This window comes from Chrysemys picta, chromosome 3 (assembly GCF_011386835.1).
Source record: "Chrysemys picta bellii isolate R12L10 chromosome 3, ASM1138683v2, whole genome shotgun sequence".
Classification (NCBI taxonomy): domain Eukaryota; kingdom Metazoa; phylum Chordata; order Testudines; family Emydidae; genus Chrysemys; species Chrysemys picta.
In genome coordinates this window covers 12831425-12903513 of record NC_088793.1, presented here as the reverse complement: position 1 = coordinate 12903513, position 72089 = coordinate 12831425, and the positions used below count along the sequence as shown (strand labels likewise).

General features: G+C 43.2%; 2 long non-coding RNA genes across 2 annotated transcripts; both read left to right on the top strand.

Moving 5' to 3' along the window:
- The first annotated feature begins 8063 nt into the window (after window positions 1–8063).
- Window positions 8064–15105, top strand: LOC112061398 (uncharacterized). The gene is made up of 3 exons (XR_010599340.1): window positions 8064–8195; window positions 11423–11553; window positions 14882–15105. It is a non-coding gene; the product is annotated as an uncharacterized LOC112061398 (long non-coding RNA).
- A 41929-nt stretch (window positions 15106–57034) lies between these two features.
- On the top strand, window positions 57035–63284 carry LOC135982004 (uncharacterized). The gene is made up of 3 exons (XR_010599203.1): window positions 57035–57154; window positions 59240–59367; window positions 63074–63284. It is a non-coding gene; the product is annotated as an uncharacterized LOC135982004 (long non-coding RNA).
- Window positions 63285–72089: the final 8805 nt, after the last annotated feature.

The window sequence follows — 72089 nt, the reverse complement described above, 5'->3', positions numbered from 1 at the left end:
TGAACACTTCTCCTTTCAGTCTTCATCTTAACACCTTTTTTCCGCTTACCTATTTGCTCTCTTCCTTGTCCATTCTTTTCTCTTCTCCCCTACCTTCTCCCTCATTTCCGACCCCTTTTCTTTCTCTCCGCATCCCTAATTCCAGAAATCCTCCCAAATCAAAGTTCCCATAGCCATAATGTGAGTTTGTCAGCAGGTGATTAACTAACACAGCCCTACAGGGGACACACACTGTTCATTTCGATAACTAGTATGTCTGGATAAAGGGAATTTGGATAAATGGAATTATCCTGTAAATTGATTTTAACTCAGATATTTTTAAAATTACCATGTTTTCATTTGGATAAATAAATCACATGTATTAGTACTACTTCTCCATTAAAACTGGCAGGAAGGCACGTTCACCAGCATTGCTTCACTGGAGCCCTGAGTGGTTTCTGAAGATAGTTAGAAAGATCATTCAGGTAGTTCATTGACTCAAGGGGTTATGACAGCTGTGTTCTTCTCTTTCTGGATCTCACATGCATCTCCCTAGATAGTACTTTAAAGGAAAAGTTATTAGGGGGATTATCTGACTTCATGATGTGACTTTAGCAGTTGACAGACTTGGAGGGGGCTCTCAATAGCCAGATCATAACAGCCCAATTTGCTTTCTCTCTCAGCCAGATATTTTTGCTTCAGTGACTGACAGTTTGACGAAAACAGCCTATTTTATACAGACTCCGAAGGCTTGGTTTGTACTTGGTAAAACTGCAGGGGTGCTGATCAGAAAGTGGTCCATGATTCTAGTGAAGATTTGAAATATCCAACTTCAATTTGAACGTTGGAATTGTTGCAACTTTGTCTCTGGAAAATTCCATGTTTGTGCAAACCATCTTGAGGTATCCCAGTTTACATAGCACACGTTAGGCCACAGTGGTTTGTGTAAAATGTCTTGGGACATATAACGACATTTATTGGTTTAGCTCTGGCCAGCAACTTACTTCTGCAGGCGACTTCCCATTGCCCTCCCTGTGTTGTGTTCCTTGACCAACTTCATATGACTTTGTGTCCATCCGAATGTGTCAGTTTCTGTCACAGAGAGGTCAATTTTGAAGTCAGGAGAGATCCTTTATTTAAAGTCTTTTAGAATCATGGAAATGTAGGGCTGAAAGGGCCCTCAATCAGAAAATTAGCCATGGTTCTAGTGAAGATTTGAAATGTCCAACCTCAGTTTGAACGTTGGAATTGTTGCAACTTCGTCTCTCGGAAATTCCATCATCTTTGTGCAAAACATCTTGAGCCATCCCAGTTTGCATAGGACACGTTAGGCCACAGTGGTTTGTGCAAAACATCTTGGGACACATAACGAACATTTATTAGTTTAGCTCTGGTCAGCAACTTACTTCTGCAGGACACTTCTCGATTGCCTCCCCATCTTGTGTTCTTTGGTCAAACAATATGACTGTGTGTTCGCCTCACCTGTTCTTAAAAATCTCTAAGGACGGGGATTCCACAACCTCCCTTGGAAGCCTATTCCAGAGTTTAATTTAGTTAGAGAGTTTTCCTAATATCTAACCTAAATCCCCCTTGCTGAAAATTAAGCCCATTACTTCTTGTCCTACCTTCAGTGGACCTAGAAAACAGTTGATCACCATCCTCTTTATCACAGCCCTTTACATATTTGAAGACTGTTATTAGGTTCCTCCCACTCAGTCTTCTTTCCAAAAGACTAAACATGCCCAGGTATCTTCACCTCTCCTCCCAGGTCAGGTTTTCTAAATGTTTGATCCTTTTTTGATGCTCTCCTGTGGACTGTCTCCAATTTGGCCACATCCTTCTTTAAGTTGGCACCCAGAATTGGACACAGCACTCAAGATGTGGCCTCGCTAGTGCTGGGGAGAGCAGGACAATTACCTCCCATGTCTTAGGTATGATACTTGTGTTAATACACTGCAGAGGTATATTAAAGTTTTTTACAACTGCATCACATTGTTGACTCATATTCAGTTTGTAATCCACTATAGCCTTTAGATCCTTTCCAGCAGTTCAACCACCTAGCCAGTTATTTGCCATTTTACAATTGTGCATTTCATTTTGCCTTCCTAAGTGAAGTACTTTATTGAATTCCATTATATTTTTTTAAGAGCAATTCTTCATTTTAGCAAGGTCCATTTTGCAACCCGTCTCAGCTTGGTGTCATGTGCAAATTATAGAAGCACAGAGACATTTTACTGCTGGAACTAAGTTGCTCTAATTACCATAAAGTAAAGCAGTGTAGCCCTATAGTGGGGCTACAGTGCTACTGCGGAGAAGGTGCGTATTAGAGATGGTCAAACATTTTCTGATGAAACATGTTTGGAAACACCATTACTAGGGATGCAAAGTACCTTGTGATCTGGGGAAATCCAAACAGGAGACTTTGATCACCCAGAAACAGATTGATTACCCCAGTTATAATAAAATCTAATTGTTGTGAAAACACAAAACTAACAAGTGCACATTTGTCATGGTGGAAGGGGTGGGGACCTGCTATTGTCCTTCTGATTGGAAATCCATTTTTTTAAATGAAAGGAGATTAAAAAATAAAAACAATAATCCCTATTGAATGTTAAATCCACACATGAGTGATTGGGCCACAGTGGTCAAAGCAACTGTTTGTGTTTCTACACGCTCACATGGACAGATCAATATTTATTTTCTACCACTGTTACTAATCCATTTCATTTCTTGTTTTTAAGAGAAGCGGGTTCTCTCAAAGCTTTATTTATAACCCCTATCTCATTGCTCCATGGTACTATTTTCATGGCATACAAATGGAAAAGAGATAAAACAAAATTCTCTTGCTGGAAGGTTGCAATGTAACGCTACTTCTTAGAATAAAGAACAATAGGCTTTTTCTCTGAAGACTGACTGCAACACAGCTTGCATAGTTCCCTCAATCAGAGCCCCATAGCCTGCAAGAGGGATCAGGATACCCCTTCCAGACTTGAAATGTTAGTTTGTATTTTAACAAAGTTTTCCATGTACCACACATGGCAGCCAGATTTCCAGTCTTCTTACTATAATGCAGAACTAAAGGAAAACACCAAGGGGTGTCTGCGCTGGGCCCCCTGCACTGTATGCCCCCTCTATACTGCTCAGTGCATCGCTGTCAGCACCTCACCTACACTGCCCTCCCCCTTCTCTTCCACACTGGTATCTATACAGCTCTGAGGGCACCACTCTCCATACAGTGGCTACATCCTAGCTCTGCCCTTTTCCACCCCCTCAACACCTGTGACTTATTTCCTCCAAAAAAAGCCTTTATGTAACCCCACCTGGGAACTCTACAGCACCCAGATCTCCTTTCCACTGCCAGACACTCTACAACAGGTTCTCCTATTGCCAAGCCCAGGGGAAATAAGGGGGTTTCCATGTTTTCAGAGGTCGTCCCCTCCCTCCCAGTAAACCCACCGAGCCCATCCCCTTCAGCACCTCCTATCCCCCCTCTCTCTTCTATGCCTGGGCAGGAAATGGCACAGACCTAGTCCTTGTGCAAACAGCTCCCATCACTGTCTGATCTCCCAATTCTAATGCCTGGCTCCTATTTCCCTCTTCAGAAAGATCCCCCCACACCCCCACACACCCCCACACACTTCAAAGCCCCGGCTCCCCAATATATTCCCCAAACAAGGGCTCAGGTCATTTTGGTGCCCCCCAAATCCCTTCTGTGTGCCTCTGAGTCCCCCAGTCCCACCCCACAAGTCCCAGTTACCCATCACCCCCCCATGTAACTCTAGCCCCTCTAATTTCCACACCATGTGCCTCTCATTCCCCTGAGCCCACCACATATCCCTTTCCTCTTCCTCTTCATCACACTCCCTCCTTCTTCTCCTTCAACCCACCTCATGTTCCTCTAACTCCCAATCCCCAAACCCCACATCTCCCCTGCCTCACACCTCAAGGGTGTTTTCAAGGGGCCCCAATGGCCTCTCCCTCCCTTCTCTCTGCAGGCTACTTGGCTGCCCCCATCTCCTCTCTTCAGTGGCTCCCAAGTGGGGGCGCTGCCCTCCCAATCCACATAGGACTGATGGATCTTCAGGGGGAGAAACAGGAGCCTTCATGAAGACTGAGCTCTGCTGGAGCCAGCTCTACTGACTAGCTGGGATCTCCATCAACTATGGTCATGTTCAGTTCCCGGCTTTGTCATGGCAAAGACTGTCAAAGTCATTTTAAATGGACCTCTTGTGCCCTTGCTCTCTATGACACACAAAGGCTACAGGAAAACCACACAGGCCCCGCTGCATTCCACAGAACTGTGTTTATTACTGGGTACAAAAATACTAGGCCTGACTTCCCATGGAGACTTCTGCTCCAACAATTTTGATGGCTACTTGAGCAGGAAACACGGAAGCCGACTGGAGGGATCCCAATAGGTTAAAAGGATAATATTCAATTCTTATACACCACATGATGCCCCCACCCACTAACATATATTCATGACTCACGGTATCCTCAATATTATGAAGGTTATTCTGTGATTTTTCAAGGATTGGAGACATCTCTTTAATGGGATGGATGCATAAAAATAGGAAAAATAAAAAAAATACGCAAAGAATATTAATCAATACTGTATGAACAAGGTGCACAAGTAATACACACACACACACAAACACACACATAGAGTTTGGTCCCAAGTTATTAGTATTTTTAATAGTGTCACCTATGTCCAGGGATGGTCAAGAATCCTTTGCAGAACTTAGGGCTAAGTCATTAAAACATGTCTAATAGCAGATGCTGCATCTGTGGCTCACAGAGGAGTTAGATTGAGTAACATCAACAGTTGCTAGCGGAGCTAACCACAAACTCTCACTCACTTGTGAAGTAAGTTCACCTTTTATCAGTTTCCTCTATACTGTTGGCTTTATACCTAGAAGTTAATATCAGAGAAAGAAGATCAAGCTGGAACTTGATGTGGCAGCATAATGTCCATTTTAGAAACTATATAGAAAAATAAAATCTATCTAGAGGTGTCTATAACAGATCCCTGCAATTTGAGGAAGTTTCATTACCCAGGTAATCTGAGAGTACTCAGTACATAGAGCATTTTGGAGAAAGTTGTGTATTTCAAAGGAGTTGGCTGAGAAGCTGGCTGGACCATTAATGTTGGTTTTCAATAAGTCTTGAACACTGGGGAAGTTGCAGAAGACTGGTAGACAGCTATTGTTGTGCCAGTACTTAAAACGGGTGAACAGGAAGCCCTGGGTTATTTTAGGCTTATCAGTCTGACATCAATCGCAAGAAAGATAATGGAATAGTTGATATAGACAGGATTAATACAGAATTGAAGGCAGGTAACAGAATTAATGCCAATCAGCATGGGTTTATGGAAAAGAATCCTGTCAAACTAACTTAATATATATTTTTATGAGACTACCAGTATGGGTCATGAAGATAATATTGTTGATACAATAGACTTATTGTTAACTTGGTACAACATGACATTTGGATTAAAAATATATATATAAAACTAACATGGCATACATTAAATGGACTAAAAGCTGGCTAACTGATAGGTCTCAAAGTGTAATTGTAAACAAGGAATCATCATTGATGGGGTACATGTCTCATGGGGTCTGGTAGGGACTGGTGAATTTTAAAGAGAAATTTATCTATATATATCTATATTTATATAGATATAGATAATAGCTCATCATACTGCAACATAAAGTCATTTCACTCCCTAATAATACTGGTAACATTAATGGCACAGAAAAAGAAAACAGCTCTCTTCTCTGTACCCTTTACTGGTTATTCTCTACACTTCATCTGCTACTAAGAAGGATGGCTACCTATATTATGAGATCTCTTCAGAAATGCCAGTCAAAGGTTTCATCAGGCGAAATGGCCAAATAGCACTTATGAGATTTCAATGGGCTTCACTTTACAGGTTTTCACTTTCCATTCGTTTCACAACATATCAACAGAGCGTATCAGCTTTCTTATTACAAACAAATCCCATGGTATACTATATAAATGATCACTGATAAAGAGAATGAGAAGTGACGGGGCTACAGCTGCAGCCAGGGAAACTGAAGGAAATTTCCCAACTTCTGTAATGGAGTCAGTGCTCACTTGGAGCCCAAGTTGGATCAATGAGGTAGAACAACTGTACCCCTGATAACGGTTAGTTTTTCACCAAGTGAAGCAGAGCTGTGAGTATTAAGAGCTAGACACTTAGGGTTTGTCTACACTACAAGAGCTACAGCAGCATAGCTGATCTCTACGGCTGAAATTTGATCCCCTAATCCAAATGTGACCTCAGAGGGAAAGTCTACACCGCAACTAGACACCCGTGGCTGGCCTCAGGCTGTGGGGCTGTTTCACTGCTGGTTAGATGTCTGATACTGGGGCTACAGCCTGGTCTCAAGGACTCTGTGAGGTGGGACGGTCCCAAAGCTTGGGCTGCAGCCGGACCCAGAAGTCTACACAGCAATGAAACCACCACAGCCCGAACCCCACGAGCCTGAGTCAGCTGCCATGGGACAGCCCCAGTTTTTCCTTTTTTACGATATAGACATGCTCATAGAGCATCTGCAATATTATTTTATTATTAAAAATTCTTAGCACTGGGGCAAATCTGCTCCCACCATATGAGCCTGTAAAACACAGCACTCCTTGAACAGAGCTAAGGGCCTTTTGTTTTAAGTCTTTATGATAAGGGGGTCAGCTGCCTGAATCATGAAACTTTATCCCTAAATAAGTCAAAGCAGAGACTTGTTCTACAGGGTGGCCTCCTATCTTCCGCTCAATGTGTGGATGCTTCTTCCCAGAAATCGTGACTTGGTCTCATTATAAATGAGAACCAGGTCTTGGAAGTTAAAATAAGAGGAAAATTGAGATAACAGCCAGAAGATGCCTCATGGAGTTTGCGATAAAACAACCATGTCATCAGCATATAGTAACACCGAGATAAGTCTACCTTTAATGTGTGGTGGAGAAAATTAATTTTCCTTTATAACACCGACTGTATCATTAATATATACATTAATAACAAGAGGTGCTAGAAGACATCCCTGGTGTTCTCCCTAAGCCACTGGGAAAACATTCTCCACTGCCTTTACCCGACCCACAGCACTCTGGTGCAGAGCCTCCAAAATGTTCAGAAGTCTTAGATCCATACCCATCCTTCTTAATTTTGCCCAAAGATTGTCTAGATCAATAGAATCAAATACCATCTTTAAAACACGAATAGTAGCATACAGTTCATACCCTTAACCACAGTATATTTATAAATCATAGAGGAAAAAAGAAAGCCATTATCAGCTTGTGTCCTCTTCTTCTGGCTTAACCCAATCACTTCTTGTTCTCTCTGTCCTGAAAGAATGAGACAAATCCTGAGAGGTGTTTGGCACCTGCAAATGCCACTGGCTTCCCCATGTTTGATGCATCAACATTTTATGTCTCTACTTTAGATAGTTATTGTTAAGGCTGATGCTTTTTATGAGAGAAAAAAGAAAGGGAAACCTCATGGTTTTCTACCATCACTAAATGTAAAATTCCTCAATTTAGATACACAGCAAAAAAATCCATGGATTCCTGGCATACAGTATTTATAATGTTATTCACTTTATTTCTCATAAATCTCTCTTAAAAAGGATTTTTAACCTCTTTGGAATGGGTTTTAATACATGAAATTAGTAAATTTCCTTAAATACAAGTAAAATATTGATTAAATATTGTACAAAACAATAAGCACATGCCCTACTATAAACGCTTCCAAGGTATAGTTGTCTTCTGAAATTCTTCTCTGCGAAAGGACCCTCATTTCAATTTAATAGGAGGCTTTCCATTTTTTCAGAGAGCTTTCGATCAGGCAGTAGATATTTGCTAGTTGTAAATACTCATATTGTAACTTCCACAAGGCAGGATCTTGACTACTGTGTTTCCCTGAAATTCTCCAGGAATGTTTATGACGCTGTATAAATTATAATTATGATGATAATTATAAACAGATTGCAGCACAAATTTAGTAAATGTGACATGCTTCAAAAAAGATTTCAACAGATCAGTATTTCACAATCCCCAGTAGCCCATAAATAGAGACTCTCCATCTCCTCTCTATCTTGCAGTGTCTTCTCTCCAGCAACACTGAGCTCCCAGTCAAACTTCAGCCATGAAGATTCTCTACCTGCTCTTTGCTGTCTTTTTCCTGGTGCTGCAAAGCTCTCCAGGTAAGATCTTAATGAAATGAAGGGAGAATATAGAAGGACAATTGTGAGTCTGTATTAAGATTTCTAAAAATTGTGTATCATAATTTTTTCAGCTTTTTTTTCAAAAGAGTTGCATGGTTTTCAGCAGATTCTTCACATTTCACTGGAGAATAGTCCTGCGGTGAGAAAGTTGTCTTTAATTTTCCTATTAAGATCCAGTCAGATTGGCCTATAATACTATCACCAACGTTCTACCTAGTGGAGTCCAACAGGGATTGGTTCTTGCCACGACACTAATTACACTTTTTATAAAGGACCTGAAAAAAAACCAACATACAATCATCACCTATAAAGTTAGCAAGTGACAAATTTAAGGGACAGGGCAGTCATAGAGAGGGATTTGGATCACTTGGTAAACTGGGAACAAGTTAACAATCATACAGCTAAATCTAAATGTATGGATCTAGGAACAAAGAAGGTTGGCCACAGTTAAAGGATGAGGAACTCCATCCTGGGAAGCAGTGACACTGAAAAAAGATTTGGGGGTTGTGGATTGGTAATCAGCTGAAAGTTTCTAAAAGGGTTCATACAAAACTTGGATGCAGAAAGAGGGAAATCTTGAGTAGGATTAGAGAGATTATTTTACCTCTCTATTTCGCATCATCAGATGTGACCACATCTTGAGTACTGTTTCCAGTTCTGGTGTCCACACTTCAGGTAGAATGTTGATCAGTTGCATAGGGGTCAGGGAAAAGCCACAGGAATGATGAAAGGGTTAGAAAATATGCCGTATAGTGATAGACTCAGAAAATTCAATCTCTTTATTTTAACAAAGAAAATGTTAAGGGCTGACTTGATCACAATTTCTAAGTACATGTATGATGAAAAATATTTAATAATGGGCTCTTCAAACAAGAAAATAAAGGTATTTTGTGATCTAGTGATTGGAAGTTGAAGCTAAACAAATTCAGTCTGGAAACAAGATGTAAATTGTTAAGAGTGAAAGTAATTAACAATTGGAACAATTTACCAAAGTATTTTCCATCCTGGACAGTTTTTAAATCAAGAAATATTGGGAGGGGATGATTCCTAGAAGATAGCCTCTAAGAAATATTTTGGGGTAGTCCCTTCAGACTAGATGATCACAAAAGTAATTCAGTACCAGGCAAACTGGTTGAAAATATAGTAAAAAACAGATTTATCAGACACATAGATGAATACAATGAGCTGGGGAAGAGCCAACATGGTTTTTGCAAAGGGAAATCATGACTCACCAATCTATTAGAATTCTTTGAGGGGGTAAACAAACGTGGACATGGGTGATCCAGTGGATATAGTGTAATTAGACTTTCAGAAAGCCTTTGACAAGGTCCCACACTAAAGGCTCTGAAGCAAAATAATCATTCATGGGATAAGAGGGATTGTGCTCTCATGGATCGGTAACTGGCTAAAAGATAGGAAACAAAGGGTAGGAATAAATGGTCAGTTTTCAGAATGGAGAGAGGTAAATAGTGGTGTCCCCCATCTGTCAGTACTGGGACCAGTGCTGTTCAAAATATTCATAAGTGATCAGGAAAAAGGGGTAAAGAGTAGATGATACAAAATTACTCAAAGATAGTGAAGTCCAAAGCAGAGTGCGAAAAGTTACAATGGAATCTCATAAATCTAGGTGACTGGGCAACAAAATGGCAGACGAAATTCAATATTGATAGATGAAAAGTAATGCACTTTGGAAAACATAATCCCAACTATACGTCTAAAAAGATTGGGTCTAAATTAGCTTTTACCACTCAAAAAGGAGATCTTGGAATCATTGTGGAGAGTTCCCTGAAACATCTGTTCAACGCACAGCGGCACTAACAGAAAATACTAAAAGAATGTTAGGAACCATTAGGAAAGGGATAGCTAATAAGACCGAAAATATCATGATGCCTTTTTATAAATCCATGGTGATTAAATGTTGTGTGCAGATGCTGAATGTTGTGTGCAGATGTGGTCGCCCCATCTCAAAAAAGATATATTAGTATTGGAAAAGTTACAGACAATGGCAACTAAAATGATTAGGGGTATGGAACAGCTTCCGTATGAGGAGAGATTAAAAAGACTGGACATTTTCAGCTTGTGTCCTCTTCTTCTGGCCTAACCCAATGAAAATACCCTTTGTTCTAGGGGATTCAAGTGTTTGGATTGAAGAGTTTGGGAACCTTCACTTGAGATAGCAGGCTCTGTGCATATCCTTTTCCTTTGATGAAATGACAGACTTTCTATGAGCTTGTATTGTGCAGGAGGGTACTGATCAGTACAAGATGCACATTTCTGGGGGACGAGGCTGACACTGGGAATTGGCTGGTGTTGCTCTGCGGGATAATTCAGGAGTGGCTTGCTGGAAGTTTTCCTCTAATTCAGGTGGGAGTGACTTTCCATGCTAGGGGCTGTGCATGAGTAGGACAGAAGTGGTTGCTTTCACAGTGGAGCAGTGTAGGAGGCACTGCAGGTTGGAGACCTGAGGGAATACGGCTGTTGAATGGTCCAGATTGTACCCTGGGGAATGTCACAGTGGATACTTTAAGGAAAGCACAGCTAAAATCTAGTTTAAAATAGTCTAATATTAATATCCTAAAGGACATTTGGGCCACATTCTCATAAGGACCAGCCTGTCTAAAATGTCTAAGCCTGGTAATTGGTCATTGAGTCAGTATTGCCAAGTGCTGAGTCTTCACAAGAATGTCTGTGCCGAGTCTCACTGACAATCAGGCGTTCTGACTGCAGGGACTTGTTTAAACCCTTCTCTTTCTAAAAGTACCAGCCACCCAACCCAGTGCTGAGCTGGTTCAACCCTGCTCGGCCAATCAGCATTTAGATACTGCCTAGTACATCAGTGTTTGGAATCAGAAAGAGTCAAAACCACGGCAGGAAAACCACTGCCCCACTCTTAGAAGTTGGTGGTGCAGACAGCTGCCTGCTTTCCATCCTGTACAGGGGTGGGGCTGGGAAGGACTCCCATGCTCAGTGCTACAGTTCGGAAGCCTGCAGCCAGGAAGCCAGCAGATCTCCTGAATTAACTCCCTCTGCTCATTTCTTAGGAGCAGCCTTTGACTGGACACAGGCACAGGAAGATAATTGGGTTGACTTGGCCTTGTCTCAGTTATTGGAAATTCAGCTAATGGGAAATGCCCGTCATGCTGCAATCAAAACCCTTGTTTACACTTATATGTGAATGAAAATGAAGACACTTTTTCTTTGTGCAGGATTCACCCAGGTCATCAATACCCCCCGTGCTTGTCGTCGTGCTCGAGGCATCTGCCGCCGTACATGTCCGTCCAATTTCGGACGAATCGGAAGGTGTGGTTTTTGGCAGAGTTGCTGTAAAAGGACATGGGTAAGTTCAGGATGCCACAGGGGAGACATTACTGTGTAAACAGAATATTTGTGTCTCTAATTTCTATAGCTGTTGTTTAGTGTCCTTGGAGGCTCAGAGCACATGGCACAACCCTGACATGGGACAAAGGAAAATTCTGTGCTGCCCTGATTCTGGACTATCTGGGGTTTACATGTTAGAGTGAGAGTAATTGTATAGCTGCTTTACTCAGGCTGCCTATGCTCTGTACACAATCCAGAGCAGCCCAGAGTCTCCACAGTGCTCCATGTGAGCCATGTATTGCTCATGTATTGCAGTTACTCTCCACCACCCATTTTCAAGCCGCAATGGCTTGCCAACATGGCATCATACAGACAATGTCTGTGGCCAGTCTGGGGTCCGTTTACATCATTGTTTCATTTAGGAATATGGAAAACAACGGGGAAGGACTAAAGTATATTTCCCAGGAGAGAGTATGGGGGATGTGTCTCCTTTGTATCATTGTGCAGCACTTATTAGACCAAAATGGCTGCTCTTTACAACAGTACAACAATTACAACAGTAATGCTTAATTTACCAAAAAGAAACATGTACAAGTATGGAGCTATGTTTAAGGGTGTGTATGTTGTATCCCAGTATAAAATGATCAAATCTGTCACAGAAAAATTAGAATAACCAGCAACACGGCTTCTGATTGACACTTATACTTTTAAGCCTTTCAAAAATGTTATGTCACTCTTTCAGTCATTGACAGAAGGATCCTAATTTCAATAACTACCCGAGGACACATTGAAGCATGGAATTTTCTTGGTAGTGTTCACCATAATGAAAGCTGCCATTCTCATTCCATTATAATGTCTTCTTCTTACATACTTGTCCTTTTCTGGAAAGGTCTCCTTTGTGGATATCATTTCTCAATTTGAAAGGCCTCCTGTCCTCGGACTGAGGGGAGTTGGTAGGACCTGCTGTGAGTCTCTCTGGCAAGAAAGAGAGCAGGGAGGCTGAGTTGACAAAAAGAAATGGCTTAAAAATGAAGCCTGTAACAGCAAACTGAGATAAGCTTAGAGACGAGCTGAGCAGAGGAGAATTGGGAGCCCTACGTGGAAGCAGCCGAGGGGAAGAAATGGTCACTCAGGCCCCGAGGAAGCATCTCTAGCCCAGAGGGTTTTGTGTTTTTATTTTTAATGTTATTTTACCCCAGGTCGGGGAGATTTTGGTTCAGTGTGGGCGGGGGGGGGGGGGGAGAGGGAGGGGTGCTAAACCACCAACCCAACAGGAGAAACGGAGACACTGGCCAAGTCTGACTATGAGAAGGTAAACTGCACCCACATAGTATGGATATAATCATGATTTTCCCATAGAAAAAAAGGTATTTTTAAATCATTCCACTCAAAAATGGAAGAACAATTAAACTCAAGTTGTGACCTGGACCTCACTGCACAGTCCATCCAGAATGACACAGTGTGAAAAACTGGAAATGAAAACAGTGATGAACATATGAGGATTTCAGACAACCAGGTGCTTTGCAGCATTCTTGGACCTGTGTTAAAGAACATCTGGGTCCAGATGCTGCAAACATGAGGAGCCGTGTTGAGGATAAAATTGCTCCTGTGGGTTTTTGTGGGAAAGAGGCACTTTTGACCACACGTGTGAAGGCTGTCATGCCTTCTGGGACCAGTACTCTGTGGTTTGAACCAGAACCCTCCAGAACTAAATGCTCAAGTGCCTTCAGATTGAACAAAAGCTCCAGTCTCTAGATGGAGCCTGTAACCGACTCTCAGCCTCCACCGAGGGTAATTCATAACACACACGGACCAGTGGGTCACGCATGTATATTATCAGATATGCTCACTCTGCGATACAATTCAATAAGCACTAGTGCCTTTAAGGATTGATGCTACTTTCAGTCTTTATGGTAGCTCAGTACATACTCGGTGCCTTTGCATTTCTCCTTTTAGAATTCCAGAGCAATTACAAACCTTAGTGATTTCAATACTAGCATTGCTCAGAATTTCTTTTTACTGGTTTAAACATGTTTTCTACAGTTAAGTTAACTTGGTCTCATTGCTGTCTGTAGCCAATTCTATGTGTGTTCTTATTGTTAGCTGCTGGATCTCCCCTTAGTCTTGTACAAGGTGCCCAGCATGCTCAAATTAATGTCACAGCAGGGACAGGACTAAGAGAGGAAGTTGGGAGGAGTGAATGGAACACACATTTTCAGAGAACATGAAAAGGTGGAAGTACCCATACCAACTGTAAGAGGCCAATCAATTAAGATGAGCTATCAGCAGTAGGGAGAAAAAAACCCTTTGAAGTGATAATCGAATCCACCTTTTCATGTTCTCTGTATGTATAAATATCTTCTGTCTGTGTGTTCCATTCTATGCATCTGAAGAAGTGAGCTGTAGCCCACGAAAGCTCCTGTACTTTTCGCGGATAGAGACTAACACGGCTGCTACTCTGAAACCTGAATATGTACAGAGATTATCATCAGATAGGGACGTACCATCTGAATAGGGTCAAGCTATTAGGCTTATATGAGCTGGAAGACAGAATAGTCCGGGCATTCTTTAAGAATAACTTATTTAACCTCTAATTAAATATTTATTGTTTTAGTTTTAGCTTTGAACAAAAGTGTGTTTGAAAGGAAAACTAAACACGGACGTGAGTCAAATTATTCTACATCTTACATATTTTTGGTTTTATTTTTCTATATACCATAGAGATTGTCAATATTTTTAAAATTCACAATTTTGATTAATTCCCTCAATGGAATTTCAAATTTCAACTTTTTTTAAAAGTTTCATGAACATTTCTATGATATTGTACATCATATTTCTAGCCATTTTTATACTTACCGGTAATTTGCCCTTGTTCTTTTTTTAATCACCCAGTGACTTTATTCATTTTTTTTTTTTGGTTGTCACTTAAACTGTGTAGAATGTTAATAAGAAGGAGTTTTGTAAGGAAATCAGAATGTGACTCCTTTACTGGAGAGTTAGGGGCAGAGGGAGGGGAGAGCCATGTTCAGAAGTCCAGCATATTTACTTCAGAAGTCAGCCAGTACACATGTTTAAATATAATAGATAGACTGAATCTGTTCTACAACCTTAAATAAGAGGAAGTTGGCTTTTAGCTCATACTGTAGAAGCTCATTCATTAAACTTCCGAGGCTCCAGGTTCAATCCTGAACGATATCAAGCAAGGTCTGTTGGAGTTACATCTGCTCACACTATTAAATGATGGGGAAGTTCCTGCTCTACCTTGACTTTGAAATGTAACGTTACATTGTCCTTGTTTTAATGGCTATAAACATAGAATGTGAGAGTTTCTTCCCTTTTTGCAATAGAGAGAGTGAGTGATGGCAGCAGAGATTGTCAATGCAGGATCTCTCGGAATCTGGCAGATGACGTTTTGCTTCTAAAATCCTTGGATGCTTTTCATCTGGGCTGCAAAGAATCTCGCAAGCTGGAAAAAATCCACAAGGGAGCCCTTGTGTCCCCCCCCGCCAAAAGCTTGTTCTTCTCCTTTTAATAAAAGTAGCTGCTGGTTGTGGTGTATTGCAAACATGCCTGTGAGTATTTTGATTCCACACAGGGGCTGTTTTGCTATTTCTTTTCCATAAAAATCCCTTCCTTCTGTTATTTTAACTACATATAAATAAAATAAACGGTCACTGCCATGTGTAAAATCCACCCAGGGGTGTTCCTAGACCAGGGGACGTACATATTTATACATTTCAGTGAGCTCACATGGATAAATCGTGACTTTTTCCTTGGTCCTTTTACAAAGACATTTGGTTTGTGTTGTTGTCAGAGGAGTGGGGTTCAGTCCCAGTTTGGCTGCACAGTGTGTAACGCCCACATCACTGCTCCACGGCCTGTCGACCCTCTCTCTGCTCCCCTCGGCTCCCAAACCTCCCCATCATGAGGTCCCTTCTCTTGTGCCTGAGCGTCCAGACCTTGCCCTGTGCAGCAGGTTCCTATGCAAGAGCCCGAAGAGCATTGCAAATCCCAAAGACCCAGGCTTATAGAAACCTGAGCAAATTTGCAAGTGAGGGTGTAACTGAGGCAGCCACATGGGGTCCTCCTATGGAGAGGGAGAAACAATCGAGCTCACAGCTGCTTTGCATATCTTTGCAGCAGCAAAAGATTGTTACCCTGGGGGCACCATTTAGGAAAGGCCTTCCCCCAACCCCGGCTACTTTTGTACCAGATTTGTGTGAAGTGTGCAGCAGAAGGGAAGATGCTGCCCTTCCTCTCCCCACCCTCTCTGCCCTTCTCCGCTGTTGTTTGCAGCCATGCTGCCCCGCTTCCCAGTATGAGGCCACCACTGGCGTCGCTCCTCACCTGCTGATATGCTGCATAGAACGGGGTGGGGGCTGGTATCGGGGTGTTCCCTTCCGCCTGCGCATTGCGGAAGTGGGTGGGCAGCGCACGCACCTCACCCCGGCCACTGATCAGCAGAGCTGCCCCCACTGTGCCAGCTAGGGACTGAGCGTATGGCTGGGTCCACAGTAGCAGCACCTCCTTGGATACAGCCCCTCCCTGCATCATGAGTTACACCCCTGTAGACCCCTATATACCTCCTGTCTGCTTCCTGAGCTACACCTCTCCAGGAACACAGCCCTTAGCAACCTCCTGCCTGGCCACTGAAGTACACCCCCACCTGGAATCTGAGCAACACCTGTCTAGGAACACAGCCCCTAGCAAACTCCTGCCTGGCCCCTGAAGTACACCCCCACCTGGAACCTGAGCTACCTCCATGCCTGCACACAGCCGCTAGTTACCCCCTTCTAGCATCCTCAGAAGTTTTCAAACTTTTTGAGCTGACCTACCCCTCGCTATATTTTTTGGTTGTGGGCCCACCACCTTATATACAAAATCTAGAGTTTACAGGTGCTTAAGTAGCCCCAGGAATCATTATTAATATTCCGCACACCACAGTATGAAATGGTGCCAGACAAGCTCATTCTCTCAGTTCCCTTTCCTCCTGCTCTGAGCCCACATCTTCCTCGCAGCCCTTATGGTGAACATTTCAGGGACCAGACCTAGAGGGACTTCTCTTTATTGGGAAAAGGCATTGTGTGAGAAAAGGGGTTAATGTATGACCAGGAAGAGCACAGGACTAGAACATAGGAAACCTGGATTCTGTGCCTATCTCTAGCCTGTTGGGTGACCCATAGGCCTGCCCCAAGAGGAGTTTGACCAATTAGGGCAAGTCCTGGGGCAGAGATTGACATGTAACCTGGAGCAAGAGGTGGCATGTGACCCTCTCTAAAAGCTCCTCCCACTCATTTCTAAAGAAATATTATTTCTGTTTTTGAAGAATTACTGCTTGTGGGCCAATTATTAATCAGAGGGCTGTATCCATGTCCTTTCAAGGAACAGCAAGGCTAACTTGTTCTGGGGAGCCCTCTGTATATCAGAGACAAGCACCATGATAATATCTTGGAAATTCCTAGAGGAATACGTCCCTCGGCCCGCGCCACTTCCAGCAGCTCCCATTGGCCCGGAGCAGCGAACCACAGCTAGTGGGAGCTGTGATTAGCTGAACCTGTGGATGCAGCAGGTAAACAAACCGGACCCGCCCACCTGGGGCCTTCCCTACACAAGCAGCATCCCAAGTTTGGGAAACACTGCACTAAGTCATTAGAATACAATTTTAAAAACTGGTGAAAAGGTAAACCATTGTTACGGTGATGGAAGGAAAACACACAGTGATAGCTACAGGTAGGAGTATGGGGCTTTTGTAATTGTCAAGGGTGGAACATAACGTCAGCAGCATTTTTATTTAAAAACGTCATGCTGCTTCTAGGAAAGAACATTCTGTTCAGGCTGTTTCTGTATGAGACAAATAACTCTCTGTGGTAATTCTCCAGGTACAAGGTGAGCCAATGTTCACCCAGTTAGTTTTGTTGTCCACCTGATACAGACAGTGCCGGGGCCAAGCGTACTTTCTTTTAAAAATGGGTTACTGATATAATCCGCAGGTTATAACCTTTGATTGCATCACCCTTTAAGCAGAGGGTGTCATTACTGTTTATCAGTTTTATTTTCACATCCATACTTGTCAAGGCTAATTCCCCGCTCTGGCACTTCGAGTGTAGAAGGTGGGGGCCTTCAAGGATTCTAAAAATTAATACTGGCCACTCTAGATATTAAACTCCTAGGTTACAGCTTTTCTCTGACCTTGGCTTGGTAAATTCTGCCACCACCCAAATGCAAAAACCCCGTGGACCCAGGAAGGAACACTTGGGAATTCCTCCCTGTGGGGTACTATCAAGCCCTTTCACCCCCTCTCTTGGGAAGAGCTGAGAAAGAAAACAAAGGAAATTAGCTGTTGCTACCAGCTAATCAAACAACATGCGCAAACCTCTTCAGACACCAAAAATCCAATCCTGTTCTTAAAAAAGGTAAATTTTATTAAAAACAAAAAGGAAGAAAATACATTTGGAATTTAGGTTTTTGCAAGTTTTTAGAAGAGCAATTCCAAAACTAACGTTCTTGGGAGTTCATCTTAAAGATTACAAGCAAATGAAAGCATCTGAGGTTAGCACAGAACAGTCCACAAGCCTTAAAAAATAAAGAGAAATAAACCTAATCGCGTCTTTCTAAACATTCCTAAGTTACTTACATATTCGGGGGGGGGTCAATTCAGTAATTCTAGGGACAATCTGATGATTTCTCAGACCTGGCTTAAAGCGTAGTCATAGCCCTGACTTTGCTCTGTGCCACCCCCCCACTCCGGAAAACAACAACAGGCACAAAGGGAAAGCTTCCTTCCCAATTTTAAAAAGTTCTAGTGTTCCCATTGTCTCTTTTGGTCAGGTGCCCCTTTCTTTACCTGGGGGACTTTAACCTTTTACAGGTAAAGCAAGCAGAGAACAGCTACCAAGAGGGCTTTTACAGCTAACTGGCTGGCTGGATGTCCATAAATGGGAGCTACCCCCATCCCTTCATTTATCACAATACTGTTCAACAGAAGTTTTTCTTGAAAAATAGGTTGCTATGTAGATGACCCAGCAGCAGTGTCTTCCTGTTCTGGGTCATCAGGATTACCTGTCTTGCAAACACTTGATTCTCACTGTCCAACTCCATTGCTTCATCTTGTCCAGGAATTTCTTTGTATCACAGGCCAGCAGAAAACAGGGTAGTAAATGTGTTGACTCTGTAATTTAGCACTGATTCGATAAAGACCGTGTAAGGGTAACAGTCATTGCTTTGGATTACATGGTGGTCTCCCAAAGTAACATTCGACTGACTGCAGATAGAGGCCACAGAAAAATTCACCAGGGGGCCCTCAGCCCCCCTGCTAAGATTTTTAACAGAAGATGGAACCATATCGCAACAAAGGTACAGTAGCATGTTGTTTAAATACATATCATCTACGCCATTCCCTGCTATAAGAAAATCAAGGGGAGTAGCATTCATAATGGCTGTAGATGCTTTTCTTGATGCTGGTCTCTGTAGGAGCTATCTGGAACAAGTGTTGTTGGTTTAGTGCACTCTTCAGCCCACAATGAACTAAAGCCATGGTGATTAAAATCTCTTTCTTTTAGCATGTGGAAAGTACATCACAGGGGCTCTGTGATATCCAGGAAGGGCACATCCAACCTCACATTGTAATAGTTTCTGTAGCTCGGGGGAGGGGTCATCTCCTTAATAGTTTAGGGTCACTGTAGTATTTTGCTTTTTAAAAACCCTGCTGTCTCCGGGAGCGCAAGTGCAGCTTGATGGCCACCTTCTCAAAGCAAAATGAGACGTGTCTGTGCTGGTCTGTCTGTAGTTCAGTGGTGAGGGTGTGAATATGATGTTTACGGACAGGGACATAACGAGCTTTATCATATGTGATGGTGAGAAACCTGTTGTTACTTACTCGGATGGGGATGCAGTTAAACAGAGGTATGGAAAAGTCCCCCCAAAACAGTTGTTCTACAATGTCTGTGTATAGACACAAGAATTTGAATTCCCCCACACACCGGTTATGTTTGCTAACAAGGTCATTTTTTGACACCATAATTGGGGACCAAACCCAAAATATTAGCTAGCTCCTTTCATGAGCAACATTAGAGGATGTAATTCTATATATTCTTCATTTGTAATTTGATCTAGTTTCTACTTTTGGTGTGAGTCTTTTTTGAATTTCAAGTAATTGGAGATTTCGTGGTTAAGCCAAGTGGTCTTTGACCACACTTCTGACTTTCCTGTGCATTGCAATATTTACTCTTGCATCCTTAATAATGTCAGGCCAATGGTGGTCAGAAATTAACTTCTTCCACTCAGTCACACGACAAAATTCAGAAATGGGGGCTGTAAACAGAATGTCTAATCATAGATTTAACTAAGTAGAGGCTACTTTGTTCCATGATTGTGCTGGTTCCCACTCCCAGGCTGACATTCCATATGGAGAAACAGCTCTTCCGCCACCCTAGTCTAATGGTTAGCACACAGCACTCACAGTCAGAGGGTAACTAAAAGGCACATTAGAAATGTAGATAGATTCCGCCTCCCCGACACTTCTCTTAATGAGGAGACGGTAATCTCTCCCTTCCCCAGATGTACATAACTTCTCAACCCCCACACTGAACAGAGCAAATTGGCATTAGGAGGAAATGGAGGTTTGGGGTAGGACAGGTTGGACAGTGGGAAGTGCTCGACTCCTGTCTGATGAGGCAGGGAGGGCTTGATAGTTGGGGCGGTGGGAGTTAGAGGCTCGTCTCATCCATGTGGGCAGGGAGGAGTCAGGTGAGTTTTGAGGCTGTCGTTGTGTAGGCTAGAAATCAGGTAACCGATGTCAGGGTGGTTTCTGAGGCTGTGGATGGCATTGCGTTCTGTTCCTAAGTCGTGCAGAACGCAATGCCATCCACAGCCTCAGAAACCACCCTGATATTATCATCAAAGAGGCTGATAAAGGAGGTGCTGTTGTCATCATGAACAGGTCTGACTACCAGAAGGAGGCTGCCAGACAACTCTCCAATACCAAATTCTACAGGACACTTTCCTCAGATCCCACTGAGGAATACACTAAGAAACTCCACCATCTACTCAGGACACTCCCTACACTAACACAGGAACAAATCAACATACCCTTAGAGCCCCAACCGGGGTTATTCTATCTACTACCTAAGATCCACAAACCTGGAAATCCTGGACGCCCCATCATCTCGGGCATTGGCACTCTCACTGAAGGACTGTCTGGATATGTGGACTCCATACTCAGACCCTACGCCACCAGCACTCCCAGCTATCTCCGTGACACCACAGATTTCCTGAGAAAACTACAATGCATTGGTGACCTCCCAGAAAACACCATCCTAGCCACCATGGATGTAGAGGCTCTCTACACAAACATCCCACACACAGATGGAATACAAGCTGTCAGGAACACTATCCCTGATGATGACACAGCACAACTTATTGCTGAGCTCTGTGACTTTATCCTCACGCACAATTATTTCAAATTTGGTGACAATATATACCTCCAGACCAGTGGCACCGCTATGGGCACCCGCATGGTCCCACAATATGCCAACATTTTTATGGCTGACCTGGAACAACGCTTCCTCAGCTCTCGTCCACTCATGCCCCTTCCCTACCTACGCTACATTGATGACATCTTCATCATCTGGACCCATGGGAAGGAGACCCTGGAAGAATTCCACCATGATTTCAACAGCTTCCATCCCACCATCAACCTCAGCCTGGACCAATCTACATGGAAGGTCCACTTCCTAGACACCACCGTACAAATAAGCGATGGCCACATTAACACCACCCTATACCGAAAACCCACCGACTGCTACGCCTACCTTCATGACTCCAGCTTCCACCCCGGTCACACCACATGATCCATCGTCTACAGACAAGCACTGAGGTACAATCGCATCTGCTCCAACCCCTCAGACAGAGACCAACACCTTCAATCAGGATCTTCACCAAGCATTCTCAAAACTACGATACCCACACAAGGAAATAAAGAAACAAATCAACAGAGCCAGACATGTACCCAGAAGCCTCCTGCTACAAGACAGGCCCAAAAAAGAAACCAACAGAACTCCACTGGCCATCACCTACAGTCCTCAGCTTAAACCTCTCCAACGCATCATCAGTGATCTACAACCCATCCTGGACAATGATCCCTCACTTTCACAGACCTTGGGAGGTAGGCCAGTCCTCGCCCACAGACAACCCGCCAACCTTAAGCATATTCTCACCAGCAACCACGCACCACACCATAACAACTCTAACTCAGGAACTAACCCATGCAACAAACCTCGATGCCAACTCTGCCCACATATCTACACCAGCCACACCATCACAGGACCTAACCAGATCAGCTACAACATCACCGGCTCATTCACCTGCACGTCCACCAATGTTATATATGCCATCATATGCCAGCAATGCCCCTCTGCTATGTACATTGGCCAAACTGGACAGTCACTACGCAAGAGGATAAATGGACACAAGTCAGATATCAGGAATGGCAATATACAAAAACCTGTAGGAGAACACTTCAACCTCCCTGGCCACACAATAGCGGATGTAAAGGTAGCCATCTTACAGCAAAAAAACTTCAGGACCAGACTCCAAAGAGAAACTGCTGAGCTCCAGTTCATTTGCAAATTTGACACCATCAGATCAGGATTAAACAAAGACTGTGAATGGCTTTCCAACTACAGAAGCAGTTTCTCCTCCCTTGGTGTTCACACCTCAACTGCTAGCAGAGCACCTCACCCTCCCTGATTGAACTAACCTCGTTATCTCCATACCGATGTATACCTGCCTCTGGAGATTTCCATTACTTGCATCTGAAGAAGTGAGGTTCTTACCCACGAAAGCTTATGCTCCCAATACTTCTGTTAGTCTTAAAGGTGCCACAGGACCCTCTGTTGCTTTTTGCATAAAATAGGTGTGTCTATGCATTTACAGTCTTCTCCTCAGATCTTTTCCCCGAGTTCATCACTACATGACAGGGGAGAGTTCATTCCCACCCTCCTTACAGTAGGTTCACTTCATAAATTAAGCTATTTCTCTTGAATTGTCAACAAGCAGCTGATCAGGCCTTTTGGTTGTCTAGACTTTATCACATTTCATTTAGATTCATTTCTAGAGATTTTCACTTCTCAACATATCAACTGAATATATCACCTTCTACAATATAAAACAAAGGCCTTTTTCCCTTTATGGATTACCAGTTGGACATAAATATATATTACATTATCACAATTGTATTTAAAATAGATAACATTGTTGGACGTATTTGCAATCCTCTTTGAGGTCAGATCTCCTTGGTCATAAAACTTCCTCAAACTGCACACCCTGGTTACAGATTCCTCATTAGAGCTTTCAAATATCTGTATAGTTTCTTACACATTTTATTGACAGCCTTTATATCTCTATTTTCCCATTAAAACATTTGTACCTGAAATTGCCATATCAAGTAAGTCCTGGATCTATTGTATCTCTATTATGGATTTCTTGGCATAAAGTATATAATCTGGAAGAAAAAAAGATAAAGGAGGAAGCCATTTCCCATTTTAACAAGAGTGTGTGGTCAGCTTAGCAGGCAACTGTCCCTGCTTCTTAGTTTAACTCTTCCATGAAAATCAGAAGCAGCCTCTCTAATTTGACGTGTTTTAACGGTTTAGGTCTAAATTATGCCAAGGATTCTGGCCTATTCGTAGTTGTGCATGACATTATTATTAGTAGTAAATTCTATGTTTTCCTACTAATAATGACATCTGACAAGGGTCTGTCTTAAACAAGTTACACTCTGAAAATACCTAGACACTGGTTCAAAGCCCATTGAAGTCACTGGACAATGTCCCTTTGACTGGATTAAATTCTCTAGAGAAATTCAAGCACATTATATTTCTCACGGATGGCTCAGCAAATAAGTATATCATTCGCTCAAAAAAATAAAGAAAGTCAGGCATGCCTGGCAAGGCTAGTTCTCTCCAAACCAATAGGGGAAAAGATCTCAGGAGAAGACTGTATTCCAATAGACACATCTCTTCTGCCTAGGTAATCAGCAGACAGCCCTGCTTTGTCAAAAGTGATCAATTTTGACCATGTAACCCTTCTTCCAGGTAATTTAGGCAGCAACAAATTCCAGGTTCAATACCAAGGGCTTCTTCTTAACAATACAAAAGAGAATCAGCTTCAGACCACACCCACCAATCTAAGAAAAATAAGCACTAGCCCTGGGTGCCACTAAGAGGCAATACTTCCCCTCTCGCAAGAACTGAGTGTCTAGAACAAAAGACAACTTTTCCTAATGAAGAAAACACCATATTAATTTTGAAACACACTGCAACAAGGATTTGAAAGTACACAACTAATAAGTAAAACACTCACCCTACAGTATCTTGAGCAGTGTCCCTTTTCTCAGTTTCCCATTTTGTGATGTGAAACCCCAAGGAACAAATGTCTCTTTAATATGCCAATCCCTTTTTCCTTCCACTGCCTCCTACTCATAGTTTGTTGTCTGAGATCAGCAATGTCCCCAGAATCCAGCTGTGTGTTTGGGTGGGTTTCCCTTCCGCCCCTGAAGAGAAATGGTGGTTGAGTGATGCCTCCACCTCTGCTCATCAGTGTCTCTGCAGTCTCCATTACTGCCACTTCTCTCCACAGCATTATATTCTGAGGTTTCACCACTTAGCTCAAGTCTCTGTGTTTTCACTAGCTAGCAGAGAACCTCTCTGCAGCTCTTTTCTGCACTGCTTTAAAACAAAATGCTATCTCCTTATCACTTCAAACATCCAATCCTCTTAAATGAGCTTCTCAGTAAATTCCGATCTAGTGATTACCGAAGAACCATGACACTCAAAAAAAAGGTTTTTACTCACGAAAGCTTATGCTCACATAAATCTGTTAGTCTTTAAGGTGCCACCAGACTCCTTGTTGTTTTTGTAGATACAGACTAACACGGCTACCCCCTGATACTTGACACTATGCAAGGCACTAATTTTAGCCGTATGGAGTGGAAATCCATCAACCGCAACAAAAAACTTGCACAGATACAGACAGACATCATCTTCCTCTCCAAATGCAAACAGATGGACATCATACCAAAAGGACTGAAGGTAAAAAATCCATTGCAATTAACATACTACACTGACTATGGTGAGAGACTGTGCCACACACTCTCAAAGAAACTGAGGAACCACCTGATCAGCATCCTGTACAGCAGACAGGAGAAGATCAGGAATGAGCTCTCAGAACTGGGGACTCTCATACAATACCAACCTTCCACACAAACTTCCATGTGGCTGGACTTTACAAAAATGAGACAAGCCATTTACAATGCACACTTCACTTCTCTACAGAGGAAAAAGGACAGTAAGCTATCTAAACTCCTACCTGCCATAGGGGGCTACAACAGTGGTACCCTCAACTTATCTAACAACATTGTCAATCTTTCCAACCACACACTTAGCCCAGCAGAAGAGTCTGTCCTATCTCGGGGACGCTCTTTCTGTCCCACCATCCACACGAACACGATACAGTTCTGCAGTGATCTGGAAGCCTACTTTCGTCGTTTCCAACTCAAGGAATATTTTCAGCGCACCACTGAACAGTCCACTGACCCACAGGAACCCTCCTACCAACACTACAAGAAGAAGAACTCTGCGTGGACTCCTCCGGACGGTCGAAATGACAGAATGGACCTCTACATAGAGTGCTTCCGCAGACGTGCACAGGCTGAAATTGTGGACAAACAATATCACTTTTCTCATAACCTCAGCTGTACAGAAAGCATGCCATCCACAGCCTCAGAAACAACTCTGACATTATCATCAAAGGAGTTGACAAAGGAGGTGCTGTAGTCATAATGAACAGGTCGGATTATGAACAGGAGGCTGCCAGGCAACTCTCCAAGACCACATTCTACAGGCCACTATCCTCTGATCCCACTGAGGAATACCAAAAGAAACTACACCATCTGCTCAAGAAATTCCCAGCTACAGTACGGGAACAAATCTACATGGACACACCCTCAGAACCCCGACCAGGGGTATTCTATCTGCTACCCAAGATACAATAACCCGGAAACCCTGGACGCCCCATCATCTCAGGCATTGGAACTCTTACAGCAGGATTACCTGGCTATTTGGACTCTCTCCTCAGACCCTACGCTACCAGCACTCCCAGCTATCTTCGAGACACCACCGACTTCCTGAGGAAACTACAATGCATTGGTGATCTTCCTGAAAACACCATCCTGGCCACCATGGATGTAGAAGCTCTTTACACCAATATTCCACATGTGGATGGACTACAAGCTGTCAGGAACAGTATCCCTGATGAGGTCACAACAAGCCTGGTGGCTGAGCTTTGTGACTTTGTCCTCACCCACGACCACTTCAGATTTGGGGACAACTTATACCTTCAAGTCAGTGGCACTGCTATGGGTACCCGCATGGCCCCACAGTATGCCAACATTTTTATGGCTGACTTAGAACAATGCTTCCTCAGCTCTCGTGCCCTAGTGCCCCTCATCATATGGACCCACGGAAAGGAGGCCCTTGAAGAATTCCACCTGGACTTCAACAATTGCCACCCCACCATCAACCTCAGCCTGGACCAGTCCACACAAGAGATCCACTTCCTGGACACTACAGTGCAAATAAGTGATGGTCACATAAATACCACCCTATACCGGAAACCTGCTGACCGCTATACGTACCTACATGCCTCCAGCTTCCATCCAAGACACATCACATGATCCATTGTCTACAGCCACGCCCTAAGATACAACTGAATTTGCTCCAACCCCTCAGACAGAGACAAACACCTACAAGATCTTTATCAAGCATTCGTAAAACTACAATACCCACCTGGGGAAGTGAGGAAACAGATTGACAGAGCAAGACGGGTACCCAGAAATCACCTACTACAGGACAGGCCCAACAAGGACAATAACAGAACACCACTGGCCATCACATACAGCCCCCAGCTAAAACCTCTCCAGCGCATTATCTACGATCTACAACCTATCCTGGAAAATGATCCCTCACTCTCACAGACCTTGGGAGGCAGGCCAGTCCTCGCTTACAGACAATCCCCCAACCTGAAGCAAATACTCACCAGGAACTACACACCACACCACAGAAACACCAACCCAGGAACCAATCCCTGTTGCAAACCTCGTTGCCTACTCTGTCCCCATATCTATTCTGGCGACACCACCAGAGGACCCAACCACATCAGCCACACCATCAAGGACTCATTCACCTGCACATCCTCTAATGTTATATATGCCATCCTATGCCAGCAATGCCCCTCTGCCATGTACATTGGCCAAACCGGGCAGTCCCTCCGCAAAAGAATAAATGGACACAAATCGGACATCAGGAATGGTAACATACATAAGCCAATAAGTGAACACTTCAATCTCCCTGGTCATTCTATTACAGATTTAAAAGTCACTATCATTGAACAAAAAAACTTCAGAAACAGACTTCAAAGAGAAACAGCAGAACTAAAATTCATTTGCAAATTCAACACCATTAATCTGGGCTTGAATAGGGACTCGGAGTGGCTGGCTCATTACAGAAGCAGCTTTTCCTCTCCTGGAATTGACACCTCCTCATCTATTATTGGGAGTGGACTACATCCACCCTGATTGAATTGGCCCTGTCAACACTGGTTCTCCACTTGCAAAGTAACTCCCTGCTCTCCATGTGTCAGTATATAATGCCTGCATCTGTGACATTCACTCTATGCAGCTGAAGAAGTGAGGCTTTTACTCACAAAAGCTTATGCTCAAATAAATCTGTTAGCCTTTAAGGTGCCACCAGACTCCTTGTTGTTTTTTTAAAAAAAAGGCTACTCATCTCTGTCTCTAAACACAGAAGAGAAAGTCAAATCACTTCTAAGACTCTTTAAACTAGCATACATTCCCTAGAAAGAAACATACATCCCCAACACTTACTTGGATTTGGCATCACTACCCACTACTTAGCAAGTGATGTTCAAGTTAGGGTAAACCCCTTAGTTTGGGCTTCTTAAGTACAGTTCTGCTTCCCTTTACATAAACACTAAGGATAAAAACATTTCATAAACTTTCCATTAAAAAAAAATGAAAAAGTCAGGAGCCCCTGGGACAGTTGTTTCTGTTGGGTAGTATGGACTCTGTATAAAGAGTGCTCGTTACTAATGGATCCTTTTCTCCCTGGTGTTTAAAGACAGCGTTGAAAAGATTCAATTCAATTATTTCTCCTCGGTGATCACTAGAGATGAAATCATTTATGAGTGGATCTAGAGATGGAGCCTTAGCTATAGCCCAGGCACAGTGTGGTGCTGGGAGACAAGGCAGAGGCTGCAGTTGTAACAAGGTTCCAGGCTACCAGGGCCGGATCCAGGTTTTCTGCCGCCCCAAGCGGTGGGAAAAAAAAAAAAAAGCCGATCAGCACTTCGGCAGCAGCTCAATTGCGCCACTCATTCTTCGGCGGCACTTTGGCGACAGCTCAAAGAGGAAGAGAGGGACTGAGGGACCCGACGCCAAATTCCCCTGGACGTGCTGCCCCAATAGCGGACGGAGTGCTGCCCCTTTGTATTAGCCGCCCCAAGCACCTGCTTCCTTCGCTGGTGCCTGGAGCCGACCCTGCAGGCTACCCAGTGAAATCACTAAGAGCTGGGGTATGTGGTGGAATCTTAGAATGCAGCAGCAAACCTTTCCTCAGATAACAGTCGCAGAGAGCAGCAAGCGGCAGCAGAGACAGCAGGCAGCAACAAAGATATTACGTAACCCACCCACCCCCCTTTCTTCCCGCTTTTAGGGTGAACCCAGATGAATGAACCCCTTGAATTCTGGGACTCGTAGTCTAGGCTGCTAAGAAAGCCGGCTGGGTATGAAGGGCCTGCTCTCCTCTGTCCCAACAGAGTTGGTAGGACCTGGAATCTGTAGGATTTCAGAATCTCCCTGGAAAGGAGAGCAGGGAAAGACAGGAGGGAAATGATGATCTTAAGAACCAAGAGGAAGACTGAACCCTGAGTGATCTATCAAAAGACTTATCCAACGCCACCCGGAAGACTCCCTGAAATTAACCTCTGCCATTGGACCACGCCTCAGATATTTCACACAGATTGGGGGGTTATAATTCAAATCTACCCTTTAGATGTGGAGGATTGTAAAGGGGAACACTCACCCCACAACCACCTCATGGTCAGGGGGCACAGCAGACTGTTTTCTTTCCAGGTGCTCCCCTTTCCCTGCAATGATCTGTCCCTTCAGTGACTCACTCTTACAGCCAGGTCCCACATTCAAGCCCATGCGTTCAGGGTATATGCAAAGAGTTCAACAATGGGGTAGCCTTCTGGATTAGGCATGGGACCCCAGGATTCCCCTTTTGGATTGGGGGCATCTTGTGCCTGGACCCTACAATCTTTTAGCTTATCACAGCCTTAACTAGGCAGAGGCTGTGGTCTTTCAGTGATTCTCTTTGTTTTAATGCCACTAAAGTGCAGCAGACTGTGCTTGTGATGCAGCAGATTCCTCAGAAGAGAGTGCGGTGTGTTTGTGTCCCCGGTACCCAGGGACGGCTCCAGGGTTTTGGCCGCCCCAAGCAGCCAAAAAAAAAAAAAAAAAAAAGGCTATCGCGGCGGCAATTCGGCGGGAGGTCCTTCGCTTCGAGTGGGAATGAGGGACCGTCCGCCGAATTGCCACCGAATACCTGGACATGCCGCCCCTCTCAGGAGCAGCTGCCCCAAGCACCTCCTTGCCAGGCTGCTGTCTGGAGCTGGCCCTGCCGGTACCAGTCTGCACAGAAAGTGTGGGCAAAACTTAGAACAAAAAAATTGGGAGGAGCAGAAGTAGATATCAAGTCATAGAAATTAGAAGTAATGAACTGCAGAAATATAAGTGAAGCTCAAGAGATCAGGGAAGACTCCCTGGTGGTAGGGCCAAGGAGAACAAGGAGGTTTTATTTAAGTATTTCAGGAACAAAAGAGATTCTAACACTGGTACGGGCCCATTACTCCATGGAGATGGTAAAATAATAATAATGATACAGAAAGGACAGACGTGTTCAATAAATTTTGCTGCTCTGTATCTGGAAAGGAGCACAATGGGGTACATATATCACCTGTAAGAGTTTCCTGGACTGAAGGACCACACAATAGGTGTGAAAAAAGCTTTCTTGATCACCAAATAAAAGCAGAGACCTTTAGAGTGATATACAGGAGTCTCCATAGACTGAGGTACGAAATCGGCTCCTGGGGGGAAAGGGATGTGAGAGACACACATGCTCTGTGACAGATTTCAGAGGGGTAGCCGTGTTAGTCTTTATGAGCAAAAATAATTAGGAGTCCTTGTCGCACCTTAGAGACTAACACATTTATTTGGGCATAAGCTTTCATGGGCTAGAACCCCCTTCATCGGATGCATGAAGTGAAAAATACAGGGTCTGTGGGTCAGCACAAGGGGGATGTTAATAAAAGAGCCGACCAAATTCCCTGTGCTCTTCCCTCCTTCTTTCCTTTTCTCTCCTTTACCCTCCTCTCTGCCTCCATTCCTTCCCCAACTCCCTGCCCTGCTCTCCTGTCTCCCCCTCTCCTTTCTCTCCCTGAACACTTCTCCCTTCAGTCTTCATCTTAACCCCTATTTTTTCTTATCTATTCGCTCTCTTCCATGTCTCATCTTTTCTCTTCTCCCCTAACTTCTCCCTCATTCTTCCCCCCTTTTCTTGCTGTCCTCATCCCTAATTCCAGAAATCCTCCCAAATTGAAGTTCCCACAACCATAATGGTAGTTAATTTCCGGGTGATTAACTAACAGAACACTACAGGGGACACACACTGTTCATTTGGATAACTAGTATGTCTGAATAAAGGGAATTTGGATAACTGGAATTATCTTGTAAATTGATTTTAACTCAGATATTTTTAAAATTACCACGTTTTCATTTGGACAAATAAATCACATGTATTAGTGCTGCTTCTCCATTAAAACTGGCAGGAAGGCGGGTTCCCCAGCACAGCTTCACTGGAGCCCTGAGTGGTTTCTGAAGATAGTTAGAAAGATCATTCTGGTAGTTCATTGACTCAAGGGGTTATGACAGCTGTGTCCTTTTCTTTTTGGATCTCACAGACATCTCCCTAGATAGGACTTTAAAGGAAGAGTTATTAGGGGGATTATCTGACTTCATGATGTGACTTTAGCAGTTGCTAGACTTGGAGGGGGGCTCTCAATAGCCAGATGATAAGAGCCCAACATGCTGTCTCTCTCAGCCAGATATTTTTGCTTCAGTGACTGACAGTTTGATGAAAACAGTGTGTTTTATACAGACTCTGAAAGCTTGGTTTCTATTTGGTAAAACTGCAGGGGCGCTGATCAGAAAGTGACCCATGGTTCTAGTGAAGATTTGAAATTCCAACTGCAATTTGAACGTTGGAATAGTTGCAACTTTGTCTCTGGAAAATTCCATTATCTTTGTGAAAAACATCTTGAGCCATCCCAGTTTGCATAGGACATGTTAGGCCACAGTGGTTTATGCAAAACATCTTGGGACATTTATTGGTTTAGCTCTGGCCAGCAATTTACTTCTGCAGGACACTTCTTGATCGCTTCAATGTCTTGTGTTCTTTAGTCAGACGATGTGACTCTGTGTTCCCCACACCTGTTCTTAAATATCTCTAATGATGGGGATTTCACAAGCTCCCTTGGAAGCCTATTCCAGAGTTTAATTTAGTTAGAGAGTTTTCCTAATATCTAAGCTGAAAATTAAGCCCATTATTTCTTGTCCTACCTTCAGTGGACCTATAAAACAGTTGGTCACCATCCTCTTTATAACAGCCCTTTACATATTTGAAGACTGTTATTAGGTCCCCCCCCCCTCAGTCTTCTGTCCAAAAGACTAAACATGCCCAGGTATCTTCACCTTTCCTCCCAGGTCAGGTTTTCTAAACCTTTGATTCTTTTTAGATGCTCTCCTGTGGAGTCTCTCCAATTTGGCCACATCCTTCTTTAAGTGTGGCACCCAGAATTGGACACAGCACTCCAGATGTGGCCTCGCTAGTGCTGGGCAGAGCAGGACAATTACCTCCCATGTCTTATGTACGATCCTTGTGTAAATACACCGCAGAGTTATATTAACCTTTTTTTACAACTGCATCACATTGCTGACTCATATTCAATTTGTAATCCACTATAGCCTCTAGATCTTTTTCAGCAGTACAACCACCTAGCCAGTTATTCCCCATTTTACAGTTGGGCATTTCATTTTGCCTTCCTAAGTGAAGTACTTTATTGAATTCCATTATATTTTATTAAGAGCAATTCTTCATTTTAGCAAGGTCCTTTTATATTCTTATCCCATCCTCCAAAGTGCTTGCAGCCCCTCTCAGCTTGGTGTCATGTGCAAATTATATAAGCACAGAGACATTTTACTGCTAGAACTAAGTTGCTCTAATTACCATAAAGTAAAGCAGTGTAGCCCTATAATGGGGCTACAGTTCTACTGGGGACAAGGTGCTTATTAGAGATGGTCAGAAATGTTCCGATGAAACATGTTTGGAAACACCATTACTGGGGATGCAAAATACCTTGTGATCTGGAGAAATCCAAACAGGAGACTTTGATCACCCAGATTTCCCCACTTATAATAAAATCTAGTTGTTGTGAAAACACAAAACTAACAAGTGCACATTTGTCATGGTGGAAGGGGTGGGGACCTGCTATTGTCCTTCTGATTGGAAATCCATTTTTTTTAAATGAAAGGAGATTAAAAAATAAAAAACATTAATCCCTATTGAATGTTAAATCCACACATGAGTGATTCGGCCACCAATGCAAACCAGTCAATGCAACTGTTTGTATTTCTACACGCTCACATGGACAGATCAGTATTTATTTTGTACCACTGTTACTAATCCATTTCGTTTGTTGTTTTTAAGAGAAGCGGGTTCTCTCACAGATTCATTTATAACCCCTATCTCTTTGCTCCATGGTACTATTTTCATGGCATACAAATGGAAAAGAGATAAAACAAAATTATCTTGCTGGAAGGTTGCAATGTAACGCTACTTCTTAGAATAAAGAACAATCATGCAAAAGAACTCAAAAACAGATAGAGACAAAGCAGGCTGCTCTCTAAAACAGAGAGTCTCAACTCACTCCACCTTACTTTAGGCTTTTTCTCTGAAGACTGACTGCCAACAACACAGCTTGCACAGTTCCCTCAGAGCCCCTAAGCCTGCAAGAGGGATCAGGATACCCCTTCCAGACTTGAAGTGTTAGTTTGTATTTTAACACAGTTTTTCATGTACCACACATGGCAGCCAGATTTCCAGTCTTCTTATTATAATCCAGAACTAAAGGAAAACACCAAGGGGTGTCTGCGCTGGGCCCTCTGCACTGTATGCCCCTCTTACTGCTCATTGCTTCACTGTCAGCACCTCACCTACACAGCCCTCCCCCTTCTCTTCCACACTGGTATCTCTAGAGCTCTGAGCGCATCACTATCCATACAGTGGCTATATCCTAGCTCTGCCCCTTTCCACCCTCTCAACACCTGTGACTTATTCCCTACATAAAAAGCCTTTATGTAACCCTACCTGGGAACTCTACAGCACCCAGATCTCCTTTCCAATGCCAGACACTGTGCAACAGATTCTCCTTTTGCCAAGCCCAGGGGAAATATGGGGCTTCCATATGGATATAAACTGGCCGTGGGGAAGTTCAGGCTTGAAATTAGACGAAGGTTTCTGACCGTCAGAGGGGTGAAATATTGGAACGGCCTTCCGAGGGAAACGGTGGGGGCGAGGGACCTGTATGGTTTTAAGATTAAGTTAGATAAGTTTATGGAGGGAATGGTTTAATGGTAAAACATAGTAGTCAAGGAAAACCAAGCAATGGTAGGTAAATAGCATAATGGCTAAAAGGGGTCAGGATGGAGACTCTTGCCTATATGCTCGGGGTCTTACTGATCGCCATATTTGGGGTCGGGAAGGAATTTTCCTCAATTTAGATATACAGAAAAAAAAAAAACATGGTTTCCTGGCACACAGTATTTATAATGTTATTCACTTTATGTCTCATAAATCTCTCTTAAAAAGGATTTTAACCTCTTTGGAATGGGTTTTGATGCATGAAATTAGGAAATTTCATTAAATACAAGTAAAATGTTGATTAAATGTTGTACAAAACAAATACACAAATGCACATGCCCGACTGCCAATGCTTCCAAGGTACAGCTGTATTCTGAAATTCTTCTCTGCAAAAGGACCCTCATTGCAATTTAATAGGAGGCTTTCCATTTTTTTCAGAGAGCTTTCGATCAGGCTCTAGATGTTTGCTAGTTGTAAATATTCATATTGTAACTTCCTCAAAGCAGGAACTTGGCTACTGTGTTTCCCTGAAATTCTCCGGGAATGCTTATGATGCTGTATAAATTATAATTATGTTGATAATTATAAACAAATTGCAGCACAAACATAGTAAATGTGACACACTTCAAAAAAGATTTCAACAGGTCATCATTTCACAATCCCTGGTAACCCATAAATAGGGACTCTCCATCTCCTGTCTATCTCGCAGTCTCTTCTCTCCACCAACGTTGAGTTTCCAGCCAAACTTCATCCATGAAGATTCTCTACCTGCTCTTTGCTGTCTTTTTCCTGGTGCTGCAAAGCACTCCAGGTAAGATCTTAATGAAATGAAGGGAGAATATAGAAGAACAATTGTGAGTCTGTATTAAGATTTCTAAAAATTGTGTATCATAATTTTTCCAGGTTTTTTTTTTTTTTTTCAAAAGAGTTGTATGGTTTTCAGCAGATACTTCACATTTACCTGTAGAATAGTCCTGGGGCGAGAAAGGTGCCTTTAATGTTCCTATTAAGATCCAGTCAGACTTGGCTGAACTATGACCTGTAAAAAGAACAGGAGTACTTGTGGCACCTTAGAGACTAACAATAATATCACCAACGTTCTACCTAGTGGAGTCCTACAGGGATTGGTTCTTGCCATCATATTAGTTAAATTTTTTATAAAGGACCTGAAAAAAAAAACCCCATAAAATCATCAACTATAAAGTTAGCAGGTGACAAAAATTAAGGGACATACAGAAGGATTTGGATCACTTGGTAATCTGGGAAAAAGTTAACAATCATACAGCTAAATCTAAATGTATGGATCTAGGAACAAAGAAGGTTGGCCACAGTTATACGATGAGGGATTCTATCATTGGAATCTCTGACTCTGAAAAATGTTTTGGATGTTGTGGATGGATAAACAGCTGAAAATTGTTAAAAGTGTTAATACATAACTTGGATGTAGAAAGAGGGAAATCTTGAGTAGGGGTAGAAAGATTATTTTACCTCTGTATTTCACACCTCCAGATATGACCACATCTTGAATACTGTGTCCAGTTCTGGTGTCCACACTTTAGGAAGAATGTTGATCAGTTGGACAGGGTTCAGAGTAAAGCCACAGGAATGATGAAAGGATTAGAAAACATGCCGTATAGTGATAGACTCAGAAAATTCAATCTCTTTATCTTAACAAAGAGAATGTTAAGGGGCGACTTGATCACAATTTGTAAATACGTGTATGACGAAAACGATTTAATAATGGGCTCTTTAATTAAGAAAATAAAGGTATTTTGTGATCCAGTGATTGGAAGTTGAAGCTAAACAAATTCAGTCTGGAAACAAGATGTAAATTATTAACAGTGAAAGTAATTAACAATTGGAACAATTTACCAATGTATTCTCCATTCTGGACAGTTTTTAAATCAAGTAATATTGGGGTTTTTTTTCCCTAGAAGATACCCTCTAAGAAATATTTTGGGGAAGTCGCTTCAGAATAGATGATCACAATGGTCCCTTCGGACTAGATGATCACAAAAGTAATTCAATACCAGGCAAACTGGTTGAAATTATAGTAAAGATTAGAATTATCAGACACCTATATGAACACGATGAGCTGGATAAGAGTCAACATGGTTTTTTCAAAGGGAAATTATGACTCACCAATCTACTAGTATTCTTTGAGGGGGCGAACAAACATGTGGACAAGGGTGATCCAATGGATATAGTGTAATTAGACTTGCAGAAAGTCTTTACAAGGTCCCTCCCCAAAGGCTCTGAAGCAAAATAAGCATTCATGGGATAAGAGGGATCGTGCTCTCATGGATTGGTAACTGGCTAAAAGATAGGAAACAAAGGGTAGGAATAAATGGTCAGTTTTCAGAATGGAGAGAGGTAAATAGTAGTGTCCCGCAGGGGTCTGTACTGGGACCAGTAATGTTCAAAATATTCATAAGTGAGCAGGAAAAAGGGGTAAACAGTGAGGGGGCTAATTTTGTAGATGATACAAAATTACTCAAAGATAGTGAAGTCCAAAGCAGAGTGCAAAATGTTACAAAGGAATCTCATAAATCTGGGTGACTGGGCAACAAAATAGCAGATGAAATTCAATGTTGATGAATGCAAAGTAATGCACTTTGGAAAACATAATCCTAACTACATATAAAAAGATTGGGTCTAAATTAGCTGTTACCACTCAAAAAAGAGATCTTGGAATAACCGTGGACAGTTCCCTGAAAATATCTGCTTAACGCACAGCGGCATTAACAGAATGTTAGGGACCATTAGGAAAGAGAGAGATAATAAGACAGAAAATATTATGATGCCTCTTTATAAATCCATGGTAATTAAATGCTGTGTGCCGATGCTGAAGGCTGTGTGCAGATGTGGTCGCCCCATCTCAAAAAAGATATATTAGTATTGGAAAAGTTACAGACAATGGCAACTAAAATGATTAGGGGTATGGAACAGCTTCCGATTGAGGAGAGATTAAAAAGACTGGACATTTTCAGCTTGTGTCCTCTTCTTCTGGCCTAACCCAATGAAAATACCCTTTGGTCTAGTGTTTGGATTGAAGAGTTTGGGAACCTTCACTTGAGATAACAGGCTCTGTGCATAGCCTTTTCCTTTGATGAAATGACAGTGGCTTGCTGGAGGTTTTCCTCTAATTCAGCTGGGAGTGACTTTACATGCTAGGGGCTGTGCATGAGCAGGACCGGAAGTGGTTGCTTTCACAGCGGAGCCGTGTAGGAGGCACTGCAGGTTGGAGACCTGACGGAATATGGGTGTTCACTGGTCCAGATTCTACCCTGGGGAATGTCACAGTGGATACTTTAAGGAAAGCAGAGCTAAAATCTAGTTTAAAATAGTCTAATATTAATATCCTAAAGGACATTTGGGCCACATGATCATAAGGACCAACCTGTCTGGAATGTCTAAGCCTGGTAATTGGTTATTGAGTCAGAATTGCCAAGTGCTGAGTCTTCACAAGAATGTCTGTGCCGAGTCTCACTGACAATCAGGCGTTCTGACTGGAGGGACTGGTTTAAACCCTTCTTTTTCCAAAAGTACCAGCCACCCAACCCAGTGCTGAGCTGGTTCAATCCTGCTCAGCCAATCAGCATTTAGATACTGCCTGGTACATCAGTGTTTAGAATCAGAAAGAGTCAAAACCACGGCAGCAAAACCACTGCCCCACTCTTAGAAGTTGGTGGTGCAGACAGCTGCCTGCTTTCCATCCTGTACAGGGGTGGGGCTGGGAAGGACTCCCATGCTCAGTGCGACAGTTCGGAAGCGTGCAGCCAGGAAGCCAGCAGATCTGCTGATTAAATCAATCTGCTCAGTTCTTAGGGGCAGCTGGTGAATGGGCACAGAGCTACAGACATTTATATATTATCAAAGATCTAGTGAAAGGGGCACAGGAAGATGACTGGATTGACGTGGCCTTGTCTCAGTGAACTGGTAATTTAGCTAATGGGAAACGCCCGTCATGTTGCAATCACAGCTCTTTTTTACACTTATGTGTAAATGAAAATCAAGACTCTTTTTCTCTATGCAGGTTTCACCCAACACATCAGAAATTCTGATGCATGTGGACGTGCTGGGGGCTTCTGCAGCCATACATGTCACCCCAAATACGGATATATTGGAAGTTGCGGTTTTCCACTGAGTGCTGTACATGGAGCTTGGTAAGTTCAGGATGCCACAAGGGAGACATCACTGTGTAAACAGAATATTTGTGTCTCTAATTTCTATAGCTGTTGTTTAGTGACCTTGGAGGCTCAGAGCAGATGGCACAACCCTGACATGGGACAAAGGAAAATTCTGTGCTGCCCTGATTATGCACTATATTGGGGTTTCCATGATCAAGTGAGAGTAATCGTATAGCTGCTTTACTCAGGCTGCCTATGGTCTGGCCACAACCCAGAGCAGCCCAGAGTCTCCACAGTGCTCAGTGCTACAGAGCTTCCCCCTGTGAGACTCGGTAACACCCAGCACCACCCCAGGACAGTTCTTGCCAGGAGGGCAGCATAGGGGCAATTATGTGAGCCATGTATTGCTCATGTATTGCAGTTACTCTCCCCATCCCGTTTTAAAGCCCCTCTGACTTGTCAACATGGCATCATACAGACAGTGTCTGTGCCAGTCTGTGGCGTGCGTCTACATTGTTGTTTCATTTAGGAATATGGAAAACAACGGGGAAGGACTAAAGTATATTTCCCAGGAGAGAGTATAGGGGATGCGTCTCCTTTGTATCATTGTGCGGCACATATGAGATCAAATGGCTGCTCTTTACAACATTAATGCTTAATTTACCAAAAAAAGAAACATGTACAAGTATGGAGCTATGTTTAAGGGTATGTATGTCGTATTCCAGTGTAAAATGATCAAATCTATCACAGAAAAATTAAAATAACCAGCAACACGGCTTCTGATTGACACTTATACTTTTAAGCCTTTCAGAAATGTTATGTCACTCTTCCAGTCACTGACAGAAGGATCCGATTATCAATAACTACCCAAGGACACATTCAAGCATAGAATTTTCTTGGAAATGAACACAGTGATGAACATTTGAGGATTTTGGACAACTAGGTGCTGTGCAGCATTCTTGGACCTGTGTTAAAGAACATCTGGGTCCAGATGCTGCAAACATGAGGAGCCCATGTTGAGCATACAGTTGCTCTGGTTTGTTTTTGTAGGAAAGAGGCACTTTTGAGCACACATGTGAAGGCTGCCATGCTTTCTGGGACTAAGTACTCTGTGGTTTGAACCAGAGCCCTGCAGAGCTAAATGCTCATGTACTTTCAGGTTGAACAAAAGAGCCAGTCTCTAGATGGAGCATGTAACAGATTTGCAGCCTCCACCAAGTGAAATTCATAACACACACTGACCAGTGGGTCACACACGTATATTATCAGATGTGCTCATTCTTCAATACAGTTCAATAAGCGAACTTTAAGGATTGTTGCTACTTTCAGTCTTTAAGGTAGCTCAGTACATACTTGGAGCCTTTACATTTCTCTTTTTAGAATTCTAGAGCAATAACAAACCTTGGTGACTTCAGTGGTAGCATTGCTCAGTATTTCTTTGTACTGGTTTAAACATGATATTTCCTACAGTTAAGTTAACTTGGTCTGATTGCTTATCTGTAGCCAATTCTATGTGTGTCTGTCTTGTTAACTTCTGGATCTCCCCTTAGACTTGTATAGAAGGTGCCCAGCATGCTTAAATTAATGTCGCAGCAGGGACACAACTCACAGAGGAAGTTGGGAGGTGTGAGAGGTTTTCCCAGACAGTTTGGGTTTGTTCTCTACACCTAAACTGCTACAGTGGCACAGCAACACCGCTGCAGCTGAGCCAAAGCGCTTCAGTGAAGACGTTACCTGCACCGACGAGAGGGGTTCTCCCATCTGTGTAGGCGCTGCAGCTCCCCGAGAGGTGGTAGGTGCGTCAATGGAGAATACACCCATCAACCTAGCGCTGTCTTCACCAGGGGTTAGGTCGGTTTCACTGTGTCACTTTTTCATACTCCTGAGCGACGTAGTTACACCAACCAAATTTCCTAGTGTAGACCGGGCCTAAAGCACCATAGAGGCAGTTTGGGGTAGGAGAGGTGAAGGTAGGAGCTCCATGGTAGCAACTGCACTGCTACTCACCTGGCTGCTTCACTGAGCATGTACAGAAATTATCATTAGGTAGGGAACTGCCTTCTGAATAGGGTCAGGCTTTAGGCTTATGTGAGCTGGAAGACAGAATAATCCAGGCATTCTTTAAGAATAACTTATTTATCCTCTAATTAAATATTTATTGTTTTAGTTTTAGCTATGGACAAAAGTGTGTTTGAAAGGAAAATTGAACATGGACATGAGTCACGTTGTTCTACATCTTACATATTTTTGGTTTTATTTTTCTATATATCATGGAGACAGTGGATATTTTTAAAGTTCACAATTTTGATTAATTCCCTAAATGGAGTTTCAAATTTCAACATTTTTTAGAAGTTTGATGAACATTTCAATGATATTATACATCATATTTCCAGCAGTTTTTCTAGTCAATTTGCTGGGGTTCTTTATTTAAACACCCAGCAACTTTATTTTTGGTGATTGTCACTTTAACTGTGTAGAATGTTAATAGGAAGGAGTTTTGTAAGTAAATGAAAATCTGCCTCCTTTACTGGAGAGTTAGGGGCAAAGGGAGGGAAGATCCATGTTCAGAAGTCCTGCATATTTACTTCAGAAGCCAGGTGGGCAGCCAGTACACGTTTAGATATAATAGATAAATTGAGTCTGCTCTACATCCTTAACTAATGGCCATTTCGCTTTTAGCTTATGCAGTAGGGACTCATACATTAAGCTCCAGAGGCCAAAGGTTCGATCCTGCCCTATGACGATTGAGGTGTATTGGTGTTACATCTGCACACACTATTACATGATGGGGAAATTCTGCTCTACCTTGCATTTGAAATGTAACATTATATTATCCTTGTTTTAATGGCTATAAACATAGAATATGAGAGTTTCTTCCCTTTTTGCAGCGCAGAGAGTGAGTGATGACAGCAGAGAATGTCAATGCAGAGAATCTGGCAGATGACACCTTGCGTCTAAAATCCTTGGATGCTTTTCATCTGGGCTGCAAAGTTTCTCGCAAACTGAAAAAAAATCCCAAGGGAGCTCTTTTGTCCCCACTTATAGCTTATTCTTCTCCCTTTAATAAAAGTAGCTGGTTGTTGTGGTGTATTGTAAACACGCTTGTGAGTGTTTTGATTGGCACACTGAAGCTGTTTTGCTATTTCTTTCCCATAAAACTCCTTTCCTTATTTTATTTTAATTACATATCAATAAAATAAATGCTCACTGCCATATGTTAAATCCACCCAGGGTGTTCCTAGACCAGGGAACATACATATTTATATGTTTCAGGGAGCTCACATGGATAAATCTTTCCCTTTCCCTTGGTCCTTTGACAAAGCCATTTGGTTTGTGGTGTTGTCAGGGGAGTTGGGTTCAGTCCCAGTTTGGCTGCACAATGTGTAACGCCCACATCACTGCTCCACGGCCTGTCGACCCTCTCTCTGCTCCCCTCGCCTCCCAAACCTCCCCATCATGAGGTCCCTTCTCTTGTGCCTGAGCGTCCAGACCTTGCCCTGTGCAGCAGCTCCCATGCAGGAGCCCGAAGGGCATTGCAAATCCCAAACACCCAGGCTTAGAAACCTGAGCAAATTTGCAAGTGACGGTGTAACTGAGGCAGCCACATGGGGTCCTGCCATGGAGAGGGAGAATAATGGAGCTCACAGTTGCTTTGCAAATCTTTGCAGCAGCAAAATATTGTTACCCCGGGGCACCATTTAGGGAAGGCCTTCCCCAAACCCCGGCTAGTTTTGTCCACGTTTGTGTGAAGTGTGCAGCAGAAGGGAAGATGCTGCCCTTCCTCCTTCCGCCCCCACTGCCCTTCGTCCCCCCACCCCCGCTGCCCTGCTCAGCTGTTGTTTGCAGCCATGCTGCCCCGCCCCCCACCATGGGACCACCGCTGGCCTCGCGCCGCGCCTGCTGATATGCTGCGTAGAAGGGGGTGGGGGCTGATATTGGTGTGTTCCCTTCCCCCCGCCCATTGCAGAAGTGGGTGCGCAGTGCACGCCTCTCACCCCAGCCACTGAACTGCAAAGCTGCCCCCACTGTGCCAACTAGGGTCTGAGCTTCTGGCTGGCCCCGCAGCAGCAGCACCTCCTTGGACACAGCCCCTCCCTGAGCTACACCCCTCTCGGCCCCTACGTACCCCCTGCCTGCACCCTGAGCTACACTCCTCCAGGAACACAGTCCCTAGCAACCTCCTGCCTAGCCCCTGAAGTACACCCCCACCTGGAACCTGAGCTACCTCCATGCCTGCACACAGCCTCTAGTTACCCCCCGCCTACACCCTCAGCAGTTTTAAAAAAATTTGAGCTGACCTCCGCACCCTTTGAGTTATATTTTTTGGTTCTGGGCCCACCACCTTATACGCAAATTCTAGAGTTTCCGGGTGCCTAAGTAGCCTCAGGAATCATGATTAATTTTCAGCACACCAAAATCTGAAATGGTGCCCCTGAAGTTACCTCAAGCTTTTCTCCACAAACCAGCTCATTCTCTCATTGCCCTTTCCCCCTGCCCTGCGCCTACGTCTTCCTCACAGCCCTTATGGTGAATGTTTCATGGACCAGCCCTGGAGTGACTTGTCTTTACTGGGAAAAGGCATTGTGTGAGAAAAGGGGTCAATGTATGAACAGGGACGACTGTGCAGCCTAGTGGCTAGAGCACAGAACTGGGACACAGGAAACCTGGATTCTGTGCCTGTCTCTGGCCTGGCCGGTGACCCATAGGCCTGCCCCCAGAGGAGTTTGACTAATTAGGGCAAGTCCCGGGGCACAGATTGACATGTAACCTGAAGCAAGAGGTGGCATGTGACCCCCTCTAAAAACTCCTCCCACTTGTTTCTAAATAAATATTATTTCTGTTTTCGAAGAATTATTGCTTATCAGCCTATTCTTGATTGGAGGACTGTATCTGTGTCCTTTCAAGGAACAGCAAGGCTAACTTGCTGTGGGGAGCCCTCTGTATATCAGAGACAAGCACCTTGGGCAGATCACAACCATTGTTACCGGTTCAAATAAATTCTAAATTAAGGTTTAAAATTAAAAGCTTTATTTCTAGGTAATATAACTGGCTGATTATAATTAGACCCAAACCTTCCAGTAACACCATAGGACCACCCCAAGAGCAGGTTTGATCCATCAGGGAATGTTCCTGGGTGGACTGATCCATCCAGAAGAACTACGGGATTCGTCTGAGCTTTCGTGTGTTCTTCTACTAAATGTTGTTCCCTCCATTGTACAGTCAAGTCCCTAATTGGGGAAAAATAGGTATTGAAAGAGTTTGTCAGGATCCCTCATGATACTGGTATTCGGTAGGTTTGTTCTTCAGCCAAATTAATCCCACAGGGAATTTTGTAACAATTTAACCATTTTGCACATTCATCAGCATCCAGTAGGGTGACTAGACAGCAAATGTGAAAAATCAGGACAGGCGGTGGAGGGTAATAGGAGTCTATATAAGAAAAAGACACAAAAACCAGGCTGTACCTATATATTTGGGACACCTGGTCACCCTACCATCCAGTCATTTTGCACTAAGTCATTAGAATACAGTTTTAAAATCTGGTCAAAAGGTAAACCATTGTCACGGTGATGGAAGGAAAACACACAGTGATAGCTGCAGGTAGGAGGATGGGCTTTTGTAATTTTCAAGCGTGGAACATAATGTCAGTAGCATTTTTATTTTAAAACTTTCATGCTGCTTCTAGGAAACAATGTGCTGTTGGGGCAGTGTCCATATGAGATAATTAATTCTCTGTGGTAACTCTCCTCCAGGCACAAGGTGAGCCAATGTTCATCCAGTTGGTTGTGTGGTCCACATGATACAGACAGTGCCGGGGCCACCCATACTTTGTTTTAAAAGTGGGTTACTGATATAATCCACAGTTTATAATCTTTGGTTTCATCACCCATTAAGCAGAAGGCGTCAGTTTTATTTTCACATCCATACTTGTCACGGCCGATTCCCCACTCTGGCACTTTGAGTGCAGAAGGTGGGAGCCCGCAAGGATTATAAAAATTAATACTGGCCACTCCAGACTTGTATTAAACTCCCAAGGTTGCAGCTTTTCTCTGACCTTGGCTTGGTAAACACTGCCACCACCCAAATGCAAAAAAAACCTCCTTGGACCAATGAAGGAACACTTGGGAATTCCTCCCCTGTGGGGTATCCTCAAGCCCTTTCTCCCGCCCTCCGGGGAAGAGCTGAGAAAGAAAACAAAGGAAATTAGCTGTTGCTACCAGCTAATCAAACAACATGCACAAAGCTCTTAGGACACCAAAAATCCAATCCTGTTCTTAAAAAAGGTTCTTTAAAAAGGTAAATTTTATTAAAAACTAATAGGAAGAAAATACGTCTGGAACTTAGGCTATTGGTAGACTTTAAAAGAGCAATTCCAAAAAGTAAGCACCCAAATAGCTTTCTTGGGGGTTCAGCTTAAAGGATACAAGCAAACAAAAGCATCTGGGGTTAGCACAGAGGAGTCCACAAGCCTTAAAAAATAAAGAGAAATAAACCTAATCGCGTCTTTCTAAACATTCCCAAATTAATTACATAGTTGGGGATTTCAAATCAGTAATTCTAGGTACAATCTGATGATTTCTTATATCTGACTTAAAACGTAGCCAGGGCCGGCTCCAGGCACCAGCGAAGGAAGCAGGTGCTTGGGGTGGCCAATGGAAAGGCGGCGGGTCTCTCAGTCCCTCTCAGAACAAAGGACCCGCCGCCGAATTGCCGCCGAAGAGTGAAGCGGAGCGGTAGAGCTGCCGCCGAAGTGCCGTCGATCGTGGCTTTATTATTATTTTTTTCCTGCTTTGCCGCTTGGGGCGGCAAAAAAGCTGGAACCGGCCCTGATCATAGCCCTGACTTTGCTCAGCTCCCCCTCTGTCGAACAACCACAGACACCAAGGGAAAGCTTCCTTCTCAATTTTAAAAGGTTCCAGCATTGCCATTGGCTCTCCAACATTTACTTTGATTTGGCATCACTACCCACTACTTAGCAAGTGATGTTCAAGTTAGGGAAAACCCCTTAGTTTGGGCTTCTTAAGTACAGTTCTGCTTCCCTTTACATAAAACAAAGGATAAAAACATTTCATAAACTTTCCATTCAACACTAAAGTTAATTTTAACCCTAAACAGTCAAAACCGATCAGTTTGACAATACAGATCTGGGTGCTGAGCCCCTAGGCACAGTCTTGTGTTCATGCAAATACAGTCTGTTCCTGAGGACTTTTTCCACCAGTCTGTCACTAGGTGTCAGAGGAGAGTTCATTCAGACCCAGCTTACAGCTGGTTTGGGTGAAAAATCACTTAAGGGTTGAATGCAGGCTAGACAATAGTAGCTGATCATTCCTGGCTATGGGCGGTGTTCCTTCCAGAGAGCTCACAATGCAATTAGGCAGCTTCAGTATTTTGGATACCAATAAAGGATTCATTACTAGAATTGGTCTGATACCCACTGAGCTGGGTGAGTGCAGACATGGGTTCATTAATATCTGGAGCAGAGATCCCCCATCATGCAGTGCTTTCCTGCTTTTCTGGTCCCAGAGTTCCGTGCGGTTCTTGCCTTGGAATCTCTGTTCTCCATTCTGTATCCTGTCACCGATGTCTGGAGGGGTTTGGGTGTGTCTCCCACCGCCTTTTTGATGCTTTTTGTGAGTCTTTCTTCTGATTGGCTTCGGTTCAAGCAGAGGCTGCGGGTGGAAGGTCTTTCATGTGTCAGACAGGCCGGGTACTGTGCCCTGGTTCCCCGAGAACACAGGCCTGACAGGTAACACAGGGGTAATAAAATCTTGTCATCCTCATTGCATAAAGAAACGACAGCAAAAAGTCGATCAGCACTTCGGCAGCAGCTCAATCGTGCCACTTCATTCTTCGGCGGCACTTCGGCGACAGCTCAAAGAGGAAGAGAGGGACTGAGGGACAGCAGGTTGGTTTCTTTCCAGGTGCTCCCCTTTCCCTGCAATGATCTGTCGCTTCAGTGACTCAGCCCTCCAGCTTATCACAGCCTTAACTAGGCAGAGGCTGTGGTCTTTCAGTGATTCTCTTTGTTTTATTGCTAATAAAGTGCAGCAGACTGTGCTTGTGATGCAGCAGATTCCCCAGAAGAGAGTGCAGTGTGTTTGTGTCTCTGGTACCCAGGGTACCCCGCCCCAAGCAGCCAAAAAAAAAAAAAAGCCGCGATCGCGGCGGCAATTCGGCAGGAGGTCCTTCGCTCTGAGTGGGAGTGAGGGACTGTCCGCCGAATTGCCGCCGAATACCCGGACATGCCGCCCCTCTCCGGAGTGGCCGCCCCAAGCACCTGCTTGCCAGGCTGCTGTCTGGAGCCAGCCCTGCCAGTACCAGTCTGCACAGAAAGTGTGGGGAAAACTTAGAACAAAAAAATTGGGAGGAGCAGAAGTAGATATCAAGTCATAGAAATTAGAAGTAATGAACTGCAGAAATATAAGTGAAGTTCAAGAGATCAGGGAAGACTCCCTGGTGGTAGGGCCAAGGAGAACAAGGAGGTTTTATTTAAGTATTTCAGGAACAAAAGAGATTCTAACACTGGTACGGGCCCATTACTCCATGGAGATGGTAAAATAATAATAATGATACAGAAAGGATAGACATGTTCAGTAAATTTTGCTGCTCTGTATCTGGAAAGGAGCACAATGGAGTACATATATCACCTGTAAGAGTTTCCTGGACTGAAGGGCCATACAATAGGTGTGAAAACAGCTCTCTTGATCACCAAATAAAAGCAGAGACCTCCAGAGTGATATACAGGAGTCTCCATAGACTGAGGTACAAAGTCAGCTCCTGAGGGGGAAAGGGATGTGAGAGACACACATGCTCTGTGACAGGTTTCAGAGGGGTAGCCGTGTTAGTCTTTATGAGCAAAAACAACGAGGAGTCCTTGCCGCACCTTAGAGACTAACACATTTATTTGGGAATAAGCTTTCATGGGCTAGAACCCACTTCATCGGATGCATGAAGTGAAAAATACAGGGTCTGTGGGTCAGCACGAGGGGGATGTTAATAAAAGAGCCGACCAAATTCCCTATACTCTTCACTCCTTCTTTCCTTTTCTCTCCTTTACCCTCCTCTCTGCCTCCCTTCCTTCCCCAACTCCCTGCCCTGCTCTCCTGTCTCCCCCTCTCCTTTCTCTCCCTGAACACTTCTCCCTTCACTCTTCATCTTAACCCCTATTTTTTCTTATCTATTCGTTCTCTTCCATGTCTCATCTTTTCTCTCCTCCCCTAACTTCTCCCTCATTCTTCCCCCCCTTTTCTTGCTGTCCTCATCCCTAATTCCAGAAATCCTCCAAAATTGAAGTTCCCACAACCATAATGGTAGATAATTTCCAGGTGATTAACTAACAGAACACTACTGTTCATTTGGATAACTAGTATGTCTGGATAAAGGGAATTTGGATTACTGGAATTATCCTGTACATTGATTTTAACTCAGGTAGTTTTAAAATTACCACATTTTCATTTGGACAAATAAATCACATGTATTAGTGCTACTTATCCATTAAAACTGGCAGGAAGTTGGGTTCCCCAGCACAGCTTCACTGGAGCCCTGAGTGGTTTCTGAAGATAGTAAGAAAGATCATTCAAGTAGTTCATTGACTCAAGGGGTTATGACAGCTGTGTTCTTCTCTTTCTGGATCTCATAGGCATCTGCCTAGATAGGACTTTAAAGGAAGAGTTATTAGGGGGATTATCTGACTTCATGATGTGATTTTAGCAGTTGCCTAACAAGGGGGGCTCTCAGTAGCCAAATAATAACTGCACAACTTGCTGTCTCTCTCAGACACATATTTTTGCTTCAGTGACTGACAATTTAACCAAAACAGCCTGTTTTATACAGATTCTGAAGGCTTGGTTTGGACTTGGTAAAACTGTGAGGGGGCAATCAGAAAGTGACCCATGATTCTATTGAAGATTTGAAATGTCCAACTTCAATTTGAACGTTGGAATTATTGCAACTTTGTCTCTGGGAAATTCCATCATCTTTGTGCAAAACATCTTGTGTCATCCCAGTTTGCATAGGACATGTTAGGCCACAGTGGTTTGTGCAAATCGTCTTGGGACATATAACGAACATTTATTGGTTTATCTCAGGTCAGCAACTTACTTCTGGAGGACACTTCTCATTGCCCTCCCTGTGTTGTGTTCCTTGGCCAACTTGATAAGACTCTGTGTCCTTTCCCATGTGGCAGTTTCTGCCACAGAGAGGTCAATTTTGAAGTCAGGAGAGATTCTTTATTTAAAATCTTTTAGAATCATGGAAATGTAGGGCTGACAGGGACCTCAATCAGAAAATGACCCATGATTCTAGTGCAGATTTGAAATGTCCAACCTCAATTTGAATGTTGGAATAGTTGCAACTTTGTCTCTGGGAAATTCCATCAACAGTGGTTTGTGCAAAACATCTTGGGACATCTAATGAACATTTATTGGTTTAGCTCAGGTCAGCAACTTACTTCTGGAGGACACTTCTCGATCGTCTCCCCGTCTTGTGTTCCTTGGTCAACATGGTATGACTCTGTATTCGCCCCATCTGTTCTTAAATATCTCTACTCTAATGTCGGGGATTCCACAACCTCCCTTGGAAGCCTATTCCAGAGTTTAATTTAGTTAGAGAGTTGTCCTAATATATCTAAGCTAACCCCACTTCCTGAAAATTAAGCCCATTACTTCTTGTCCTACTTTCAGTGGACCTAGAAAACAGTTGATTACCATCTGTATTATCACAGCCCTTTACGTATTTGAAGACTGTTTTTAGGTCATCCCCCCTGTCTATCTTCAGCTTTCCTCCCTGGTCAAGTTTTCTAAACGTTTGATCATTTTTGTTGCTCTCCTCTGGACTCTCTCCAATTTGGCCGCATCTTTCCTTAAGTGTGGCACCCAGAATTGGACACAGGACTCAAGATGTGGCCTCGCTAGTGCTGGGCATAGCAGGACAATTAACTCCAATGTCTTACGTATGATCCTTGTTTTAATACACTGCAGAGTTATATTAACCTTTTTTACAACTGCATCACATTGTTGACTCATATTCAAGTTGTAATCCACTATAGCCCCTAGATCCTTTTCAGCAGTACAACCACATAGCCAATTATTCCCCATTTTACAGTTGGGCATTTAATTTTGCCTTCTTCAGTGAAGTACTTTGCACTATATTTTATTAAGAGCAATGCTTCATTTTAGCAAGGTCCTTTTATTTTCTAATCCCATCCTCCAAAGTGCTTGCAGCTCCTCTCAGCTTGGTGTCATGTGCAAATTTTATAAGCACAGAACCATTGTCCTGCTAGAACTAAGCTGCTCTAATTACCATACAGTAAAGCAGTGATGGACGGGGAGATGTCAGCAAACCAGTAAAGTGCCTGAACCCACTTCTGCTTATTGCTAAAAGCAGCCAAGTCAGCAGGCTTAGCTTATCCAAGGAAGGAGGGGAGGGGGTTTTGGGTGCCACAGGAAGGGCAGCTTGACCCTGCATCCTTCCTGATAAGAATTAGGTTGAAGTTGCTGATACCTGCATTTTAGAAGAGCAGGATGTGCCCTCAGGAATGTGTCTGTTAGGGTCTCAAGACTGCAAACTTGGGGAAAAAACACACCTGGTTAATCAATAATCAGAAGAAAACCTCTTGTTTGACCACTGAAACTGCTTGCTTAACACGTTTTCTTTAAGGGACATGTCATTGTGTTACTAATGTATAAAATAAGGGGAAACGTTTGAGGTAATGGGACTCTTCAGGACTGGACTCTCCTTCTGGATACATCTTCTGCTCCCCACCGGCAGCCGCTCTGACACTCATGAGCCACACTCGGCTTTGGTAATTAGCGAGGGTTGGGGGTGTTTTACTAACCTGTTGCGGACGTGTGTAAGTGCTTGAGACTAAGTTAAGTTTAGTTTTAAGTTCTCCTATTGGCAAGCCCAGGGGAAATATAGGGTTTCCATGTTTTCAGGGGATTTCCCTCCCTCCCAGTAAACCCACCAAATCCATCCCCTTCACTACCTCCTATCCCCCCTCTCTTCTATGCCTAGTCAGGAAATGGCACAGACCTAGTCCTAATGCAAACAGCTCCCATCAGTATCTGATTTCCCAATTCTAATGCCTGGCACCTACTTCCCTCTTCAGAACAATCGCCCCGTCCCCTCCCCGCCAACACACACACACACTTCAAGCCCCAGCTCCCCAATATATTCCCAAACAAGGGCTCAACTCAGTTTGGCACCCCCCAAATCCCCAGCACTCACATCCTCACTCCACCCAAACTACTGCCTGACTCAGACAATGGCTCCCTACTCCACCCCACAGAATGGTCCTGGTCATTGGCAACGTGGCCCATGTCAGGGAGTGAGGCCTGCAGCATTCTCAACCCCCTGAGGTGTCTGCTGCCAGTGGACCTCAAACCCCAAATTCCTTCCGTGTGCCTCTGAGTCCCCCCAGTCCCACCCCACATGTCCCAGTTTCCCAGATCCTCCCCCCATGTAACTCTATTCCCTCTACTTTCCACACCATGTGCCTCTGACCCTGCTGATCCCATCACATGTCCCATTCCTCTTCATCACACCCCCTCCTTCTTCTCCTTCAACCCCGCCTCATGTTACTCTAACTCCCAATCCCCAGACCTCAAATCTCCCCTGCCTCACACCTCAGGGGCGTTTTCAGAGAGGCCCCAATGGCCTCTCCCTCCCTTCTGTCTTCAGGCCTCCAGGTTGCGCCCATCTACACTCTTCAGCAGGCTGCCAATGGAGGCCGCTGCCCTCCCAATCCACAGAGAAACTGATGGATTTTCAGGGGGAAGGACAGGGCCCAACCCTGCATGAAGACTGAGCTCTGCTGGAGCCAGCTCTGCTGACTTGCGGGGAGCTCCATCATCCATGGTCATGTTCAGATCCCGGCTTTGTCATGGCAAAGACTGTCAAAGTCATTTTAGAGGGACCTGTTGTGCCCTTGCTCTCTACGACACACAAAGGCTAGAAGAAAACCAGGCAGGCCCCGCTTCATTCCACAGAACTATGTATATTACTGGGCACAAAAATAGTAGGTCTGGTTTTCCATGGAGACTTCTGCTCAAACAATTTTGATGGCTACGTGATCCCAACGGTTTAAAAGAATATTACTCAATTCTTATACAGCACATGATGCCCCCACCACACACGTATATTCATGACTCAAAGTAGCCTCAATATTATGAAGCTTATTCTGTGATTTTCCAAGGATTTGACACATCTCTGTAATGGGATAAATGCATAAAAATAGGAAAAATAAAAAAACGATTCACTAAGAATATTAATCAATACTGTATGAACAAGGTGCACAAGTAATACACACACATACACATAGAGTTTGGTCCCAAGTCATTAGTATTTTTAATAGTGTCATATATGTCCAGGGATGAGCAAGAATCCTTTGCAGAACTTAGGGCTAAGCCCTTAAAACATGTCTAATTGCAGATCATATCATAGATTATAGGACTGGAAGGGACCTCGAGAGGTCATCGAGTCCAGTCCCCTGCCCGCATGGCAGGACCAAATACTGTCTAGACCATCCCTGATAGACATTTATCTAACCTACTCTTAAATATCTCCAGAGACGGAGATTCCACAACCTCCCTAGGCAATTTATTCCAGTGTTTAACCACCCTGACAGTTAGGAACTTTTTCCTAATGTCCAACCTAGACCTCCCTTGGTGCAGTTTAAACCCATTGTTTCTGGTTCTATCCTTAGAGGCTAAGGTGAACAAGTTCTCTCCCTCCTCCTCATGACACCCTTTTAGATACCTGTAAACTGCTATCATGTCCCCTCTCAGTCTTCTCTTCTCCAAACTAAACAAACCCAGTTCTTTCAGCCTTCCTTCATAGGTCATGTTCTCAAGACCTTTAATCATTCTTGTTGCTCTTCTTTGGACCCTTTCCAATTTCTCCACATCTTTTTTAAAATGCGGCGCCCAGAACTGGACACAATACTCCAGCTGAGGCCTAACCAGAGCAGAGTAGAGCGGAAGAATGACTTCTCGTGTCTTGCTCACAACACACCTGTTAATGCATCCCAGAATCATGTTTGCTTTTTTTGCAACAGCATCACACTGTTGACTCATATTTAGCTTGTGGTCCACTATAACCCCTAGATCCCTTTCTGCCGTACTCCTTCCTAGACAGTCTTTTCCCATTCTGTATGTGTGAAATTGATTTTTCCTTCCTAAGTGGAGCACTTTCCATTTGTCTTTGTTAAACTTCATCCTGTTTAACTCAGACCATTTCTCCAATTTGTCCAGATCATTTTGAATTATGACCCTGTCCTCCAAAGTAGTTGCAATCCCTCCCAGTTTGGTATCATCCGCAAACTTAATAAGCGTACTTTCTATGCCAATATCTAAGTCGTTGATGAAGATATTGAACAGAGCCGGTCCCAAAACAGACCCCTGCGGAACCCCACTCGTTACGCCTTTCCAGCAGGATTGGGAACCATTAATAACAACTCTCTGAGTATGGTTATCCAGCCAGTTATGCACCCACCTTATAGTAGCCCCATCTAATTTGTATTTGCCTAGTTTATCGATAAGAATATCATGCGAGACCGTATCAAATGCCTTACTAAAGTCTAGGTATACCACATCCACCGCTTCACCCTTATCCACAAGGCTCGTTATTCTATCAAAGAAAGCTATCAGATTGGTTTGACATGATTTGTTCTTCACAAATCCATGCTGGCTGTTCCCTATCACCTTACCACCTTCCAAGTGTTTGCAGATGATTTCCTTAATTACTTGCTCCATTATTTTCCCTGGCACAGAAGTTAAACTAACTGGTCTGTAGTTACCTGGGTTGTTTTTATTTCCCTTTTTATAGATGGGCACTATATTTGCCCTTTTCCAGTCTTCTGGAATCTCTCCCGTCTCCCATGACTTTCCAAAGATAATAGCTAGAGGCTCAGATACCTCCTCTATTAGCTCCTTGAGTATTCTAGGATGCATTTCATCAGGCCCGGGTGACTTGCAGGCATCTAACTTTTCTAAGTGATTTTTAACTTGTTCTTTTTTTATTTTATCCGCTAAACCTACCCCCTTCCCATTAGCATTCACTATGTTAGGCATTGCTTCAGACTTCTCGGTGAAGACCGAAACAAAGAAGTCATTAAGCATCTCTGCCATTTCCAAGTTTCCTGTTACTGTTTCTCCCTCTTCACTAAGCAGTGGGCCTACCCTGTCTTTGGTCTTCCTCTTGCTTCTAATGTATTGATAAAAAGTCTTCTTGTTTCCTTTTATTCCCGTAGCTAGTTTGAGCTCATTTTGGGCCTTTGCCTTTCTAATCTTGCCCCTGCATTCCTGTGTTGTTTGCCTATATTCATCCTTTGTAATCTGTCCTAGTTTCCATTTTTTATATGACTCCTTTTTATTTTTTAGATCGTGCAAGATCTCATGGTTAAGCCAAGGTGGTCTTTTGCCACATTTTCTATCTTTCCTAACCAGCGGAATAGCTTGCTTTTGGGCCCTTAATAGTGTCCCTTTGAAAAACTGCCAACTCTCCTCAGTTGTTTTTCCCCTCAGTCTTGATTCCCATGGGACCTTACCTATCAGCTCTCTGAGCTTCCCAAAATCTGCCTTCCTGAAATCCATTGTCTCTATTTTGCTGTTCTCCCTTCTACCCTTCGTTAGAATTGCAAACTCTATGATTTCATGATCACTTTCACCCAGGCTGCCTTCTACTTTCACATTCTCAACGAGTTCCTCCCTATTTGTTAAAATCAAGTCTAGAACAGCTTCCCCCCTAGTAGCTTTTTCAACCTTCTGAAATAAAAAGTTGTCTCCAATGCAGTCCAAGAATTTGTTGGATGTTGCATCTGTGGCTCACAGAGGAGTTAGATTGAGTAACAGCAACAGTTGCTAGCGGAGCTAACCACAAACTCTCACTCACTTGTGAAGTAATTTCACCTTTTATCAGTTTCTTCTGTATTATTTGCTTTATTCCTAGAAGTCCATAGCAGATAGACAAGATCAAGCTGGGACTTGATTGGCAGCATAATGTCGATTTTAGAAACTATATACAATATAGAACTATATAGGAAAACAGAACCCTGAAGTTTGAGGAAGTTTCATTACCCAGGTGATGTCACTAGAAAGAGTACTGAGAGTATTTTGGAGAAAGTTGTGTATTTGAAAGAAGTTGTCTGAGAAGCTGGTTGAACCATTAATGTTGGTTTTCAATAAGTCTTGAACACTGGGGAAGTTGCAGAAGACTGGTAGAAAGCTATTATTGTGCCAGAACTTAAAACGAGTGAACAGGAAGCCCTGGGTTATTATAGGCTTGTCAGTCTGACATCAATCACAGGAAAGATAAAGGAGTAGTTGATACAGACAGGACTAATACAGTATTAAAGGCAAGTAACAGAATTATTGCCAATCAAACGGGTTCATGGAAAAGAGGTCTGGTCAAACTAACTTAATATATTTTATGAGAATACCAGTTTGGGTTATGAAGATAATGTTGTTGATATAATATACTTAGTCATCTGTAAGATATTTAACTTGGTACCACAGGACATTTGGATTTAAAAAATGAATTATATAAAACTAACATGACATACATTAAATGGATTAAAAGCTGGTTAACTGGTAGGTCTCAAAATGTAATTGTAAACAAGGCATCATTGATGGGGTATATGTCTGGTGGGGTCTGGTAGGGATTGGTGAATATTAAAGAGAAAACATATATATATATATATATAGAGAGAGAGATCATAGCTCATCATGCTGCAACATTAATGGCACTGTAAAAGAAAACAGCTGTCCTCTCTGTACCCTTACCTGGTTATTCTCTACACTTCATCTGCTACTTAGAAGGATGGCTACCTATGTTATGAGATCTCTTCAGAAATGCCAGTCAAATGGATCGTCAGGTGAAATGGCCGAATAGCACTTATGAGATTTCAATGGGCTTCACTTTACAGGTTTTCACTTTCCATTGGTTTCACAACATATTAACACAGCGTATCACGTGGTATACTGAATAATGAATAATCACTGATAAAGAGAATGAGAAGTGACAGGGCTAGAGCTGCAGCCAGGGAAAATGAAGGAAATTTCCAAACTTTTGTAATGGAGTCAGTACTTAATGGGATCCCAAGTAGGTTCAATGAGGTAGAACAACTGTACCCCTGATAACGGTTAGTTTTTCACCAAGTGAAGCAGAGCTGTGAGTATTAACGGCTAGACGCTTAGGGTTTGTCTACACTACAAGAGCTACAGCAGCATAGCTGACCTATAATCCTCTAATCCCCTAATTCAAATGTGACCTCAGAGGGAATGTCTACACAGCAACTAGACACCCGTGGCTGGCCTCAGGCTGTGGGGCTGTTTCACTGCTGGTTAGATGTCTGATACTGGGGCTACAGCCTGGGCTCTAGGACTCTGTGAGGTGGGACGGTCCCAAAGCTTGGGCTGCAGCCGGACCCAGAAGTCTACACAGCAATGAAACCACCACAGCCCGAACCCCACGAGCCTGAGTCAGCTGCCATGGGACAGCCCCAGTTTTTCCTTTTTTACGATGTAGACATGCTCATAGAGCATCTGCAATATTATTTTATTATTAAAAATTCTTAGCACTGGGGCAACTCTGCTCCCACCATATGATCAGGTAAAACACAGCACCCCTTGAGCAGAGCTAAGGGCCTTTTGTTTTAAGTCTTTATGATAAGGGGACCAGCTGCCTGAATCATGAAACTTTATCCCTAAATAAGTAAAGCAGAGACTTGTTCTACAGGGTGGCCTCCGATCTTCCGCTCAATGTGCGGATGCTTCTTCCCAGAAATCGTGACTTGGTCTCATTATAAATGAGAACCAGGTCTTGGAAGTTAAAATAAGAGGAAAATTGAGCTAACAGCCAGAAGATGCCTCATGCAGTTTGCGATAAAACAACCATATCATCAGCATATAGTAACAGCGAGATAAGTCTACCTTTAATGTTATTACTTTATAACATCCACTGTATATTAATAGCTAGAGGTGCTAGAAGGCATCCCTGGTGTTCTCCCCAAGCCACTGGGAAAACATTCTCCATTGCCTTTACCCGACCCACAGCACTCTGGTGCAGAGCCTCCAAAATGTTCAGAAGTCTTAGATCCATACCCATCCTTCTTAATTTTGCCCAAAGATTGTCTAGATCAATAGATCAATAGAATCTAATACCATCTTTAAAACTCTAATAGTAGCATACAGTATATTTATAAATCATAGAGGAGAAATTAAAGCCATTATCAATTGTGGCTCTAACTGTTTTTGTCTAACTTCTCTGTGTGAATGGCAAGAACATAGCAGGGAAATAATAGGTGTGAGGTGGCAGTCAGGGTGATGTGCCCGCTCTTTGTGTCCACTCTCGGCAGAGAAGCATCAAGGACCCCTTGACCTTTCTCTGTGGAGAACGTAGCAGGTGAGAAGACCAGCACCTTCCAACAACAGAGACAGTTGAAATAGAGGCACTGACTGGGAGATGAGAGGGACAGCTCACTGCCCTGTCACAGCTCCCTGTTGCTCTATGGATGTCCTTCTCCCCATGGATTCTCATTCTTCATTCACTCACCTCAACTTTTCTATTTGGTGCTTCCAAATGGGAGGAAATGCGGGGAAAGAGGAAGAAGGTGAATAGGAGGGCGTCTATGAAAGGGTCTGTGAAGCTTTGTGTGGGGGGTTGTATTTTGTAGGCTCTGAACCCTGGTTAGAATGAATCCCCCAGGGAACTTGGAGGTGTCATACAGCTCTATAGAACCCTTAGAAATGTTCTTACATTTCCCTGGCTGCAGTTTAAGCCCAATCACTTCTTGTTCTCTATGTCCTGAAAGAATGAGACTAATCCTGAGAGGTGCTTGGCACGTTCAAATGCCACTGGCTTCCCTATGTTTGATGCATTAACATTTTATGTCTCTACTTTAGATAGTTATCGTTAAGGCTGATGCTTTTTATGACAGAAAAAAGAAAGGAAACCTCTTGGTTTTCTACGATCACTAAATGTTAAATTCCTCATTTAGATACACAGCAAAAAATCCATGGATTCCTGGCATACAGTATTTATAATGTTATTCACTTTATTTCTCATAAATCTCTCTTAAAAAGGATTTTTAACCTCTTTGGAATGCGTTTTAATGCATGAAATTAGTAAATTTCCTTAAATACAAGTAAAATATTGATTAAATATTGTACAAAACAATATGCACATGCCCTACTATAAATGCTTCCAAGGTATAGTTGTGTTCTGAAATTCTTCTCTGCGAAAGGACCCTCATTTCAATTTAATAGGAGGCTTTCCATTTTTTCAGAGAGCTTTCGATCAGGCAGTTGATATTTGCTAGTTGTAAATACTCATATTGTAACTTCCACAAATCAGGAACTTGACTACTGTGTTTCCCTGAAATTCTCCAGGAATGTTTATGATGCTGTATAAATTATAATTATGATAATAATTATAAATAGATTGCAGCACAAATTTAGTAAATGTGACATGCTTCAAAAAAGATTTCAACAGATCAGTATTTCACAATCCCCGGCGCCCATAAATAGAGACTCTCCATCTCCTTTCTATCTTGCAGTGTCTTCTCTCCAGCAACACTGAGCTCCCAGGCAAACTTCAGCCATGAAGATTCTGTACCTGTTCTTTGCTGTCTTTTTCCTGGTGCTGCAAAGCTCTCTAGGTAAGATCTTAATGAAATGAAGCGAGAATATAGAAGGACAATCGTGAGTCTGTATTAAGATTTCTAAAAATAGTGTATCATAATTTTTTCAGCTTTTTTTTCAAAAGAATTGCATGGTTTTCAGCAGATACTTCACATTTCACTGGAGAATAGTCCTGGGGTGAGAAAGGTGTCTTTAACGTTCCAGTCAGATTGGCTGAACTATGACCTATAATACTATCACCAACGTTCTACCTTGTGGAGTCCTACAGGGATTGGTTCTTGCCACGACACTAGTTAAACATTTTATAAAGGACCTGAAAAAAAACCATACAATCATCACCTATAAAGTTAGCAAGTGACAAAAATTAAGGGACAGGGCACTCATAGAAAGGGATATGGATCACTTGGTAAACTGGGAACAAGTTAACAATCATACAGCTAAATCTAAATCTAAGGGTAAACAGTAGATGATACAAAATTACTCAAAGATAGTGAAGTCCAAAGCACAATGCTAAGAGTTACAATGGAATCTCATAAATCTGGGTGACTGGGTAACAAAATGTCAGACGAAACTCAATGTTGATAAATGCAAAGTAATGCACTTTGGAAAACATAATCCCAACTATACGTCTAAAAAGATTGGGTCTAAATTAGCTGTTACCACTCAGAAAAGAGATCTTGGAATCATTGTGGAGAGTTCCCTGAAAACATCTGTTCAACGCACAGCGGCACTAAAAGAAAATACTAAAAGAATGTTACGGACCATTAGGAAAGGGATAGATAATAAGACCGAAAATATCATGAGGCCTCTTTATAAATCCATGGTAATTAAATGTTGTGTGCAGATGTGGTTACCCCAACTCAAAAAAGATATATTAGTATTGGAAAAGTTACAGAGAATGGCAACTAAAATGTTTAGGGGTATGGAACAGCTTCCGTATGAGGAGAGATTAAAAAGACTGGACATTTTCAGCTTGTGTCCTCTTCCTCTGGCCTAACCCAATGAAAATACCCTTTGTTCTAGGGGATTCAAGGGTTTGGATTGAAGAGTTTGGGAACCTTCACTTGAGATAACAGGCTCGGTGCATATCCTTTTCCTCAGATGAAATGACAGACTTTTTATGAACTTGTATTGCACAGGAGGATACTGATCAGTACAAGATGCACATTTCTGGGGGACGAGGCTGGCACTGGGAATTGGCTGGTGTCGCTCTGCAGGATAATTCAGGAGTGTCTTGCTGGAAGTTTTCCTCTAATTCAGCTGGGAGTGACTTTAAATGCTAGGGGCTGTGCATGAGCAGGGCCAGAAGTGGTTGCTTTCACAGCGGAGCAGTGTAGGAGGCACTGCAGGTTGGAGACCTGAGGGAATACGGCTGTTCAGTGGTCCAGATTGTACCCTGGGAATGTCACAGTGGATACTTTAAGGAAAGCAGAGCTGAAATCTAGTTTAAAATAGTCTAATATTAATATCCTAAAGGACATTTGGGCCACATGATCATAAGGACCAGCCTGTCTGGAATGTTTAAGACTGGCAATTGGTCATTGAGTCAGTATTGCCAAGTGCTGAGTCTTCACAAGATTGTCTGTGCCGAGTCTCAGTGACAATCATGCGTTCTGACTGCAGGGACTTGTTTAAACCCTTCTCTTTCCAAAAGTACCAGCCACCCAACCCAGTGCTGAGCTGGTTTAACCCTGCTCAGCCAATCAGCATTTAGATACTGCCTAGTACATCAGTGTTTGGAATCAGAAAGAGTCAAAACCACGGCAGCAAAACCACTGCCCCACTCTTAGAAGTTGGTGATGCAGACAGCTGCTGCTTTCCATCCTGTACAGGGGTGGGGCTGGGAAGGACTCCCATGCTCAGTGCTACAGTTCAGAAGCCTGCAGCCAGGAAGCCAGCAGATCTCCTGAATTAACTCACTCTGCTCATTTCTTAGGAGCAGCCTTTGACTGGGCACGGGCACAGGAAGATAATTGGGTTGACTTGGCCTTGTCTCAGTGAATTGGAAATTCAGCTAATGGGAAATGCCCGTCATGCTGCAATCACAGCCCTTGTTTACACTTATATGTGAATGAAAATGAAGACACTTTTTCTTTGTGCAGGATACACCCGCTTCAACAAATATTCCATTGGTTGTGTTTATGCTCGGGGCTTCTGCCAGCATACATGTCCCCCCAATTTCAGACGAATAAGAAGTTGCGGTTTTGGGCTGAGTTGCTGTAGGAAATGGGTAAGTTCAGAATGCCACAAGGGAGACATTACTGTGTAAACAGAATATTTGTGTCCCTAATTTCTATAGCTGCTGTTTAATGACCTTGGAGGCTCAGAGCACATGGCCCAACCCTGACATGGGACAAAGGAAAATTCTGTGCTGCCCTGATTCTGGACTATCTGGAGTTTCCATGTTAGAGTGAGAGTAATTGTATAGCTGCTTTACTCAGGCTGCCTATGGTCTGTCCACAACCCAGAGCAGCCCAGAGTCTCCCCAGTGCTCAGTGCTACATGTAAGCCATGTATTGCTCATGTATTGCAGTTACTCTCCACCACCCATTTTGAAGCCCCTCTGGCTTGCCAACATGGCATCATACAGACAATGTCTCTGGCCAGTCTGGCATCCATTTACATCATTGTTTCATTTAGGAATATGGAAAACAACGGGGAAGGACTAAAATATATTTCCCAAGAGAGAGTATGGGGGATGCGTCTCCTTTGTATCATTGTGCAGCACTTGTGAGATCAAAATGGCTGCTCTTTACAACAGTAATGCTTAATTTACCTAAAAGAAACATGTACAAGTATTGAGCTATGTTGAAGGGTGTGTGTGTCGTATCACAGTATAAAATGATCAAATCTGTCACAGAAAAATTAGAATAATCAGCAACACGGCTTCTGATTGACACTTATACTTTTAAGCCTTTCAAAAATGTTATGTCACTCTTTCAGTCATTGACAGAAGGATCCTAATTTCAATAACTACCCGAGGACACATTGAAGCATAGAATTTTCTTGGTAGCATTCAGCATAATGAAAGCTGCCAGTCTCATTCCATTATAATTCCTTCTTCTTACATACTTGTCCTTTTCTGGAAAGGTCTCCTTTGTGGATATCATTTCTCAATTTGAAAGGCCTCCTGTCCTCAGACTGAGACGAGTTGGTAGGACCTATTGTGAGTCTATCTGGCAAGAAAGAGAGCAGGGAGGCTGAGTTGACAAAAAGAAATGGCTTAAAAATGAAGCCTGTAAAAGCAAACTGAGATAAGCTTAGAGACGAGATGAGCAGAGGAGAATTTGGGAGCCCTACATGGAAGCAGCCGAGGGGAAGAAATGGTCACTCAGCCCCCGAGGAAGCATCTCTAGCCCAGAGGGTTTAGTGTTTTTATTTTTATTGTTATTTTGCCCCAGGTGGTGAAGAGTTATTTTGCCCCAGGTCGGGGAGATTTTGGTTCAGTGTGGGCGGTGGGGGAGGGGAGGGAGGGGCGCTAAACCACCAACCCAACAGGAGAAACGGAGACACTGGCCAAGTCTGATGATGAGAAGGTAAGCTGCACCCACACAGTATGGATATAATCATGATTTTCCCATAGAAAAAAAAGTTATTTTTAAATCATTCCACTCAAAAATGGAAGAACAATTAAACTCAAGTTGTGACCTGGACCTCACTGCACAGTCCATCCAGAATGACACAGTGTGAAAAAGTGGAAATGAACACAGTGATGAACATTTGAGGATTTCAGACAACCAGGTGCTTTGCAGCATTCTTGGACCTGTGTTAAAGAACATCTGGGTCCAGATGCTGCAAACATGAGGAGCCATGTTGAAGATAAAATTGCTCCTGTGGGTTTTTGTGGGAAAGAGGCACTTTTGAGCACACGTGTGAAGGCTGTCATGCCTTCTGGGACCAGTACTCTGTGATTTGAACCAGAACCCTCCAGATCTAAATGCTCAATTGCCTTCAGGTTGAACAAAAGCTCCAGGCTCTAGATGGAGCCTGTAACCGACACATAGCCTCCACCGAGGGTAATTCATAACACACACTGACCAGTGGGTCACGCATGTATATTATCAGATATGCTCACTCTGCAATACAATTCAATAAGCACTAGTGCCTTTAAGGATTGATGCTACTTTCAGTCTTTATGGTAGCTCAGTACATACTCGATGCCTTTGCATTTCTCCTTTTAGAGCAATTACAAACCTTTGTGACTTCAGTGCTAGCATTGCTCAGAATTTCTTTTTACTGGTTTAAACATGTTTCCTACAGTTACGTTAACTTGGTCTCATTGCTTGTCTGTAGCCAATTCTATGTGTTTTCTTATTGTTAGCTGCTGGATCTCCCCTTAGTCTTGTACAAGGTGCCCAGCATGCTCAAATTAATATCGCAGCAGGGACGGGACTGAGAGAGGAAGTTGGGAGGGGTGAGAGGTTTTCCCACCTTTAGGTTTCTACACCAAAACTGCTACAGTGGCACAGTAACACCGCTGCAGCTGAGCCAAAGCGCTTCAGTGAAGACGTTACCTGCACTGATGGGAGGGGTTCTCCCATCTGTGTAGGCGCTGCAGCTCCCCGAGAGGTGGTAGGTGCATCAATGGGAGAATGCACCCATCAACCTAGCGCTGTCTTCACCAGCGGTTAGGTCGGTTTCATTGTGTCACTCAGGGGTGTGTATTTTCCATACTCCTGAGCTATATAGTTACACCAACCAAATTTCCTAGTGTAGACCAAGCCTAAATTACCATAGAGGCAGTTTTGAGGCAGGAGAAATGAAGATAGGAGCTCTGTGAAAAGGTGGAAGTACCCATACCAACTGTAAGAGGCCAATCAGTTAAGATGAGCTATCAGTAGTAGGGAGAAAAAAACCCTTTGAAGTGATAATCGAATCCACCTTTTCATGTTCTCTTTATGTATAAATATCTTCTGTCTGTGTGTTCCATTCTATGCATCCGAAGAAGTGAGCTGTAGCCCACGAAAGCTTATGCTGAAATAAATGTGTTAGTCTCTAAGGTGTCACAAGTACTCTTGTTCTTTTTGCGGATACAGACTAACACGGCTGCTACTTTGAAACCTGAATATGTACAGAAATTATCATCAGATAGGGAAGTACCATCTGAATAGGGTCAAGCTATTAGGCTTACGTGAGCTGGAAGACAGAATAGTCCAGGCATTCTTTAAGAATAACTTATTTATCCTCTAATTAAATATTTATTGTTTTAGTTTTAGCTATGAACAAAAGTGTGTTTGAAAGGAAAACTAAACATGGACGTGAGTCACATTGTTCTACATCTTACATATTTTTGGTTTTATCTTTCTATATATCATAGAGATTGTCAATATTTTTAAAATTCACAATTTTGATTAATTCCCTCAATGGAATTTCTAATTTCAACTTTTTTTAAAAGTTTGATGAACATTTCTATGATATTGTACATCATATTTCTAGCTATTTTTATACTTACCGGTAATTTGCCGATGTTCTTTTTTTAATCACCCAGCGACTTTATTCATTTATTTTTTTTTGGTTGTCACTTAAACTGTGTAGAATGTTAATAGGAAGGAGTTTTGTAAGGAAATCAGAATGTGACTCCTTTACTGGAGAGTTGGGGCAGAGGGAGGGGAGAGCCATCTTCAGAAGTCCAGCATATTTACTTCAGAAGTCACCCAGTACACATGTTTAAATATAATAGATAGAATCTGTTCTACAACCTTAAATAAGAGGAAGTTGGCATTTGGCTCATACTGTAGTAGCTCATGTATTAAACTCCGGAGGCTGAAGGTTCAATCCCAACCGATGTCAAGCAAAGTCTGTTGGAGTTACATCTGCTCACACTATTAAATGATGGGGAAATTCCTGCTCTACCTTGAATTTGAAATGTAACGTTACATTGTCCTTGTTTTAATGGCTATAAACATAGAATGTGAGATTTCTTCCCCTTTTTGCAGTAAAGGGAGTGAATGATGGCAGCAGAGATTGTCAATGCAGGATCTCTCGGAATCTGGCAGACGACGTCTTGCTTCTAAAATCCTTGGATGCTTTTCATCTGGGCTGGAAAGAAACTCGCAAGCCGGAAAAAATCCACAAGGGAGCCCTTGTGTGTCCCCCCCCCCCGGCAATAGCTTGTTCTTCTCCTTTTAATAAAAGTAGCTGCTGGTTGTGGTGTATTGCAAACAAGCCTGTGAGTATTTTGATTCCACACAGGGGCTGTTTTGCTATTTCTTTTCCATAAAAATCCCTTCCTTCTGTTATCTTAACTACATATAAATAAAAGAAATGTTCACTGCCATATGTAAAATCCACCCAGGGGTGTTCCTAGACCAGCGGACATACATATTTATACGTTTCAGTGAGCTCACATGGATAAGTCATGACCTTTTCCTTGGTCCTTTGACAAAGCCGTTTGGTTTGTGTTGTTGTCAGAGGAGTGGGGTTCAGTCCCAGTTTGGTTGCACGGTGTGTAACGCCCACATCAATGCTCCACGGCCTGTCGACCCTCTCTCTGCTCCCCTCGCCTCCCAAACTTCCCCATCATGAGGTCCCTTTTCTTGTGCCTGAGTGTCCAGACCTTGCCCTGTGCAGCAGGCTCCCATGCAAGAGCCCGAAGGGCATTGCAAATCCCAAAGACCCAGGCTTATAGAAACCTGAGCAAATTTGCAAGTGAGGGTGTAACCGAGGCAGCCACATGGGGTCCTCCCATGGAGAGGGAGAAACAATGGAGCTCACAGCTGCTTTGCATATCTTTGCAGTAGCAAAATATTGTTACCCCGGGGACACCATTTAGGAAAGGCCTTCCCCCAACCCCGGCTAGTTTTGTACCAGATTTGTGTGAAGTGTGCAGCAGAAGGGAAGATGCTGCCCTTCCTCTCCCCACCCTCTCTGCCCTTCTCCGCTGTTGTTTGCAGCCATGCTGCCCTGCCCCCCACTATGGGGCCACCGCTGGCGTCGCTCCTCACCTGCTGATATGCTGCATAGAATGGGGTGGGGGCTGGTATCGGGATGTTCCCTTCCGCCTGCCCATTGCGGAAGTGGGTGGGCAGCGCACGCACCTCACCCCGGCCACTGATCCGCAGAGCTGCACCCACTGTGCCAACTAGGGACTGAGGGTATGGCTGAACCCTCAGTAGCAGCACCTCCTTGGACACAGCCCCTCCCTGCATCCTGAGTTACACCCTTCGACCCCTATATACCTTCTGCCTCCTCCTTGAGCAACACCCCTCCAGGAACAAAGCCCCTAGCAACCTCCTGCCTGGCCCCTGAAGTACACCCCCACCTGGAACCTGAGCTACCTCCATGTCTGCACACAGCCTCTAGTTACACCCTGCCTGCATCCTCAGCACTTTTCAAACTTTTTGAGCTGACCTCCCCCCCGCTATATTTTTTGGTTGTGGGCCCACCACCTTATATACAAAATCTAGAGTTTTCAGGTGCCTAAGTAGCCCCAGGAATCAAGATTAATATTCCGCACACCACAGTTTGTAATGGTGCCCCTGAAGTTACTTCAATCTTTTCTCCACAAACCAGCTCCTTCTCTCAGTGCCCTTTCCTCCTGCCCTGAGCCCACGTCTTCCTCACAGCCCTTATGGTGAATGTATCAGGGACCAGACCTAGAGGGACTTGTCTTTATTGGGAAAGGGCATTGTGTGAGAAAAGGGGTTAATGTATGACCAGGGAAGAGCACAGGACTAGGACATAGGAAACCTGGATTCTGTGCCTATCTCTAGCCTGTTGGATGACCCATAGGCCTGCCCCAAGAGTAGTTTGACCAATTAGGGCAAGTCCTGGGGCAGAGATTGACATGTAACCTGGAGCAAGAGGTGGCATGTGACCCCCTCTAAAAGCTCCTCCCACTCATTTCTAAAGAAATATTATTTCTGTTTTTGAAGCATTACTGCTTGTGGGCCTATTATTGATCAGAGGCCTGTACCATGTCCTTTCAAGGAACAGCAAGGCTAACTCTGTATATTAGAGACAAGCACCATGATAATATCTTGGAAATTCCTAGAGGAATACGTTCCTCGGCCCGTGCCGCTTCCAGCAGCTCCCATTGGCCTGGAGCAGCGAACCGCAGCCACTGGGAACCGTGATTAGCTGAACCTGTGGATGTGGCAGGTAAACAAACCGGCCTGGCCCACCTGGGGCTTTCCCTACACAAGCCGCATCCCAAGTTTAAAAACAAAAAAGGAAGAAAATACATTTGGAATTTAGGCTTTTGCAAGATTTTAAAAGAGCAATTCCAAAAATTAAGCACCCAAAATAACTTTCTTGGGGGTTCATCTTAAAGATTACAAGCAAACAAAAGCGTCTGAGGTTAGCACAGAGGAGTCCACAAGCCTTAAAAAATAAAGAGAAATAAACCTAATCGCGTCTTTCTAAACATTTCTAAATTACTTACATATTTGCGGAGTTTCAATTCAGTAATTCTAGGTACAATCTGATGATATCTCAGACCTGGCTTAAAGCGTAGTCATAGCCCTGACTTTGCTCTGCATCACCCCCCGCTCCGGAGGACAACCACAGACACCAAGGGAAAGCTTCCTTCCCAATTGTAAACAGTTCTAGTCTTCCCATTGTCTCTTTTGGTCAGGTGCCCTTTTCTTTACCTGGGGGACTTTTTTAACCTTTTAAGGTAAAGCAAGGAGAGAACAGCTACCAAGAGGGATTTTACAGCTAACTGGATGGCTGGATGTCCATAAATGGGAGCTACCCCCACCCCTTCATTTTCACAATACTGTTCAACAGAAGTTTTTCTTGAAAAATAGGTTGCTATGTAGATGACCCAGCAGCTGTGTCTTCCTGTTCTGGGTCATCAGGTTTGCCTGTCTTGCAAACACTTAATTCTCACCGTCCAGCTCGATTGCTTCATCTTGTCCAGGAATGTCTTTGTATCACAGGCCTGCAGAAAACAATGTAGTAAGTGTGTTGACTCTGTAATTTAGCACTGATTCGATAAAGACCCTGTAAGGGTAACAGTCATTGCTCTGGATTACATGGTGGTCTCCCAACGTAACATTCTACTGACTGCAGACAGAGGCCACAGAAAAATTCACCAGGAGGCCCTCAGCCCCCCTGCTGAGATTTTTAAAAGAAGATGGACCCATGTCGCAACAAAGGTACAGTAGCATGTTGTTTAAATACATATCATCTACGCCACATGTGTCAAACTCAAGGCCCGCGGGCCACATCCGGCCCGCCATACAATTATATCCGGCCCGCGAAATCGTTTTATATATCTGTTTTTAATGGCCCTGTGATATGATGCCCCAATAACACACACTACAAATCCCATGATGCAGTGCAATTGCCGCCAACGGCAAGCCGCGGTTCAAGTTCGCGGTCTGTTGATGTATACAACGCTAATATCAAATCAAAGCTAGACCCCAACAATGGCCAAGAGAAAAATTGATTCTGAAAACCGAGGCTTTCAAAGCCGGTGGGAGAATGAGTATATGTTTACTGAAATTGCAGGTAAACCAGTGTGTCTCCTTTGCGGGAGTAATATCGCTGTAATGAAGGAGTATAACCTAAGACGGCACTACGAGACGAAACATGAGAACAAATTCAAAAACCTGAGCGCAGGACAGAAGCTACAAAAGGTAGAGGAGTTGAAGAAGAATTTGACATCCCAGCAGACGTTTTTCACCAAAGCAAAATCACAAAGTGAAGCTGCTGTGAAAGCAAGTTTCATTGTGGCCGAAGAGATCGCCAAATCAGGACGGCCGTTTACCGAGGGGGAATTCGTAAAGAATTGTATGATGAAAGTGTGCGACGTCCTTTGTCCAGATAAAACGCGAGCGTTTGCAAATGTAAGCCTCAGCAGAAACACTGTTGCTAATCGGGTTTGTGAGATGGCGACTGATTTGAAAACACAGTTGATTGAAAGAGCAAAAGATTTTGTTGCATACTCCCTTGCCGTGGATGAAACTACTGACGCGACTGACACTGCACAGCTGGCGATATTTATCCGTGGTGTGGATTCCAATTTGTGCGTAACAGAGGAAATACTGGACATTAAATCGATGCACGGGACAACGAAAGGAGAAGACATCTTTGGAAATGTATTTCAAAGTGTAACCGACATGAAACTGCCGTGGGAAAAACTCGTTGGACTTACAACAGATGGCGCACCTGCTATGTGTGGTGAAAAAAATGGACTGGTGGGAAGGATGCGCTCAAAGATGCGGGAGGAGAACTGTGCCGGTGAGTTGACAGTGTATCACTGCATCATACACCAGGAATCGCTGAGTGCTAAAGTCCTAAAAATGGATCATGTGATGAACACTGTAACACAAACCGTCAACTTTATCAGAGCCCACGGTTTAAATCACCGCCAATTCCAGTCTTTTCTGCGGGAAATAGATAGCGAGTTTGGCGATATGCCATATCATACGGAGGTCCGGTGGCTAAGTCGGGGAAAAGTTCTCAAAAGACACTTTGAGCTGCGAGAGGAAATCTGCCAGTTCATGGACAGTAAGGGGAAAGACTGCACAGTTCTGCGGGATGAAAAGTGGAAATGTGAGTTGGCGTTCCTGGCTGACATAACGTCGCATCTTAGCGCTTTAAACCTTCAACTCCAGGGACGGGAGCACATAATAACCGATATGCATGATGCAGTGAAGGCATTTCAAGTGAAGCTGCGCTTATGGGAGACACAAATGCACCAATGCAACTTGTCTCACTTTCCCTGTTGCCAAGTAATACGGAACCAAGAAAGTGCCACAGTTTTCCCAAATGCCACCTTTGCTGAAAAACTCAGCGCGCTGCGCACTGAGTTCGCACGGCGCTTCAGTGACTTTGAGGCACAGAAAAGTAACTTCGAGCTGCTTCGCAACCCATTTGCAGTCGATGTGGAAACCGCACCTGTAGAAATGCAGATGGAGCTGATAGAACTGCAATGTAACGGGACACTGAAGGCAAAGTACGACACTGCGGGGCCAGCACAGTTCACTCGCTTCATTCCTGAAGCGATGCCGCAGCTCCGCCAACATGCGGCTCGAATCCTGTCCATGTTTGGCAGCACATATCTGTGCGAGCAGCTGTTCTCTGTGATGAAAATTAACAAAACGTCACACAGGAGTCGCCTCACTGATGAACACCTGCAATCGATCCTGAGAATCTTCACAACACAGAACCTAACCTCAAACATAAACGAACTTGTTGCAAAGAAAAGACTCCAAGTATCAGGCTCTGACTAAATAGGACAAGAAAATGGAATGTTATGATTTGTTATGATTATACTTTTGCTTTAAATTCAATTTTTTATTTATATTTTCAGATTTTTTAATATTCCAGCATGTACAGATTTTGAATGTATTGTATTGACAGGATATTTTTTTATGAAGAGCAAAATATTTTAAGTTGAAATGTATTTATTTTGGAATGATATCCTGTATTTTGGTTCATATTAATGGTTAAAAAACATAAATATTTAGTCTGTTAAATAAATGGTTATACTGTTCGGCCCGCGAGTTTTGAGTTTTGGCCCCCTGTGCAATTGAGTTTGACACCCCTGATCTACGCCATTCCCTGCTATAAGAAAATCAAGGGGAGCAGCATTCATAATGGCTGTAGATGCTTTTCTTGATGCTGGTCTCTGTAGGAGCTATCTGAAACATGTGTAGTTGGTTTTACTGCACTTTTGAGCCCACAGTGAACTAAAGCCATGGTGATTAAAATCTCTCTCTTTTAGCATGTGGAAAGTACATCACAGGGGCTCTGTGATATCCAGGAAGGGCACATCCAACCTCACATTGTAATAGTTTCTGTAGCTGGGGGTGGGGGTCATCTCCTTAATAGTTTAGGGTCACCATAGTATTTTGCTTTTTAAAATCCCTGATGTCTCCGGGAGCGCAAGTGCAGCTTGATGGCCACCTTCTCAAAGCAAAGTGAGACGTGTCTGTGCTGGTCTGTCTGTAGTTCAGTGGTGAGGGTGTCAATATGATGTTTACTGACAGGGACATAACGTTCTTTATCATATGTGATGGTGAGAAACCTGTTGTTACTTCCTCATATGGGGATGCAGATAAACAGGGTATGGAAAAGTCCCTCACAAACAGTTGTTCTACAATGTCTGTGTATAGACACAAGAATTTGAATTCCCCCACACACCGGTTATGTTTGCTGACAAGGTCACTTTTTGACACCACAATTGGGGACCAAACCCAAAATATTAGCTAGCTCCTTTCATGAGCAACATTAGAGGATGTAATTCTATATATTCTTCATTTGTAATTTGATCTAGTTTGGTGTGAGTCTTTTTTGGAGATTTCGTGGTTAAGCCAGGTGGTCTCTGACCACACTTCTGTCTTTCCTGTACATTGCAATATTTGCTCTTGCATCCTTAATAATGTCAGGCCAATGGTGGTCAGAAATTAACTTCTTCCACTCGGTCACACAACAAAATTCAGAAATGGGGGCTGTAAACAGAATGTCTAATCATAGATTTAACTAAGTAGAGGCTACCTCGTTCCATGATTGTGCTGGTTCCCACTCCCAGGCTGACATTCCATATGGAGAAACAGCTCTTCCGCCACCCTAGTCTAATGGTTAGCACACAGCACTCACAGTCAGAAGATAACTAAAAGGCACATTAGAAATGTAGATAGATTCCGCCTCCCCCACCCTTCCCTTAATGAGGAGACGGTAATCTCTCCCTCCCCCAGATGTACAGAGCTTCTCAACCCCCACACTGAACAGAGCAAATTGGCATTAGGAGGAAATGGAGGTTGGGGGTAGGTCAGGTTGGACAGTGGGAAGTGCTCGACTCCTGTCTGATGAGGCAGGGAGGGCTTGATAGTTGGGGCAATGGGAGTCAGGGGCTTGTCTCATCCATGTGGGGAGGGAGGAGTCAGGTGAGTTTTGAGGCTGTAGGTGTGTCAGCTGGAAATCAGGTAACTGATGTCTTGTCTTCACTGCTTAACAGGGTGACCAGATAACAAGTGTGAAAAATTGGGATGGTGTGGGGTGCCTATATAAGTAAAAGCATCGAATATCAGGACTGCCTGCATAAAATAGGTGCATCTATGCATTTACAGTCTTCTCCTGAGATCTTTTCCCCGAGTTCATCACTACATGCCAGGGGAGAGTTCATTCCCACCCACCTTACAGTAGGTTCACGTCATAAATTAAGCTATTTCTCTTGAATTGTCAACAAGCAGCTGATCAGGCCTTTTGGTTGTCTAGACTTTATCACATTTCATTTGGATTCATTTTTAGAGATTTTCATTTCTCAACATATCAGCTGAATATATCACCTTCTACAATATAAAACAAAGGCCTTTTCCCCTTTATGGATTATCAGTTGGACATAACTATATATTACATTATCACAATTGTATTTAAAATAGATAACATTGTTGGACGTATTTGCAATCCTCTTTGAGGTCAGATCTCCTTGGTAATAAAACTTCCTCAAACTGCACACCCTGGTTACAGATTCCTCATTAGAGCTTTCAAATATCTGTATAGTTTCTTACATATTTTATTGACAGCCTTTATATCTCTCTTTTCCCATTAAAACATTTGTACCTGATATTGCCATATCAAGTAAGACCTGGATCTATTGTATCTCTATTATGGATTTCTTGGCATAAAGTATATAATCTGGAAGGAAAAAAGATAAAGGAGGAAGCCATTTCCCATTTTAACAAGAGTGTGTGGTCAGCTTAGCAGGCAATTATCCCTGCTTCTTAGTTTAACTCTTCCATGAAAATCAGAAACAGCCTCTCTAATTTGACGTGTTTTAACGGTTTAGGTCTAAATTATGCCAAGGATTCTGGCCTATTCATAGTTGTGTATGACATTATTAGTAGTAGTAAATTCCATGTTTTCCTACTAATAATGACAACTAACAAGGGTCTGTCTTACGCAAGCTACACTTTGAAAATACCTGGTAAATACCTAGAGACTGGTTCAAAGCCCATTGAAGTCACTGGACAATGTCCCTTTGACTGGATTAAATTCTCTAGAGAAATTCAAGCACATTATATTTCTCACGTATGGCTCAGCAAATAAGTATATCATTCGATCAAAAAAATAAAGAAAGTCAGGCCTGCCTGGCAAGGCTAGTTCTCTCCAAACCAATAGGGGAAAAGATCTCAGGAGAAGACTGTATTCCAATAGACACATCTCTTCTGCCTAGGTAATCAGCAGACAGCCCTGCTTTGTCAAAAGTGATCAATTTTGACCATGTAACCCTTCTTCCGGGTAATTTAGGCAGCAACAAATTCCAGGTTCAATACCAAGGGTTTCTTCTTAACAATACAAAAGAGAATCAGATTCAGACCACACCCACCAATCTAAGAAAAATAAGCACTAGCCCTGGGTGCCACTAAGAGGCAATACTTCCCCTCTCGCAAGAACTGAGTGTCTAGAACAAAAGACAACTTTTCCTAATGAAGAAAACACCACATTAATTTTGAAACACACTGCAACAAGGATTTGAAAGTACACAACTAATAAGTAAAACACTCACCCTACAGTATCTTTAGCAGTGTCCCTTTTCTCAGTTTCCCATTTTGTGATGTGAAACGCCAAGGAACAAATGTCTCTTTAACATGCCAATCCCTTTTTCCTTCCACTGCCTCCTACTCATTAATTTGTTGTCTGAGATCAGCAATGTCCCCAGAATCCAGCTGTGTTTTTGGTGGGTTTCCCTGCCGCCCCTGAAGAGAAATGGTGGTTGAGTGATGCCTCCACCTCTGCTCATCAGTGTCTCTGCAGTCTCCATTACTGCCACTTCTCTCCACAGCATTATATTCTGAGGTTTCACCACTTAGCTCAAGTCTCTGTGTTTTCATTAGCTAGCAGAGAACCTCTCTGCAGCTCTTTTCTGCACTGCTTTTAAACAAAATGCTATCTCCTTATCACTTTGAACATCCAGTCCCCTTAAATGAGCTTCTCAGTAAATTCAGCTCTAGTGATTACCCAAGAAGAACCATGACACTCAAAAAAAAGGCTATTCAT